This window comes from Takifugu flavidus, unplaced genomic scaffold (genome assembly GCF_003711565.1).
Source record: "Takifugu flavidus isolate HTHZ2018 unplaced genomic scaffold, ASM371156v2 ctg141, whole genome shotgun sequence".
In the NCBI taxonomy this organism is placed as follows: Eukaryota; Metazoa; Chordata; class Actinopteri; order Tetraodontiformes; family Tetraodontidae; genus Takifugu; species Takifugu flavidus.
In genome coordinates this window covers 228719-299601 of record NW_026621877.1, presented here as the reverse complement: position 1 = coordinate 299601, position 70883 = coordinate 228719, and the positions used below count along the sequence as shown (strand labels likewise).

Sequence of the window (70883 nt, the reverse complement as noted above, 5' to 3'; positions counted from 1 at the left end):
TTCCTCATCCTTTAGCCACACGGAATTATACATTTTCTTGACATCGCCAAGAGCAGCATACAATCCAGTTTGGAACCTCAAAAGGACACCTCGGATTGGGTTGAGGACATCAGGGCCTTTGTGCAGGAGGTTGTTTGGGCTCATTCCTTTGAATTCCTGACTGCTATTCCAAACGATCCTCACTGGCGTGGAGCTAGAATGTGGATTGGGAGCGACCAGGTGGCTGATGTACCACACTGGTCCATTCAAGTTCTGGATCTCCTGTTTGGTGAGTTCAACGGCTGCTCCTCTTGACATCTGCTCATGGTATGCCGCTTTCCATGCAGGTTCCTTTGCCAGCCAAGCCTCTGTTTTCTGGAAGGTTGCTTCCACTGCTTGGTGATTATCTGGCAGAACTGCCAGGTTGGCCATCCATGGGTAAGATGCGTCCCAATGCGGGGAGTCACTGTGTTTGTCTGCTAACACATAAGAGAAACATTCTTTTATCTTCTCCAATTCCCTTTCTTCTCCAAGCATCATCTCGTTGCCCCCAAGAGGACACTTGCCGCATTTGCAGCCGCCACATCTTGGGTAACAAGGTGCACCAATGCTGTCCCACTTGCACCACTCAAAAATGTCCTTGTTCGTGACCATGGTATTACTCAGGATCACATTTACCATTCTTGTCAGGTCCTCATCCAGGTCTTGAGAGTAATCACCGACCTCTCTGTACACCTGCGAGCAGGTTCTCCTGGACTTGGCGAAGTGGGTTTCGGACAGGTGCAGGGTCAGATCAACCTCTTCGAAGAGATCGGGGTGGGTGCCGCCAACAGTTTTGCCCAGTGGCCCGTCCCAGAGGACTAAATCCCCTTCCATCTTGAATGGTTGCGGACCAGGCGACCTTCCCTGTGGCTTATAAGAAGTGACAGGCTGACTTACTTCTGCAATACTCTCAAGCCGTAGCGTAGCAGAGTAATTTGTGTTCTTTAATGATACCCTTGGTGGTCTTTACTCTTACTCGCAGGGAGTACCTCTTGGAAGGGACTGCCTTTTTCATCCCACCTATGCCATGCACAATTAGCTTGATGCTTTCACCACTCAGGCCAATGCGCTGGGAAGCATTTATTTGTTATATAGTTGGTATCAGACGCAAGATCAATGAGTGTGCCGATCAGTTGGCCTGAGTTAGTTCTTACTTCTAGCAACATCATGACCACCGGATACTCTTTTGGCCTATATGCAGAGCTGCAAATGGTTTATTGGAAAAGGCTTCTCTGAACTCAGCCCTTAACTCTGGAGTGACTTTTGCTAGGAGCTCTTCTTGTCTACTGGTAAGTCCAAAGCCTTTAACATCCACCCTTTTCTTTGCCAGGTCTCTGCTGCCAGCAGCTTTCTCAGCATTCTTATTCATATTCTTGGGGCAGAGCAGGTAGTGGTGAGGCTCTTCCTTTCGACGGTCAGTCTTCGTGCAGAGGAACTTTGGGTTGCAGCGGCCATCCTTTGAGTGGAAGCACAGACACCGATGGCACCCCCCATGGCTCTTCAGATGTGCTTTTCTCATCTGGAGATCCATCTCCCTAAAGACTTTACAGACAAACAGCCTTCCAGCATGTGTCCCGTCAGCACAGGCAGTGCATGAGTCCAGCCATGACTTTGACTGAGACTCCCTTTGGCCCGAGGTGGCTTTAGAGAATGCCTTCTTGACTCCTTTTTCGGGCTTCTATGACATGACTTTTGCTGAGGAACTCCCCTCTTCTGGGCTTAATTCCAACTGCTCCAGCTCCTCCAGGATTGCTTCCTGCTTCTTCAGGAACTACAATAAAGAGGCAAAGTGGTTACGTGGGTCAAAGCCGTTCCCAGGCTCAGTCTTGTGCGCAATCCATTTCTCTTTCAGAAAAGTCGGGAGCTTACATTCAAGGGATTGTGCCACCCATCTGTTCTTTATCACTTCCTCTTCTCCAAGGATCACAAGGTTGCTAAGAGCTCGCTCCACAGCCTGGATCAACTCAATTGCCTTCCTGGGGTTTCATCCTCTGACAGGAGGTAGGCCATGAACCTCTACAGATATCTTGGACAATTTTTGCCTTGTTTCCAAAGTGGTTCCCGAGCATCCTAAATATTTCTTCTACAGCCAGGCAGCTGGAGAGAGACAAGTCTTTTTTCACTTTGTCACTGAGACTGGCCAGTAGGTGGAACCGTCTAACACCAGCAATTCTCTGGGGGTTGCCCAGCTGTTCAAGCTCTTCCCACTCGGCTTTCCATCGGTTGTAGTTGGTCATGTCTCCAGAGAACATGGGCAGACGTGTCCTTTCCAGACTGATCTGTGGCTTCAAGTCCTATGCTCCAGGATAGATGCCTTGTGATGGCACTGCAGCAGCTCTAGGGTCAGCTGCTAAACCAGAGAGTTGGGGCTGTGTGGCAGCTTCAGTGGGCTCCATGATAGGCGTTCTGCTCTCCTCACCAGCGAGTGCTTCTTCAGCCTCTTCTCGCCCATTGACCCTCATAGTCATTCTCCACTTCTGCACCCAATCATGCACTCTGTTTTCAAGCTCATATAGCATCTGCTTATACACGGACATTTTGGTTCCAGAGATGAGACTCTCCCATTCATGTACCTTTTGCTCGAACATGCCAACTCTTTTGGCTAGATTCTCTCTCAAGAGTTCAAAGTCCTTTTCTGACAAATCTTTCACGTCAGCACTCTCCACTTCAGCCACTTTCTCTTCTGCACCATTGGAATACATTTTCAAGTCATCACAGGCAAACTTGGTCCATAATGTCTCTTTAGCGACCTGAAGTGTTTGTGTGTACTTAGCAAGACATTTAGCTGTTTTGTCCATCGCACGGGCCACTTCATCTTCCTCTATTTCCTCAAGAGCATCCACATAATCGAGACCGGTGTCATGCACCCTCCCAAAGTCCATGCTAAGTGCTCTGATCTTGTCAATAAGTGCTCTTTCTCAAGGAGATTCACAGTTAGGGTCAGCTTGCTGATTCGTTTGCTGAAAAGGGCTTGTGCTGTTGAGCGCTTCAGATTCAAGGCTTCTAAAGCTGCCGCGTTCATCTTTCGTCCCACAGTGACCAAGGTGCTGTTGCTCAGAGAGTTACTCGGCCGTGTTACTCAGCTTATTTCTCTCTCTTTGATGCTCCTTCACTGATCACTGTTGATTTGGGTGATAGCAGACTGATTCTTCAGTTTTCACAGATTATGCCGTTGGTTTATTACTGTTCCGTTTTCCCCACAGAAGGGGTAACTTGGTGTCCAAACTATAAGGATATTACTCTATTCAAATTTTCCACTTTTGTTATTTTTATTTCCAAAGTGCAGTGAGCAGGTAATAAACCTGAAACCAGGAAATCAAGGTTTCACTCATGTGCATTATGAGCACAACTTTCCAGCATTTACATACACATTGCAATATTAAACAGCATTACACCAGATGTTTTAAAATACGACTAATTCATTTTGTATCCTGATAGGGCATAAAAGTTCAATAGCATGATGTCAGTGAACAAATGCATTTTAAATACTTCACAGATATTATGCATCATATTCAAATATCAAACATCAAATATCAGCAGCAAATGAAATCTTGAAACACATTAATAACATTCAAAGTAGCAAATCCCAAGAATTTATGTACGTCTGAAAGGCAAATGTGATATAGCCCAGCAGCCCCAATAGCCTCTGTCTCTCCAGAGGAAACACAGCTGGACTACAGCTCCCAGAAACCACTGGGCAAACCAGGAAGTAGACATCCTTGCTACAAGCTGGTCAAACAATCAAACATTCCAAAGCAAGGGAAAAAGCAACCTGAACAAACATTTAAAGCTTCAGAAAGACGGTCAAACACCAAATCCATCTCCATTAACAACATCACAATATCAATATTTAAGTTTAGGAGCATGGAGACAATGAGAGTGACACAAGTATACCAAACAAACCCAAGACTTATCCAGAACTTATCATTAGCTTTACCAAGTAGACCCAACAGCACCGCAGGAGCCACCATGACAGCAGATGACAAAGCCAGCAGAAAGTAAGAAACCCAATAAAACGAACCAAGCAGCCGGACACCAGGTGAGAATGTGGACAGGTAGCAACTGAAATCTCCCGCTTCCTTTTCAACAAATCAGAAGCAGTCACATGGGCACAAAGTGCAGACACAACTTAAAGTGACAGCGCTCATTAAACTAGCCTAGCTACCAAGTAGGTCTTGGCTTTTTAGTCAATGAAACCATTTTATCCCTTAGAGAGAAATAATTAGAGAGAAAAGAGAATAATTAAAGAAATAATTAAGCAAAATTAAAGATGAAATAGGATAATTCCACAAAACACAACAGTTAGGGTTACAACAGAGGGTTAGGGTTAGAACAGTTAGAGGGTTAGGTTAGAACAGTTAGAGGGTTAGGGTTAGAACAGTTAGAGGGTTAGGGTTAGAACAATTAGAGGGTTAGGGTTAGAACAGTTAGAGGGTGAGGGTTAGAACAGTTAGAGGGTTAGAACAGTTAGAGGGTTAGGGTTAGAACAGAGAGAGGGTTAGGGTTATAACAGTTAGAGGGTTAGGGTTATAACAGTTAGAGGGTTCGGGTTAGAACAGAGAGAAGGTTAGGGTTAGAACAGTTAGAGGGTTAGGGTTAGAACAGTTAGAGGGTGAGGGTTAGAACAGAGAGAGGGTTAGGGTTAGAACAGTTAGAGGGTTAGGGTTAGAACAGAGAGAGGGTTAGGGTTAGAACAGTTAGAGGGTTAGGGTTAGAACAGAGAGGGTTAGGGTTAGAACAGAGAGAGGGTTAGGGTTAGAACAGAGAGAGGGTTAGGGTTAGAACAGTTAGAGGGTTAGGGTTAGAACAGAGAGAGGGTTAGGGTTAGAACAGTTAGAGGGTTAGGGTTAGAACAGAGAGAGGGTTAGGGTTTGAGAATTTGGACATTTTTCTGTCATATTTCAGCATCTGATTTGAAATATTTTCAGAATTAGAAGGCTGCCTTATTTGTGGGTATTTGAAAACAAAATCACCTTAAATTTTCCAAGTCCTCACAAGCTTCTCATGTCCAATTAAATGAGAGAACTAATAGTTTTAATTTTTTCTTTCTTAAAAGTATTGATTAATCAGTGTCTCTAAGAATAACAAAGTCAAAATAAAGTGAGCATATTAACATTGTTTGAATCCTTATCGGACATCTTGTTTTGAACATAGCAATCTGGATTCCCCATAAAAAAAAATATCGAGCAAACCAGCAACACTCCGACATTTGTGACAGTGATTTTATCCAGTGGTAGAACCATATTTTTGCTGGCTTTGTTAAGTGTAATGTCAGTATGAAGGGAACAGAGTCTTGGTCTGATTATCTGGATCTGTAAAACTGTGCAAATACACCGATCCTTCCAAAATAACATTTCCTGTCTGACTCAGAGTTCAGGATAACTGGTTGTACATGTAAAGAAGAGGAAAGAAGCAAATCTTCACAGTTAAGGCCCCCTTTTGCCATTTCTGTTCAGCATTTTGGGTATTGTCAAATAATAAGGATACCATCTTCAGGAAAGAAATTTTATTTCTAAAGAACATGATTGATAATCATCACAGATGGTTTTATGTGGCCTTCAATAGATAAAAATGGGCCAACTCTCTCATCTGCATAATTTACATTAGTACAGATCTTTACAATTATAAAAATATAAAAGTTTCTGGCTTTAGACAAAAAGAAGTGTAATTTTATTCTGATTTAACTTTTTACCACTCTTGCAAGGAACTGTTGGATCCAATTTTGTAGTGTAGAACTTGTCTCTCTTATATGATTCTTCAAGATGGACATTCAAATATCATCTCAGTAAGTAGCATGCCATTATAGCATCAAGATACACTGGCAGCATAATTTCCTGTATTTAGAGGGCAGAATGTAACACAAAGGTTGGTTTTCCTGGGTTATCTATGCAACCCAAGTTTGCTGACATTGTGCTGCATTGAACTTACCTGCTAATCAACAGTCAGATTACCAGAGTGTGAACTTTATTTTGAAATATATGCACACTTCTCAAAAAGCAATGACTTTGTGCATCATGGGTATCTCTAGATTGATAAGACATTCATTGCGAGTTGTTCTTTAAATTGCAGACAAAACATGTCAAGAGTGGAAACTCCCTTCTGGTTGCTTAATTCGGTGTTTCATTTAATAGACTTGCTTTTAAATCCTTGTCACACTCAGAGTTGCATTGGCCTCATTCTGCTCCGGCCTGTCACATGAAAGTCACGTTACAAAAATCCTTGAGCATTTATTTTCTGCCTGTTGTGCTTTTCATCCCTTTTTCTCACCTTGTTTTTCTCTTTTTTGCCAAGTCACCCTTCTCTTGCCCTCTCAATAGAAATTTCCCTATGATCTCTCACTGCTTGCTCTTCTCTGTCTCTTTCTCCTTTCTATCATTTTTCCATGCATCAATGCTACACTTCTTTTGTTCTTGATTACCTGTAGTGAGCTTCTGGCTATGTCTCCCTGCTACTGGCTAATGAACAATTTGCATGCAAATGGCAGTGACTGAAAAGATTGGGAAGGGTGGACTGAATGGTGAACCCAGGAAAGAAGGAGGAGGAAGAAAAGGAGAGGCAAAGGAGACACAGATTTTATTGAAGGAGATAAATGTGAGTGAGGCCCAAATAAAGAAAAAGGTTTGAGCCTCTGCGATCAAGTATTTCCATGTTTATGTGTGCCGAACTAGATAGATCACTGCAGCATTGCTATTTTTGAAAAACTTAAACTGGAGACCATAATCCCCTGCCCCCTCCAAATAAATAAGAATTTTTGATGACAGTAATCAGAGCCATTAATAATGCAGATGTTGTGATGATGCAGAGGAGATGAAAGATGGCTCTTCTTAACCCTTCTGTGTTGGGGGGAGGGGGGCATGCACGCACACACACACACACACACACACATCTTTGAGAACTGCTCTGCCTCATTCATAATTGGTACAGCAGTCCACTCTAATATTTTTGCTTCAACAATCATTTCAGGCAGTTTGAAAGATGGATAGACTCTATGATGAATACGAGCAGCTTCGTCTTTTTTGTCTTTGTTGTTATTTAGAAGGAGGTAATGGGTTGTGAATTTAACATGTTTAAATGTTCTCTGTTGCACCTCTTTGCCTGCCACAACACTGAAACTCACAAACACATAGAAAATGAAATCCTTCTTTGTGCCTCACTCTCTCTTTGCCACAGTCACACTTGTATATGTGCACATACCCAAATACACACTTACAGACACTCCATATATACTTCTGTTTGGCCAAGGGTGAGATGGCTGCACTCTGGAGGGATGCTTGAGACCTACGGTGTCTGTGATGCTTGAGCTGAGCTGTAAATAAGCAGTAAATAAGCATGGTGGATTATGGGTTGTGGGGTGTGTTCCGCGCCCTTGTGTTTTTGGCGCACTTTTAGCATTCGTTCAGTCGACTTTGGAGGTGAATAAAGAGAACAAGGAAAAACTGCTTGGAGTCTTTCGTCGTCCTGCCACAAGTATATAATTAAATTAAAATTTAAGTGCGGATATTTTGTCTGAATCACTGTCATTTTTTTTAAAAGCCCATGTGCTGGCAGCTGACATTCATTTTTCCTCGAGTGCACTTCTGCCTGATACATGGACATCAGGAAAGAGGTAGAGCAACAATAGGAGTCCATCCACAGAGACGATGTTAGACTGCGCTTCCAACAGCCCTGAACCCTGAACATCTGGCTGGCACATTTCAAACACACAGACAGGGATGAAGGGTGGAGCAGGTCCACAGTGGGGGCAAGCACGAGCACCATTAAACAGCAGTGGGTCCAGCGACCAGAGCTGCACCACGACAGCATTCACCTCTTTCTTTCATGCCTGTTTTCCTTAAAAACAGCGAATGTATTATTGGATTATTGTAACCACCATCAAGCTTTTTTCCAGAACATTTTAATGAACCAACAGCTTTTGTAAGGGTCAGACGAGTGTGTACTAGTATGTCAGTACTTGGAGATATTAAAGATGGGATATTAAAGATTAAAGATGGGATCCATTTATACTTTATTATATTAATATTTTCAGAATTAACAGTATTTTGATTTAATGTTTGGGGATTGATTGCCTAATATTCCAAAATAAAAACTGAGATGTTTTAAATCATCAGTTTTGCAGGCAAGTATGTTGGGATTTCTGGTTTGTGTCTGCAGGGGGCGGTGTTGGGCAATTGGGTGCAGCTGGCAGTGCTGGTGGGCGCACCTGTAGGCAATTTCCATCTTGCTGCCTATTTAAGCAGGTTGTGCCTGCCTGTCAGGGCCGGGGTGTCTGTTCACTTTCCTGAGTGTGGCTGTTCATGTGGGGAATGTGTTTTGTTCAAAGCCCCGCCCATTGAACCGAACCAGTCAGCTGATTCAGTCTGAGTGAAGTGGTTCAAACGTCATCAGTCACGTGATTTGAAGCGAGCTCCGGAGCAGTGCTTCAGAAAAAAACACTACCGAGTTTTGGGGCATGGTTCGTGGTGAAGCTGTTTGGTCGCTTTCCCTGTCGTATGTTGGTGCTCTGAGTTTCCTGGAGGGTCGCTCCTATTCCCGTGCTTCCGGTTTCCCTGGAGGGCCGCTCCTGTTCCTGTTCCGTGTCTCCTGGAGGGCCGCTCCTGTTCCGTGTCTCCTGGAGGGCCGCTCCTGTTCCGTGTCTCCTGGAGGGCCGCTCCTGTTCCTGTTCCTGTTCCGTGTCTCCTGGAGGGCCGCTCCTGTTCCGTGTCTCCTGGAGGACCGCTTCCGCCCCCCTTGCAGTCTAGGAGGACTGCCTCTGCCCTCAGTGTCTCGGAGCACGTTCGTGTGGTGAGCATGTCTCGCCGGACTCCCAAGTCCTCACCAGTCCAGGAGGACTGCAGCGTGTTTGAGGACTCACCGGTGTTCCGAGTTCCCAGCAGTCCAGGGGGACTGTATCTGGTGTGGGGACTCGCCGATGGACCTGGGACGGGCAGACGCTGCCTCCCGATCCCCCTTCGGGGACTGTTTGTCGTCAATGTGTGCTCCCCTTCCCTGTAAATAAAGCCTTTGACCTCTCCACCACTGTGTCCTGGCCTGCGTTCGGGTCTGCTACCACCACGTACCGTAACAAAGTAAAGTGATCGATCAACAAAAAAATAAAAATACAAAGTGTAAAATTTCTTATTTAAATGAGAAATGATCTGGTCAAATTCTACATAAAACAAACTTAGAAGAGAATTTATGGCCTAAAATTCTTTGGCTGGGATGAAAACACTGTCTGACTTCCAAATTTGGTTGACATGAAAGGAACTCTGGATTTTGCACTGCTGCAACTAAAATCTGGGGCTTTGACTCTGGGCCTAGCAGAGGACACTGGGACATCACGCAGGTTTAGGTCATCCTCCTCCGGAGAATAGACAGGGGGCGCTGTTACAACGCCTGTGACGGCCACAGGGGTGATCTCTGCAGAGGCAACCTCTCGAGGCACATAGGCCTTAAGCATGTTAATGTGGCACAACCGGGTTTTTCGGTCAGGTGTCCTAATAACATAGTTGGTCTCGCTTAGTTTAGACAAAACTTCGTAGGGACCCGAAAATTTTGCCTGTAATGCAGACCCCAATACTGGCAAAAGCACTAAAACTTTGTCACCAGCACTGAATGAACGTGCCTTGCAATGCCCGTCAAAGCGAGTTCATTTTGCCTTGAGCGGTGGCTAGGTTTTGCGATCTCACAGGCCTTATGTAAACGCCTTATGTAAACGCTCTCGGAAAGAACTCACATAATCCAAAATATGAATATACGGCCATATCAGCCTCACAGTGTTCACGCAGCAATCTTAATGGACCGCGCACAGTGTGCCCAAAAACTAGGTCAGCCGGGCTAAAATCTAAGGATTCTTGAACTGTATCTCTAATGGCAAATAGAAGTAACGGGAGACCATCATCCCAGTCTTTCTCAGAATCCAGACAGTAAATACAAAGGAGAGACTTCAGACACTGATGCGCTCTTTCCAAAGCTCCCTGAGACTCATGTTTAACCTTGAGCACTTTCAACACTTGATGAAATAATCTTGACAGAAAATTAGACCCCTGGTCCGTTTGGACCACTTTTGGCAAGCCAAACGTGCAAAAGAAAGTAGCGCTTTTACTATAGGCTTTGCCTTAAGAGACCTCAAAGGAACCGCCTCCAGATGTCGTGATGCTGCACACATTAAAGTTAACATATAACGATGTCCGGCTTTCGTTTTAGGCAGCGGGCCTACACAATCCAATATTATGCACTCGAATGGTTCCCCAAATATTGGAATCGGTTTAAGCGGCGCAGGTGGAATCTTTTGGTTGGGCTTTCCCGCTATTTGGCACTTATGACACGACTTGCAGTATTTGACCACATCTGACTTCAAGCCAGGCCAAAAGAAATACTTTAAGATCCTCTGATAGGTTTTAGTAATGCCCATGTGCCCAGCGAAGTCATGATCGTGCCCCAATGAAAGAACATGCAAGCGGTATTTAGCGGGAACAACTAATTGATTTGCAGTATTCCAGCCCAAATCTGCAAAAACGGGTGGAATCCATTTTCGCTTTAATAAACCATCTTCCCAAAAATAGTCAGTTAATTTAATCTCGGTCGCCATATTTTTAGTAGCAGCAACGCGGCATTTAGCGAGAGAAGGGTTGCTTTCTTGCTCCCTTTTAATCAGCGCTTTGTCAACGGGCAGCGACAGGTCGAGGTGCGCGGTTTCAGCCCCATCGGGTGTGGACAGCAACGGAGCGTCTGCTGCCTGTGACCGCGCACTGGAGGGGGACTGAAACGGATCATCGGAAATCAAACAACTGTCGGACAAATCCAGCACATCCCTAAATTTACGAGCCTGAGCTCTTGTCACAACGCACGCGGGGAACACATTTTTAAACTCAGGGTCCTCGTCAGTATTTTGTAACGGAGTAGAGATCACTTCAGGTATCGGAATCACTTTTCCACCAGCCAAATCGTTCCCCAATAAGAATTTAACCCCTTTCACAGGAAGCTGTGCCCGAACAGCAACCCTCACAGGACCGCTCACTAAATCGGTGTCCAGATAAATCTCGTGCAAGGGAACTTGTGTTATCCCCAACTTGATCCCCGTAAGTAAAACATCGGAGCCACAATATGTTCGGTCAGAAAACGGAAGGGCAGACTCGAGAATACCTAATTGCGGCCCCAGTGTCCCGAAGAATAGAGATAGACTTCCCATCTCCACCGCTAGCAGTTAAAGAGACTTTTCCTTTCAAGATAAACGGATCATACACAGGGTCAATGTCATGATTTAACTCATCAGCGCTGGTAGCACACACAAATCCAACACTCTTAGGCCAGCGCTTAGGAGACTGATTTTTTTTTTTCTTTGCAGCACAGGACAAACAGCGATTAAATGACCCGACTCATGACAGTAAAAACATTCTCTTGTTTCAGTGATGGGAGACGAGGGTCTGTTTGTCTTAGAATTGCGCCAGCTGCGCTTAGGACTAGAAGGCTTAAATGGTGCCCGACGAGTGAAGACTGTTTTATGCGTGAGCGTGAATTCGTCAGCACAAACAGCGGCCTGTGCCAACGTGGTAACTTTCTGGTCATTAATAAGTCGCGACCAACTCTGGCACACAATTTTGAAACTCTTCAAGCAAAACAACTTCTCAAAGTTGGGCCATTGACTGCACTCGTAAAGAAGTGAGCCACCTATCGAAGGCATTTTCTTTCTCTCTCGCAAACTCCATATAAGTCAACTTATCATTTTTCTTTAGACCTCGAAATCATTGTCTGTAGGCTTCTGGTACAAGTTCCTACGCGTTTAAAATAGCAGTTTTAACAATATAGTCTGCGCTCTGGTCAACAGAAAGAGCTGAATAAACATCTTGTGCCTTTCCTGTTAACACCCATTGCAATAGCAAGGTCCAAACGCCGACTGGCCGTTTTAAAGTTATAGCGACGCATTCAAAGTGGGCGAAATACTTTTCAACCTCACGCTCGCTAAATGGTGGAACCATGCGAATGTTTCGGCTTACGTCGAAAGGTGAAGCAGGTGAAGCCTCCAAAATTAGCAATTAACAGAATCGGACAAAATCCGAGAGACTGCACTGCAACCACCCCAAGACGCAGGGTGTCAGAGTCTGGTCCTGACTGCCTAACCAGGAAACTAATGTACCTACCCAGCTCTTCAGAGCGTACCAATTGAAGGCCTCTTTAAACGCTTAACGTCATAAGAGAGAACTTTATCTTAAGTCCACTCTTTGACTTGCGTACCCCCCGGAGTTACTCCAAAAAGGCAAATTAAAGCATACCAAAAAAAATAGTGCCCCGAAGGAAGGGTTGAAAACAACCCACTGGGAACACGCTGACTCACCAGACCTCTGGATTGCAGATGCACACCTTCGGGGGGGGGGGAATCACAAAAGAATAAGGGCGCTAAATGAAATTACAAAAAGCTATGGGCTCAAGATCCCGGAAGAGCCCCCATCTTGTCACGTTCCAGTCTAGGCTATGGAATTGTGAACCAGGGAAAAGTGAAGGTGGCACAAGGGATAACGCAAGATCAAAAGTGAAATATAGATTTAATGAAAAAAGTGGGGTTGATACAAAAATAAGTGAGCAATTGGGGATTAAGTTATAAAGTCCTAATCAACAGGCAAAGGCACGTTGCATGGCAAACACTGCAAAAGTAGACAAAGGTGGCTTCTCCACAGAAGCAGGCCTCCTGCAGCCGACGGGCGAGTCACGGGACTGAACGAGAACGGAGCCAGAAGTCATCGTTGGGTGGCACCCCAGGGCTTTTAAAGGGACGTCATTCTCGAACAAGCCAATCACCGTCCATGACGCAGCACCTATTGAAACGGGGAAACACAAAACACGGGGGCGAGACAAAACGGAACCAAAGGTGCACAGAGCGCACAGTAAAAGCAAACTAAACAACATAACTGGGATCGTAACATGATCTCATGAGTGTACTTAATCACATTATTTGGTTTTCATATCATTTAAGTGTGTGTGTGTGTGTGTGTGTGTGTGTGTGTGTGTCACGCCTGCCATTACTTGGCAGTTAAAGTCGTTCACCTCCAAAAATCCCCAAACTGTGGTCTACTCCAACACTACAGTACAAGAGCCCAGAAAGCCCATTAAAATGGGAAGTGCGTGCCAGATTCTTAATCAAAACACATGGAAGCCATTAAGGGAGCTCTTTGAATTCTTCTCTGAAAGCTGAAGGGGAAAAACAAGACACACAGAGAGAAGGAGAAAGACAGTGCCAGAGAAAGGCCTTATCACAGACAGAGAATTTACAATACAAAAAAAAATTGTCTAATACAGACAAAGCAGAAAAGGTAATGACAAAATGCAGGCTGAAGTGGTTGGAGGGAATGGCATTTGTCTAACCCGGGGGTGGGCAAATCCAGTCCTTGAAAATCAAATCAAATCAATCTTTATTTATATAGCGACTTATACAATCACAATTGTTTCAAGGCGCTTTCCAGAAACCCAGGGCCTGACCCCAGACAAGCTACAGTGGCAAGGGAAAACTCCCCTTTAACAGGAAGAAACCTTGAGCAGGACCAGGCTCATGTAGGGGGACCCTCCTGCTGATGGGGGGCTGGGTAGAGAGAGGAGAGGAGAGGAGAGGAGAGGTACAGAAACACACACAAAAATACACTATACAATGGATCAGCGGGGCCGGAGGTCATCATGCAGCTCCGAAGGCGGCGATACCTGTAAATAGAGAGGGGAGGGGGGGAGAAGCAGAAAAATTACACAGGAATCATCATAACTAGTCTGGAGAGGAGGAGGAGGAGGAGCCGCCGCCTAACGATTAGACGACCCCCTAAGTATGATAATTTGTCCGTCTATGATAGTAACTGGAACTACAGAATTAGGAACAATAAGCTTTTTCAAAGAGGAAGGTTTTAAGTCTGATCTTAAAGTAGCGATGGAGTCAGCCTCCCATACCTGGACCCAAAGAAGAGTTGTCAGAAGATTAGATTTAGCACTAAAGCATGCATTAGAGAAGGGGTGGGCATCGAGGGCCGTATGAGTGAGGGAAAGACGAAGTGTTAACCCTAGGGTTAACTCTAACCCTAACCCCTGTAAATCTCACACTTCGTCTTTCCCTCACTCATCAACAAGACCCCAAAATACTTGAAACCCTCCACTTGAGACAAAACCTCTCCACCAACCTGGAGAGGGAAAATGTCATGGGGTATTTTGTCCAAAAAGCACTCTGGGTATGTTTTTAAAGTAAAAGCCACATAACACTTATCAGGAATTAAGTTTATATTGCGCAATATGGAGACAACACAACTCCAGTACAGGTGCACATCAGAAAAGTGCCTCTCCAAAGGGAAAGTTCAGACAGCATATATATACCACAGTGAGCTCTCCTAAGAAGGTGACATTCCCACCCTAATTGGGGACCTATTCCTGTCTGGCTGCCAAATAAAAAGCCAGGCACTCTTTGTCTATATGATAAACTCAACATGGTCCTGGAAGCCAGAGAATTCCTGATCAGAAGCTAGCCTTTTCCAGTGGAGAACCATGGTGTTGGAGATGGAAATGCTGATTCCCAACCTATCAGCTGCAAACCACCCCAGTAGATGCTGAAGACACTGGCTTGATGAAGCCAACAGGAAAATATCCACACAAAGCAGAGAATAAATCCTAAACTGGACTTCCTTTAGCCCCTGGCTACGCATAGAAATTCTGTCCATAAAAATTATGAACAGAACCGGTGACAAAGGGCAGCCCTGCGGACGTCCAACATGCACTGGAAACCGGTTTGAACTACTGACGGCCATGTAAACCAACCTCTTTCTCTGGTCATACAGAGACTGAACAGCCCTTAGCAGAAGGCCACACACACCATATTCATGGAGCTCCCCTACAGGATACAGCAAGGGACAGGTTCAAATAGCTTTTCCAGATCAATAAAACACATGTTCACTGGTGAGGCAAATTACCAACAACCCCCAAGCACACTTTGAAGGGTATAGAGCTTGACCAGGAAACTTACTAACTACCTCAATAAATTCGGCTTGAGGGACAGTGAAGACCACCTTAGAGTCCCCAACCTTTGCTTCCTCAGTGGAAGGCCTGTCGGTGGGATTGAGGAGATCCTCAATGTATTCCTTGCTCCGTCCAACAATATTCCCACCCGCAGTGTAAACAGTGTTGGCAGAGAAACGGTTAAGGTTTAGTTGGACCAGGACCCGAATGCAGACAGGAAACAGCCAAGTAGGTCTCAAAAGGGTTTATTGAAGAACAAAAAAGAAGCCTTGAGTTCTGCGGAGGGAAATCACACGTGCTGTAAAATCGAACTCACCCAAAGTTACTGTCAAGTGATAATGACTATGTGCTTAGAATATTTTGAGGTCTATTACAAAAAGGGACACTAAGAAGTAACTAATTTGAGCTATAAAATACGAATAATTTCATTCTAAACTGAAAGGATTTTCTGTATAACTTTGACTCACAAGTAAAACTCTGAACAGCATCTTGTTATTTTCACAAATTTTGCACATGTTGGTCCATTGTTGATTCATCTTGTTGAAGATGCCTCATTAGATGCACCAACTAAATCATGTGCATGCAACATAAACAGCAGTGGTTAAAGTCCAATGACTGGTTCTGGAGGTTCTGTGATGGTTCTTCTTCAAGATGACTTTGTTTAGGAAGAGTTGAAAACAATCAGATGATAGAACCCTGTTTGTTGGACATGGGCCGGTTGGTAATAAAATATATTTTCCTCTTCTGATATAATTTAAATAAATTAAATCACACTTTCTAATCTGTCTTGAAGACTATGGATCATGCCATCAAAGACCTGATCACTGGTAATCAGGGTCAGAGAGTTTACAATCGGAGAGGAAGTGAGATATTCAGCAGAAGTTTGGACCAACCAAAGTCGCAAGCTAGGAGACTTAATCATTGCAAGAAGGGAATTTTAGGATGGTTGAGTCAGGGTGGAAGGAGAAACTAGGAGAGGGAGGTTTGAGAGAGGAGAAAAAGGCAGTATTAATATTCCCTGACTCCCAGCGCTTCCTAAATATTTCATTACTTCCAGCTGTTTGAAGTTAAGGCTAATCATCAGAGAGCCGCCACCGCTGCCCAACACATGCTCACATACTGACAACTGGAAACTAATACAGGTATGCTGTTGCATGTGACCAGGTATGCTGTTGCACGTGACCAGCAGCAGTGAGACATGTGCGTGCCATGAATATGAAAGATGCAAGCATGCATGTTTACAGCCTGAACGTAGAACATGCCAAAGCACATGGACCCGCCCCCACGTTTCCTGAACCCACACAAAACACACCGACGCTACACTGATGGTACATTGATTATCTGTCTCTGAGATTGTCACATATTAATATATTTACTAGTTTATTTATTTATTTCTGCATTCATTGGACTGACTTTCTTTATTTGTGAGCTTGGTTTCGAGTGGGGGAGAGGGAGAACATTCATTTCTGAAGAGAGCAGTTATTAATTTAGAACAGGCTCGTCCCTCTCGCCCTCGTCAGTCTGCATTTCTGCTCGTTAATTTCTCCTCCCAGCCCTTCTGTAGTTACACATCTCTTCATCACCCTAAAGAAAGCCAAATTATAAAAATGCAGCTTATTTCTGAAATGATTTCTTGTTCCCCACAAGCTCCGCATGAGTGTTTTCAGGTCATTTTCACGAGCTCACTTTAAAATGATGTATACGTCAAATTAAAATACTATACATACTAAGACTGGCTCGATCTGCTGCACTTTGCCGACCTGAACAACCCAAACTCAACTCATATCAGAAACCAGGAGGCAGCTGCAACTCAATATGAATATGGGGGACATCAGAGTGACAGAACAGCTGAAGAAGAAAGAAGAAATATTGGCAGATACATGTGGGGCATTCCCTGCTGTCCTACAAGTACAGTGTCTAAAGAAGACTAAAGTAAAGGATCATTTATTTCATCTACCCATTGACAGATTATAAATATGTAACTACTTAGCATACTAATCAGCCCCACCTGTCTGGGAACAGGTGGGGCTGATTTAGCGCCACCTCACCTGCTGCTAATATTAGCTCCACATCACCTGCTGCTAATATTAGCTCCACCTCACCTGCTGCTAATATTAGCGCCACCTCACCTGCTGCTAATATTAGCTCCACCTCACCTGCTGCTAATATTAGCGCCACCTCACCTGCTGCTAATATTGCTTAGTTGCATCTGCAGCATTAAAGAACAGATCATTTCTCTTCATGTGTCCAGATCCTTCTAGATCCATTTGTGGTCATTTACCTGCCTCACCTGTGTCACTCTTTTATTGAGCAGTTTCCAGATTACTGCTGTTCTGATCAGGCTCCTTCGACTGTGATTTGCACCTCAAATCATCAGCAGCTTCATCTTTTTGTTAATAAAATCTTTGAACAGACTGCTTTGTCCATATTAGCATTTTGGGTTTCTGGATCTCAACAAACCAAAACAAAAAGAGGTTTTGATTATTTTTCTATGAAATATGATGTATTTCATCTTAGTTTCCAACAACAAGCTCTACATCAGCCCAATGGTTACTGATGTGAATGATGGTACAGGATGAACAGATTTCCTCCTAACTAACCCTGACCCCTAACCCAGGCCTAGAGTAACCCAACCCTAACTAACCCTAACTAACCCAGTTCTGTAGCCAGTTCTGGATTCCACCTTCTCTCTTTATCTCCCCCAACCCACCTTGTCTTGCCAAGTGTGTTAATAACGACGTAATGAGGGACTGAGCTCAAAAAATGAACGAATGAAGTGTGAACGCTGTAAAATTGGGAGGAGCTTTGGACTTTTGTCAAAACGTGTCCACGTGTCCCGAACCCTAACCTTAGCCAGCATCCGCAGGGATCACACAGGTGGCAGACCACCTGATGGCTGGTGGTCTGGCCATGTATTGGAATCGTTGGGCACCTCCTCTATCACTTTGAAACTGTCATCATCACCACGGACAAGCAGCATCGGTGGCGTCTGTGCCATCATTAAGAGTGAGAGTAACCCTAACCCCTAACCCAACAGTAACCCTAACCCTAACCCTAGAGTAACCCCAACCCTAACCCTAGAGAATCCCTAACCCTAACTAACCGTTACCCTAACTAACCCTAACCCTAGAGGAACCCTAACTAACCCTAACCCTGACCCCTAACCCTAGAGTAACCCTAACCCTAACCAACCCTAACCCTAGAGAATCCCTAACCCTAACTAACCGTAACCCTAACTAACCCTAACCCTAGAGGAACCCTAACTAACCCTAACCCCTAACCAACCCTAACCCTAGAGGAACCCTAACTAACCCTAACCCTGACCCCTAACCCTAGAGTAACCCTAACCCTAACCAACCCTAACCCTAGAGAATCCCTAACCCTAACTAACCATAGCCCTAACTAAACCTAACCCTAACTAACCCTAACCCTAAGTACGAATGGAAATGTTTAGCTTTTGTTACCTGACATGTCAGAAATGCTCTATGCTACTGTGTTGGCTAAAAGGCTCATTTTGCTAACCCAGGGTCGGCAACCCGCGGCTCTCGACCTGCATCCAGCTCTTTAGCGCCGTCCTAGTGGCTCCCTGGAGCTTTTTCAAAAATATGAAAATGGAAAAAGATGGTGTGAATATATATTTAAAAAAAAAAAAATCTCTCTTCCTCGCCCTCCTGGGCGGTACCTCCTTCCTTCAGACCCGGGTCCTCTACCAGAGGCCTGGGAGTCTGAGGGTTCTGCGGAGGATCTTAGCTGTTCCTAGGACTGCGCTCTTCTGGACAGAGATCTCTGGTGTGGTTCCTGGTATCTGTTGGAGCCATCTACTCAGGTTGGGTGTTACTGCCCCTAGTGTCCCGATCACCACTGGGACCACTGGTGCCTTCATCCCCCACATTCTCTCCATCTCCTCCTTCAGTCCTCGGTACTTCTCCAGCTTCTCGTGTTCCTTCTTCCTGATGTTGCCATCATTGGGGATTGCTACATCTATCACCACCACTGTCTTCTGGTGTTTATCCACCACCACTATGTCAGGCTGGTTGGCCACCACCATCTTGTCAGTCTGGATCTGGAAGTCCCACAGGATCTTGGCCTGCTCGTTCTCCACCACTTTCGGAGGTGTCTCCCACCTGGTCCCTGGGACCTCCAGCCCATACTCAGTGCAGATGTTCCTGTATACTATGCCAGCCACCTGGTTATGCCGTTCCATGTATGCCTTGCCTGCCAGCATCTTGCACCCTGCTGTGATGTGCTGGACTGTCTCAGGGGCATCTCCACACCTGGGGTCTTGTCTGGTCTGGTAGACCCTGGCCTCTATTGCTCTGGTGCTCAGGGCCTGTTCTTGTGCAGCCATGATTAGTGCCTCTGTGCTGTCTTTCAATCCTTTGTCAGCCACTGGTATGTTTTCTCGATATCAGCCACTTCCTCAATTTGTCAGTGGTCCATTCCATGCATGGGCTTGTCCTTCCATGATAGCCCCTCAGGTTCCTCCTCCTTGGTGGGCTTTTGTTGCCTGAGGCATTCACTCAGCAGTGGGTCAGTGGGGGCCATCTTCTTGATGTATTCTTGAAGCCTTGTTGTTTCCTCTTGGACAGTAGTTCAGACACTAACCCTAACCATTACTAGTCCTCGGCCCCCTTCCTTTCGCTTTGTGTACAGCCTCAGGACACTGGACTTAGGGTGAAACCCTCCGTGCATGGTGAGGAGCTTCCTTGTCTTGATGTCAGTGGCTTGTATCTCTTCCAGTGGCCAGGGTATTATGCCAGCAGGGTATCTGATTACTGGCAGGGCATAGGTGTTTATGGCCTGGATCTTATTCTTACCATTCAGCTGACTTTTCAGGACCTGTATTAACCTCTGCAGGTATTTGGCTGTGGCTGACCTCCTAGCTGCCTCCTCGTGGTTACCATTTGCCTGTGGGATCCCCAGGTATTTGTAACTGTCCTGCACATCTGTGATGTTCCCTTCAGGTAGTTCAACCCCGTCAGTTGCGATCACCTTTCCCCTTCTAGATATCATCCGGCCACACTGACATCAAGCTTCGATTAAAGGTAGGGGCCATTAAATATTGTTATATAAATAGGTTCTTCTTGATATTTATTTTCTTGCTTTTCTGGTGGCTTTTTGGTTTAAACAGTGAAAAAATAAATATGAAACTAAAAGGTCTAATGAGTCAACATTTTAACCTCTCCTCCATTCTTCTGGTGAAAGTTGACATAAAAATGGAAATATAGAGAGGAATGTGGTAAAAATGTCACACAGGCCTTGACAAATATGCCAAAGTTCTCCAGCTTTCTCTCCAAGATGAGGGGCATCCAGTTACTATGGAGAAGTTAGTCGATCCTCTCAGAACGGCTCGCCACACTGGGCGCTGGCGTCACCTCGCTCTCCAAGAGTTGTTCCCCAAAAGTCTGTCAAAGCATGTGATAACGCACGGCAGCAACACTTCTGACAGATCCTCCAAAATATAGTTCACACAACCAAAAATCACACTCTTTATTCACAGCAACCTTAGAAGTATCACAAGTTGAGGAGGTCCTGAAGAGTCGGGTCAATTTATTAAACAACAGGTGACGCATCCATAACAAGAACGTGCAGTCGTGCATCGTTTGAAACCCTTTATCAGAGTTAATGTAAAAAACAGTATGTGCAGTGGCTTTAAGTGTGTGTGTGTGTGGTGTGTGTGTGTGTGTGATCACACATCTGGGTTAGGGTGTTGTCGATATTTGTGAATCGTCTTTTCAGCTGGAGCCCCAGATCAGAGAAGGCAGCCCTCTCCCTCCCCAACACTTTTCTTCCTTCTCTCATTAAAAATCGGCTCCTAATTAAATCCCACTTGAAAAGTCTTAAAGTCTCAGATTGATTCAATTTGCATTTCTGAACAGGGGGGGTGGGGGGGAGGACCCTCCTCTCCACCACCCACCCACCCAAATGTCTGTCCTAAGATGCTCCTGTTCTCTCCCTGCATGGGCCCCCCAGGGTGCCAGCAGAGTAGGAAGGCTGGATCGGAACATACATGTGTATATATACGTGTATATACATACATATATACATGTGTATATATACATACATATATACGGCATCACGAACGTGTCTCTGCAAACACGCCAGATGATTAGCATGAGCAAAGATATTCCTGTGCATGTAAGACAAAAGAAACAGTCGACAAAAGTACAGAAACAGTCAACAAGCAACGTGTGTGGAAATCCAAGAACACTCTAATAAAGAAAGCCACATTAAATAAAAGTAATAACTAACCCTACCCCTAACCTATTAAACCCTAACCCAACCCTAACCCTATTCCTAACCCAGTGAAATCAACAGTAACCCTAACCCTCTAACCCTAACCCTAACCCTAACCCTCCCACCTCTGACACCATGCATACAACTCCTAACCCTAACCCTAACTCTAACCCTAACCCTAAATCAACAGAAACTCTAACCCTATTCCTAACCCTATTCCTAACCCAACCCTAACCCTATTCCCAACCCTAACCCTATTCCCAACCAACTCTAACCCTAACCCTATTCCTAACCCTATTCCTAACCCAACCCTAACCCTATTCCTAACCCTATTCCTAACCCTATTCCTAACCCTATTCCCAACCCTAACCCTATTCCTAACCCTAACCCTATTCCCAACCCTAACCCTATTCCCAACCCTAACCCTATTCCCAACCCTAACCCTATTCCTAACCCTAACCCTATTCCTAACCCTAACCCTATTCCCAACCCAACTCTAACCCTAACCCTATTCCTAACCCTATTCCTAACCCAACCCTAACCCTATTCCTAACCCTAACCCTATTCCTAACCCTATTCCCAACCCTAACCCTATTCCTAACCTAACCCTATTCCCAACCCTAACCCTATTCCCAACCCTAACCCTATTCCCAACCCTACCCTATTCCTAACCCTAACCCTATTCCCAACCCTAACCCTATTCCTAACCCTAACTCTATTCCTAACCCTAACCCTATTCCCAACCCTAACCCTATTCCCAACCCTAACCCTATTCCTAACCCTAACCCTATTCCCAACCCTAACCCTATTCCTAAGCCTAACTCTATTCCTAACCCTAACCCCATCAAACCTGCTATCAGAGGCATCTGTAAATGAAAACAAAAGAATGTGACAGATTTAGTAAATACTTCTGTGATATTGTCTTTAGAATTCCAGTAAAGAGCAGATTTAACTTGTATTCTTGATGTTAGTAACTCTTATTTTGTGTCCACTGCTCTGATTGTCTCCATCAGTGCTGCTGTTAGTTAGTGAGGTTACTCAGTAGCTGTTTCTGTTGCCTGAGCAGCTGTTGCTTTATTGCCTCTATCATGATTATTACAAATGTTCACATGTTACTGAAGTAATTGCATCATTAAACCCTAACCCTAACTCTAACCCATTAAACCCTAACCTTAACCCATTAAACCCTTACTCTAACCCTAACTCTAACCCATTAAACCCTAACCCTCTAACCCATTAAACCCTAACCCATTAAACCCTAACCCATTTAACCCATTAAACCCTAACCCATTAAACCCTAACCCATTTAACCCATTAACCCTAACCCATTAAACCCTAACCCATTAAACCCTAACCCTCTAACCCATTTAACCCTAACCCATTAAACCCTAACCCTAACCCATTCAACCCTAACCCTAACCCATTAAACCCTAACCCATTAAACCCTAACCCATTCAACCCTAACCCTAACCCATTAAACCCTAACCCATTAAACCCTAACCCATTCAACCCTAACCCTAACCCATTAAACCCTAACCCATTAAACCCTAACCCAGGGAAAAGGAGCCTCTGCAGCTGCCTTTCAGCCTTCTTCTTTTCCCTAAAAGGGTTTATTTTTTAGGTTTTTCCTCACCCAGTTTAGGGGCCACGTCTGCAGATTTTTTAGTATTGACATGATCAGAAAGGATCAAATAAGTATTCAATTCTTCTCACTTTTTAAAGTATGTATATTACACGCAAAATTGCACCTGGAACTAATTGTCAGTTCTTAATCATTATCTAGCTCAGCATCACTGTAACTGTAATAGCCAATGTAGGGGGGGGGGGGATCGTTTGGACTAACAGACTGAAATTTAATGATTATTAAAGTGAAACTTTGAAAGCATGGAGAAGATTAAATAACCCACTGATGTCTGGGATATTTAGCCTTCTTTATAAAAAACAACACTGACCCCTACTGGTAGTAAGAGGATCACATAAAGTGATGAATACACTGTTCATTCGGATACCAAAAAGATAAAAACACTGTATAGCGCAATTTCTATGTTTGCATGTTCTCGAGCGTGCTGCTCAGGTGCGCGCTCGCGCGCGGATTGACTTTGATTCAATTAAAGCCGACAGGCGTGAAACGGGTCCAATCAGGCACGTGGACCCTGCCAATTAACCCGCTATTATCATATCCACATATGTATAATAAAAATATTTGAATACATTTTAAGAATAGCTAGACATATTTACATTTCTCGTGCTGAGACGTGCGCAGGTTGAAAATCAACTGATGTGGCATCATGTGGTGGCAATACCACAATGTGCCCACCAGGGGCAATACCACAATGTGCCCACCAGGGGCAATACCACAATGTGCCCACCAGGGGCAATACCACAATCTGCTCACCAGGGGGCTCCTCACAGTTTTGGGGAAAATGGCGGACTAACGCCTCGTCGCTAACGCTCTAAAGCAGGTAAACAAGAGTGGACAGCAAATCAGGCCCCGGGTGTGCTAATGCTAATATTTATAGTGAAGTGGCGGAGAAAGACCGGTCTAGCCTGAGCTATTACCCTTTAGAGAGAGTGAGTGTGTGTGTGTGTGTGTGTGTGTGTGTGTGCGCGCGCGTGTGCGCGCGACAGGGCAGACCGTCGCCTGCTGGACGTGGCGTTTCTGATCGGCTTTTATGAACGCCGGCTCACACGCACCGGCTCTCACACGCATCCGTGCACATGCAGCGCAGGAGAGGGCGGAGGGATCTCGTGTTCGCTGTGCGGTTTGAATGGAGCTCCACAACGTTGGATGCCGCCGCATTCTGGATGTAAACAAACCGGAGGTGATAAACAAGGGCGGCAGCAGGACCCGCAGCTTCCCGCCGTTCCTTCCCGGGGGAAAGACCTCCTCGCCGGCCCTCCCGACCTCCTCGCCGGCCCTCCGGACCTCCTCGCCGGCCCTCCCGACCTCCTCGCCGGCCGCTCTCACGCCGTCTCCCGGCCAGACGGAGAACCAGGAGCGGGCTGCTTTAGGTTGGACGCCATTCCTCTCGGTGGAGAAAAAGGCGCACTTTTATTGAAAAACGACATCATCCGTGAGGAGAAACGCAAAACGACGATGAAGTTTTAAGGTATGTAAGGAAATATTCAGCCTGACCTCTGAACCCCGTGATTGCTTTATTCGCTTTAAGATGTTGAAGCAGGTGATACATTTGTAACATTCCAGCTGGTTTTCTTGGTGTGGAAGCAAACTTCCTTTAATCTGGGGCTCAATCTTCCTCATTGTTTGACACGAATTCAACTTTTCCCTTCCTCTCCTCACTTTGGCTCATTTTGATCTTCACTATAGTGGCAACAAAGTCCACTTGCTTCTATTTAGGGTTAGTTTAGCCACTAATTTGGCCTAAGCGGTCCACAGCCCAAATATTCATCTTTTCTTCCCATCATAGATTAGATGTTGAGGACTTTGGCTTCCCTTTATAGCATAATTCCTCAAGGATTTAGTGAGATGTTCCATGAAACTCTTGTTGCTTCTTTCTTTTCAGGATCCCTCCAACAAGGTGAAGACTCTGTGATCATCATGTCATTTAATTGATGATTAATCCATAGTCACTGAGACGGAAGGTTTCCACCTCTAAATTGAGAAAAAAGCAGTAATATAATAGTTTTATTGCACGCCTCCATCGTTTATTCAGGCCTGCTCTGAAACGCTCTTTTACATTTCCATAAACTTTTCTCACATTTGCACTTTGTTAGTTGGTTGAAATATTGCTTTTTCCACACAATTGGGCCAATTCTTTTCACAATTTCACCCCCCCAGTTTCTCTCCACCTGTTTTGAAGGACGCCCCTGTGTTGTGAGCTTCGTCAGTATTACTGGAGTATGAGGAAACCTGCGCCACACAAACGTGAGGATTTGGCCTCACATCTTGTGTATTTGCGTTAAACTATATATGTTAATCGATTTATTTTACCATCTGGTAGCTCTAGAGTGGAAAGGTGACAGACAAATCAAGCATGCCCAGAGTGGAAGGTCCTCCCGAGTGTCCTCACAGCACCAAGGTAACTAATCTAACCGGGGTCAGGGTTAGGGTCAGAGTTAGGGGTCAGGGTTAGGGTCAGGGTCAGGGTCAGGAGTCCAGAAGCAAAATGTGCAGTGCCTTTCATTCAGGAAGATGGTCAATAATTAACACTTGTAAACAGTCCTTTTAAGCATACACGTATATTGTATACAAAATGCAGTTAATTGTAATGAGAGTTAATTGTAATAAGAGCAATGAATGTGTGTAATAGCTATGCTTTGCCGTGTTCTTCAGGCCATTTCAGTTGGGAGAAATACCTGAAAGAGACGGCTGCTATTGCTGCTCCATCTTCTTGCTTCAGACAGGTAATCATGCTTCCTCTTGATTTCGCTCACCTTTGCTGCGCCGCTCCACAACTCAGTTTCCCCCACCTTCACATAGAGCCCTGCACCTCCAATGAATGGGTTCAAAACGGGGATGAAGCTGGAGGCCCAGGACCCCCGTAACACCACATCGACCTGCATCGCCACTGTCGTGGGCTTGACAGGCTCACGTCTTCGGCTCAGGTTGGATGGGTCAGACAATAAGAATGACTTCTGGCGCCTGGTGGACTCCTCGGAGATACAGCCAATTGGCAGCTGTGAGAAGAATGGAGGCATGCTGCAGCCCCCCCTCGGTGAGCACATATGAACTTTACACTACTGACACTAATTACTAGTTTGGCTGGGAGCACAAAACACTTGTTTCAAGTTAATGCTTAAAAGTAACCTGGTGAAGCTTCTGTTGTTCCATAGAAAATGATTGTGGCACGTCACAATTTTAGGGTTAGGGTTGAGCCTAATTGCATATCTAAATCCCATAATCTATATTTGTGCTGCTTATAAAAGTATTATTTTCTTTGAGCTAGCTAATCAGGCTAATCAGTACTTCATGGAAGCAGAGGTTGTGTGTTTAACTTGGTCACCTTGGTGTTTGTAGCATCATTTGATCCAAAGCTCATGAAATTCAAATGAATCTTTGGTTTCCTCTTCAACAGGTTTCCGGCTCAATGCTTCATCCTGGCCCATGTTCCTCCTGAGAACATTAAATGGAGCTGAGATGGCGCCCTCTCGCATCTTTCATCAGGTAGGTGTGTCATGTCCCCGCAGATTCGCTGCTTCCAGAGAACAGTAGGATTTGTGTTATTTCTGTGCAGTTTCCTTACATAAAGGAACACACAGGTAATTACAAACTTGGCTTCATCGCCGATTTCCTTTTTCCACCTCAATGTTTCCCAGCAGGAGCCCCCCAGTCCAGAGAGGAACTACTTTAAAGTAGGCATGAAGCTGGAGGCTGTGGACCGTAAAAATCCCCACTTTATCTGCCCGGCCACCGTGGGTGCGCTGCGTGGCGCGGAGGTGCTGGTCACCTTTGATGGTTGGCAGGGGGCCTTTGATTATTACTGCCGCTTCGACTCACGCGACATCTTCCCTGTGGGCTGGTGCCACCTCACTGGAGACAACCTTCAGCCACCGGGCACTAAAGGTTTGGACCTACCAACACCACACTCACCCCATCAGACATTTTGGAACTGGGAGAAAATGCTTTTTGAGTTTTATTTTTTTCTAAATAAGCCATATGATGAGTGTCTGCTTGGAGAAAATGCTTTTTCATCTTCAGGCGATCTCACGTCTCAACATTCCACAGTTGATGTGGAATTTAAAAACAAATATTTCCAATATAGCGTTTCCCTATTCCTTCATGTTCTCACTGATTTAGCTGTTCTTTATATTCTTGCTCATTTTGAACAATACTCAATTGAATGCATTTAAGAGTTGTTGTTTGGCCTTTAAATCATGGATACAGTTATATATTTCAAGCATAATTTCAGCATATAGAGATGATACTTGTGTTTATTTATTCTTTAATTTAATATTCAATATGGTGTCTTAGATATTCCGGGCCAGCATGAGGAGCATGAGGCCTTGAGTAAGAGAACACACTTTGTCAGACCTAACCTGAAGTTATCGTGCACAATGACAACTGTTGTTAGAATTCCCAATATGTGAGGGAGTGGAAAAGTAAGGAGTACAACAGGAAGGAGGGACATGTGTTTACAGCCAGCCAGTGTTTTATGAAGGTCTGGCACTGACCCAGTTGGCAGACACGGATCCTGCCGTGGTAGAAATGAGCCTGGCTGCCCCACCACAGGCCTCTGGCACCCCTGGCCAACAGTCAGAGGAGCCGTCCCAGAGAAACCGAGAGATCTGGGCGATAGAGAAGATGGAGAGTAGAAGAAGAAAAACCAGACCTTTGCTGTGAATGGGGGACTCTTTATATTTATCTGTGGATGGTGGGAGGAGAAAAGGAAAGAGTTGAGCAAAAAAAGAGGAGCAGCTGAATCCAAGAGAAGCTACACAATGGTCGAGATATTTGGGCTCCTGTCAGGACTGTAAAGGTGAGTCAAGGCGGCACATTCAGCTCCACAGAGATTTAAAGCCGTTGGCACATCAGTGGTCGCCCATGTGAGCTCAACCAACAGAGATAGACCAAAGGAATATCAGGTTTGTGCAGTGCCAGCACTGCCATCTGCACTATGGATGTTAGCATCTCAAGCTGTCAGTGGTGTCTCTGTGCTAAAATGGTATATTAGCGCGCAGCTAATGATGAATGCAGTCACCTCGCAGGCTTTACGAAGGGTGGGAAACACACGCTTCTTAGCTCTCAGAGGCGTAAATGTTAACCAAATGCTAACTGAATCAAATCTAATCAAGTTAAGACTTTTCCAAAACCAAGGATTAAAGTAGTTCCCAATTTCAGAGCATGAAATCACATCACTGCCTCATGAAGCCGAAATACCGCTGGGGAAAAGATGTAAAAAAGACAGAAGAAAATAGTTGTTTCTCCAGCGTGCTAGAAAAGCTACATGTAATAAGACCTTTACCTGTGCTCAACCTTCTCCCTCCCTGGGCTTCCAGAGCAGAATCACCTGGACCTGAAAGGCCAGGTCTCTCCTCCCTCCTGGTGTTCATTTGAAAAGAACCCTTAAGCTGTCTGTTGCTTTGATATTGGCTGTGAGTTCCATTCTACTGATATCAGGCCGGTCGTCTGTCTTGCGTGAGATTTAGAGAAATGCTGCGTATCACCAAAAAATGTTGAAACATTTCAAGTCTCCTGACGGCCGGACATTCTGATGTGACCTCCAACCGTCTTTCTTTGAGAAGCACACTTGAGACTGAGATCCTTTGGCTTGGAATGACATGATGTTCAAGCTAGCAAGACTGTTTGTCCTCTGTTTGTGTGCTCGTGCCGTGCGCCGTAGCTTCCAAAAGAGATGCTTTTGGTCACAAGAGAAACGGCTGACAACCTTCCCTGTTGAAGCTCTTCATTTAACAGAAGATGTGTTCACTTTTGATTAAACTCTCATTTTTACTTGGATCCATGAAATGATTCTGATGGGTGGTCTGTAGTATCTGCCTTGTCTCGGGGTTTCCCACCTTTCGTACTGTGGAACAGTGACAGAGGGACGTTTGCAGAGCTTAGCTATGCACCCCAATCCCACTGCAGGCAGCAGACTTCCAGGTCAGAAAGGACGCCAGCCGGGGCGCAGAAAGACCAAGGTTGCGGATGCCTGGGGTCAGAAGACTTCGCTGTCGGGACTAGCTGGCCTCCGATCGACGAAAGATCCCGAGCCTGTCACCTTCCCCAAGAAACGAGGGCCCAGGCCAGGCAGTAAGGTATGATGCTGGACACATTGGCAGGCAGCCGTTGAGAACTCGACTGAGCATAATAATGAGGGCTGCACTGCATTATTGGGTTAGCTGCTGGAATACAAATGGAAAATGATTATAGACCTCCTAATCATGCTATAAAGCATAACTACATCTCAAAGAAAACACGTGTATCTGGAGGGAAAGTAGTGTTGTTGATGACTGTAGGCCCACTCCTGACATTTTACTCATTATATTTCAATTAACCATTTTGTTGTTTTCAACAACACAAATGACTTCCCATGATTGGCTGAGATGGAGTCCGATGACTTTTTGGAGGCAGCTTTCATCAGGAACTGCCACTGCTGGCCTCGCCCCTCCTGGAAAAACAGGCACCTGTCCATCTCCGGACATTGGTGCTTCTGGTCCGGTGTGGACCAGCTCCAACGTCAGACTAGCTCATGGTCGGCACATAAACTAGCTCAAGTCTCGGTGTGTGTCTCGCTTTTTTGTTTTGCTTTTGCGGGTGTCGGTATCGTGATGACGGTGGTGGGGAAGCTGTTGCTGGGGGAATCTGAACTGCTCCTTCAGCCCCACCCATAATCAAGTCAGTTTTTTTAATCGTTAGCCTAGACACATTGGCCAAAGCCTAGAGACAGAGACAAGCCGATATTTAGAGGGTTCAGTCATTCATTACTTATCATGTCGAGTGTCATTGTTATTAGGGGACTAGTGGTAGTAGGGCATGGTACCGGGACACCCTCAGAGGTGCCCTTGAGTAGGTGACAAACCCCCATACTGCACGCACAGGTCCCTGGATGTACTGGCCTGGGTGCACCTTGCCTCCAGCGCCATCCCTGTGACCCCGATTAAACCAGTCCATCAAAGAGAAAAGTCATTTTTGTTGTTTTATAATAACGGCTATTGGTGCTTCATCTATTATCATTATTAATATTGTTGTTATATTGACTATATCGTAGTGGTCGACCTCACTGTCTCCCCCTCACAGTTGAGTTGGGGAAAGAGAGCTGGCTGGCTGGAAGCTGTCATAGCTGGACCAGGGCGACCCAGAGGCAGACTACCCACCAACTGGGTGCAGAGAATAGCTGCCCAGCAGGCTCCGGCTTCAGGAGAACATATCAGAATCCCAAAGAAAAGAGGGCCTAAGCCAGGTCGCAAGGTACATGTGCACGTTGTCAGCTCGGAATTACCCAACCTTTAGTTTCATTACATTTTATTGACTGTACACTGTTGACAAATCCTAACTTCAGAGTCAGAAATCTGTCCAGTTATAGAAGGTTTGTCAATATTGAGTAGCATCTTTTTTGTGTATTTCTGAGCCCAACAATAAATGATCTAAATGTGTGTTTCTATCAAAGAGAAAAAGAGGCGTTGTGCCTAATCCAGTCCCCACGTCTCCAATGACAAGCACCCCAGAGCCTGGCGCCAGTACTGTGCCCCTGGACAATGCCACCATCCCCAAGTCTGCACTACCGGCCCCAACAGGTACACAACATCCACAGCCCATAATACACTGTACTGCACCGGCAGATGTGGGGTATGTGTAGGGTGGTATGCAAAAGTTATGGCACATCTGGTCAAACTTTCTGAAAAGAGGGAAGATGAAATGATTTCTAAGATGCATAAAGTTACAGAAAGCACATTCCCTTTTGGGGGTGCCGGGCCCCCTGATACGGGCCGTCCGCTCCCTGTTCGATCGGTGTCAGAGTCCGGTCCGCAGTGCTGCAGTAAGTCGAACTCGTTTCCGGTGAGGGTTGGTCTCCGCCAGGGCTGCCCTGTGTCACCGATTCTGTTCGTGACTTTTATGGACAGAATTTCTAGGTGCAGTCGTGGTGTTGAGGGGGTCCGGTTTGGTGACCTCAGGATCGGGTCTCTGCTCTTTGCAGATGATGTGGTCCTGTTGGCGTCATCGGCCCGTGACCTCCAACGATCACTGGATCAGCGACTGGGATGAGAATCAGCACCTCCAAATCCAAGGCCATGGTTCTGAACCGGAAAAAGGTGGAGTGCCTTTTCCGGGTCAAGGAGGAGATCCTGCCCCAAGTGGAGGAGTTCAAGTACCTCGGGGTCTTGTTCACGAGTGAGGGAAGAATGGAGCAAGAGGTCGACAGGCGGACCGGTGCGGCGTCCGCAGTAATACGGACGCTGCACCGGTCCGTAGGGGGGAAAAGATTTATCGGTCGATCTTCGTTCCTACCCTCACCTATGGCCATGACCTTTGGGTAATGACCGAAAGAACAAGATCACGGGTACAAGCGTCTGAAATGAGCTTCCTCCGTAGGGTGGCTGGGCCCTCCCTTAGAGAGGGGGAGAAGCTCTGCCATCCGGGAGGAGCTCGGAGTAGAGCCGCTGCTCCTCCACCCCCTGGACGCCTCCCTGGTGAGGTGTTCAGGGCATGTTCCTCTGGTACGAGGCCCCCGGGAAGACCCAGGACCCTCGACTGGTCTGGGAACGCCTGGGGATCCCTCCGGACGAGCTGGAGGAAGTAGCTGGGGGGAGGGAAGTCTGGGCCCCGCTGCTTAGGCTGCTGCCCCCGCGACCCGACCCCGGATAAGGGTTAGAGGGATGATGGATGGATGGATGGATGGATGGATGGATGGATGGATGGATGGATGGATGATAAACACCACAAGCCGACACTTGACACCATAATGTTTTATGAGATGTATGTTTTCTTGCCCTTATGACATGAACTGTTCTTGCTCCTGTTCCTGTCCCCGTCCCCTGTTCCTGTTCCTGTCCTTGTCCCTGCCCCTGTCTCCTGTGCCTGTCCCTGTTCTTGTTCCTGTCCCTGTGCCTGTTCTTGTCCCTGTTCCTGCCCCCGTCCCGTCCCTGTCCTTGTTCCTGCCCCTGCACCTGTCCCTGTCCTTGTTCTTGCCCCTGTTCCTGTCCTTGTCCCTGTTCCTGCCCCCGTCCCGTCCCTGTCCTTGTTCCTGCCCCTGCACCTGTCCCTGTCCTTGTCCCTGCACCTGTCCCTGTTCCTGCCGCTGTCCCCCGTCCCTGTGCATGTTTAACGTTTTGCCTTTTGGAGATTCTTTCATTTTCCCCTCGCCTAACTGTGACGTACATGAACAGAAATGTGGACCAGGGTTAGGGTTAGCATTAGGGTTAGTGGTAGGGTTAGCATTAGGGTTAGGGTCAGGGTTAGTGGTAGGGTTAGCATTAGGGTTAGTGGTAGGGTTAGCATTAGGGTTAGGGTCAGGGTTAGTGGTAGGGTTAGCATTAGGGTTAGTGGTAGGGTTAGCATTAGGGTTAGGGTCAGGGTTAGCATTAGGGTTGGTGGTAGGGTTAGCATTAGGGTTAGTGGTAGGGTTAGCATTAGGGTTAGTGGTAGGGTTAGCATTAGGGTTAGTGGTAGGGTTAGGGTCAGGGTTAGTGGTAGGGTTAGCATTAGGGTTAGTGGTAGGGTTAGGGTTAGGGTTAGTGGTAGGGTTAGGGTTAGGGTTAGTGCCTGAACTTTAGCGGGAGGACTGTATCTGTCACTACTAACCATCAGTTTTGGGTTCTCTGTCCCCTAGTTTGTGTTTATTTGAACAAATTTGGGAAGGTAGGACCCCATTTAGACCAGCAGCGGATTCAGCAGCTCCCGGACCACTTTGGGCCAGGCGGCGCCTCCTCGGTGCTCCAGCAGTGTGTTCAGGCCTTTGTGGACTCTGCTCATCATCAGGCCACTGCCTTTGGCTGCCTCAGGTCTGGACAAGGCGGTGGAATCATTTCAGGTGACTCCCTTTTTCAGCCGGGTATAAAACCAATGAATGTGCACGTCAGTTAACCTCACTTTTGTCCACCTAGCATATTTTGACCAGCAGCAGCACACCCTGACTCTGCCCACAGTCAGTAGCGTCACCTATGCACTCCGATTCCTGGAAAAACTCTGTCACAGCCTTCAGTGCGATCCTCTGTTTTGCAGCCAGCCTGTAGCCAGAGGAGGCGTGCACTCCGAGAGCCGTGCACACACACCGGGTGAGTGTTCCTGATTGGCTGAAGAGAGATTCACTCTGATGAGTGTGTGACCACATGGTGTGCAACAGTTAATCATATTAAAGGTGTATATGGTATATTTCATCATAGATCATAGAATCAAATGTTAAACGGTTTATGAGACCCAAAACTGGCACCTGAATGATGGCAGAGAAAAATGCAAATGAGTGGAGCTGTGAATTTGAAAGGCTTCATCAAGGCCCAGCAGAATAAAATAAAAATGTAGAAATACAATATATCTCTATGTCTAGTGTCAAGAATCTAAATGATGTTTAGATTCCTGAGAGAAAAGAGGCACCCGAATGAGGGAGAGGAAACTTCTAACTGTACCTGTGTCCCTTATCTGTGTTGGGGGGTTGGAGAGATGGTTTGGAGACCCTCATAACAGGCTCAGGTCAACGAGGCAAAGGTTAGGGTTAGAACAGTTGCCCCCTCAGAGGGTTAGGGTTAGAACAGTTGCCCCCTCAGAAGTTAGGGTTAGAACAGTTACCCCCTCAGAGGGTTAGGTTAGAACAATTACCCCCTCAGAGGGTTAGGTTAGAACAGTTGCCCCCTCAGAGGGTTAGGTTAGAACAGTTACCCCCTCAGAGGGTTAGGGTTAGAACAGTTGCCCCCTCAGAGGGTTAGGGTTAGAACAGTTGCCCCCTCAGAGGGTTAGGGTTAGAACAGTTACCCCCTCAGAGGGTTAGGGTTAGAACAGTTACCCCCTCAGAGGGTTAGGTTAGAACAGTTACCCCCTCAGAGGGTTAGGTTAGAACAGTTGCCCCCTCAGAGGGTTAGGTTAGAACAGTTACCCCCTCAGAGGGTTAGGGTTAGAACAGTTGCCCCCTCAGAGGGTTAGGGTTAGAACAGTTACCCCCTCAGAAGTTAGGGTTAGAACAGTTACCCCCTCAGAGGGTTAGGTTAGAACAATTACCCCCTCAGAGGGTTAGGTTAGAACAGTTGCCCCCTCAGAGGGTTAGGTTAGAACAGTTACCCCCTCAGAGGGTTAGGGTTAGAACAGTTGCCCCCTCAGAGGGTTAGGGTTAGAACAGTTGCCCCCTCAGAGGGTTAGGGTTACCTCCTGCCTCCTTACCTCCTGCCCTAACCCTGACCCTTTACCTCCTTCCCTAACCCTAATCCTGACCCTTTACCTCCTGCCCTAACCCTAACCCTGACCCTTACCTCCTGCCTCAACCCTAACCCTGATCCTTTACCTCCTCCCTAACCCTGACCCTTTACCTCCTGCCAACCTAACCCTGACCCTTTACCTCTGCCCCAACCCTAACCCTGACCCTTTACCTCCTGCCCTAACCCTAACCCTGACCCTTTACCTCCTGCCCTACCCTAACCCTGACCCTTTCCTCCTGCCCCAACCCTAACCCTGACCCTTTACCTCCTGCCCCAACCCTGACCCTTTACCTCCTGACCTAACCCTAACCCTGACCCTTTACCTCCTGCCCCAACCCTAACCCTGACCCTTTACCTCCTGCCCCAACCCTAACCCTAACCCTTTACCTCCTGCCCTAACCCTAACCCTGACCCTTACCTCCTGCCCCAACCCTAACCCTGACCCTTTACCTCCTGCCCTAACCCTAACCCTGACCCTTTACCTCCTGCCCCAACCCTAACCCTGACCCTTTACCTCCTGCCCCAACCCTGACCCTTTACCTCCTGACCTAACCCTAACCCTGACCCTTTACCCCCTCCTGCCCCAACCCTAACCCTGACCCTTTACCTCCTCCCCCCACCTCCTGCCCCAACCCTAACCCTGACCCTTTACCTCCTGCCCCAACCCTAACCCTGACCCTTTACCTCCTGCCCCAACCCTAACCCTAACCCTTTACCTCCTGCCCTACCCTAATCCTGACCCTTTACCTCCTGCCCCAACCCTAACCCTGACCCTTTACCTCCTGCCCTAACCCTAACCCTGACCCTTTACCTCCTGCCCTAACCCTAACCCTGACCCTTTACCTCCTGCCCTAACCCTAACCCTGACCCTTTACCCCTCCTCCCCGACCCTAACCCTGACCCTTTACCTCCTCCCCGACCCTAACCCTGACCCTTACCTTTACCTCCTGCCCTAACCCTAACCTGACCCTTTACCTCCTGCCCCAACCCTAATCCTGACCCTTACCACCTCCTGCCCCAACCCTAATCCTGACCCTTTACCTCCTGCCCCAACCCTAACCCTGACCCTTTACCTCCTGCCCCAACCCTAACCCTGACCCTTTACCTCCTGCCCCAACCCTAACCCTAACCCTGACCCTTTACCTCCTGCCCCAACCCTAACCCTGACCCTTTACCTCCTGCCCTAACCCTAATCCTGACCCTTTACCTCCTGCCCTAACCCTGACCCTTTACCCCCACCCTCCTGCCCCAACCCTAACCCTAACCCTGACCCTTTACCTCCTGCCCCAACCCTAACCCTGACCCTTTACCACCTCCTGCCCTAACCCTAACCCTGACCCTTTACCTCCTGCCCCATCTCAGTCTCATCTCAGTCTCAACTGCAGACAGGAAGTGTCCCTCTGAGCTGGTTCAGCACAATTTCACAGGTCGGAACAAAGATGAAGATTCAGAAGAAATCAGTGATTATCACAGTTGAATTTAAGCCACGGTCTACTCTGATCTACTCTGATCTACTCTGATCTAATCTAATCTACTCTGATCTAATCTACTCTGATCTACTCTAATCTACTCTGATCTAATCTAATCTACTCTAATCTACTCTGATCTACTCTGATCTAATCTACTCTGACCTAATCTACTCTGATCTACTCTGATCTAATCTAATCTACTCTGATCTAATCTAATCTACTCTGATCTAATCTACTCTGATCTGATCTAATCTACTCTGATCTAATCTAATATACTCTGATCTAATCTACTCTGATCTAATCTAATCTACTCTGACCTAATCTACTCTGATCTACTCTGATCTAATCTAATCTACTCTGATCTAATCTAATATACTCTGATCTAATCTACTCTGATCTAATCTAATCTACTCTGATCTAATCTACTCTGATCTAATCTACTCTGACCTAATCTACTCTGATCTACTCTGATCTAATCTAATCTACTCTGATCTAATCTAATCTACTCTGATCTAATCTAATATACTCTGATCTAATCTAATCTACTCTGATCTAATCTAATATACTCTGATCTAATCTACTCTGATCTAATCTAATCTACTCTGATCTAATCTACTCTGATCTATCTACTCTCAATCTACTCTGATCTAATCTAATCTAATCTACGCTTTTTCTTTGGGGCCTGACGAGTCGTGACAGAGATGTAATGAGGTTCTTTTAATGGTGTTTTTAAAGACATTGATGACGCATTTATTCACTAATTAAGTGTTTCATTTGTAATTATGTGCTGCAGGCATTAGATTGGGGGCCTAGCCTAGCCTAGCCTAGCCTAGCCTAACCTTGTGGCGTGTCTTCAGGGGTTATCAGGGTCCAGGAACGCCCACAGCCTGGTGGCGGAGACCCCACCCTCTGGACAGTCGATGATGTCATGCGCTTCATCAGAGAGAGTGACCCTTTGCTGGCCCCCCATGCTGACCTTTTCAGAAAACATGTACGTTTATAGAGAGCGCTCCTCTGAGCCCTGTGCTTCCATCCCTTCAGAGATCGCTGACCTTTTTCCTCTCTGCTGCAGGAGATTGACGGCAAAGCCCTGCTGCTGCTGCGTAGCGACGCCATGATGAAGTACATGGGTTTGAAGCTCGGCCCTGCGCTCAAACTCACGTTCCACATTGACAAGCTCAAACAGGCTTGAGGAGATTCCTCCTATCTTAACAAATTCTGAAGCTCTCAACAGCCGCTCAGCCAGTGAGGAAGATTTCTTCTGTGTAGCACGACCCAGCCTCGAGGCAGCAGGACATTTTCTAGGGTTCAATAAAAGTTGGGTTACTTGATGGCTCCTGACCATTTTACGGTGTTTTTATGTTCCAGTTGGAGTAACCAGCACATTTCTTATTCGTATGGAGGAATTTCTGTATGTTTGTGATGTTTTTAAGCTCTTGGTGTGGCATAAGTTAGAGATTAGTCAACCCTACACTAGCACTACATGCATCCCCATAGCAACTGAAATGGTAGTTATGGGATTAAAAATGTATTGCAAAAGAAGAAGCACTAATAATAATGCTGTTGAGTAAATACAGCCATGGGCAAATGTCTTTACTGCTCCTATTTTGGTAACTGTCATTGTTATTTCTACTTTTTAAATTTTATACTATATCATTAGAGCTCCTACAGGCAGAGCCTTATGATACTTAATGACGTTCAATAAATATTTAATAATTTAAATTTGGGCTCATTTTGTCCTTCGGCAGTTTGTAATTACGTTTTCGATAGTTCGCCAGCAGGTGGCAGCACAGTGCTGCGCACGAGTCTGCCTCCTGTTTCTCAATGGCCGCCGGTCACGTGTTGAAGCCCGTGGTCACGTGTTGAAGCCCAGGCTAACCTGCCAGGTATTTTTACACCATGCAAAGGTTCTATACTTCATGTACATACTTGTCAACATGTGGCCTCCTCAGCACAGGTTTTGTGCCACGATGTGCTTATTTATTTTTTTCGATTATTTAAAGGTCCGATCTGTTTTTGATGCCATTTCTAGTAAATATGTGTGTCGTCGTTTCTGTCCATTGGCTGTCCATCTTGTACAAAAAACAAAAACCCTCTATTGAATTAACAACAGCAAAAAAGGCTGAATCCTTGGTTTGAAAATACGTTTTTGCTGTAAATCCTGATGTAAAACTAGATTCCACTTCAAATGTGAGTATGAATGCAGGTCTGTGTTTGAGACAGCACATGATTCCCAGTCTGGCCCGAGTCTTCATCCTTGGAGCGCCTGGATGAAGTGTGATTACAGCTAAAGTGCTTCTTGGTTCTTCTGAGGAGCTAGTTTTTAAACTTATGACACCACAAATTTGACTTTCTTTTTTTCTGAAGAGAAAAAAAGGCTTACAAAATCAGACATAAAAATGGAATTGAGTACACTTGTAGGGTGTACACGCATGTGTAGTGTTTTACTCCACGGTTGTGTCTTAATGTTGTGAAACTTTAGGGGAAATCTGCTTGTGAGATTAAACCATAGCCTCCAACAGCTGTATGAAGAAAAAAGAGAAGTGTGACAGTTTCGGTGTGCCTGAAAGGAAGTTTTGTGGCCTCGTCGTTTAGTCATAACGATGAGAAAAACAACTGTATTGCTTGAGCTGTCACCCTAGCAAAATGTGGCTGCACACTGTGCACCCACGACTGGTTCCTGGCTAGTTTTAAGACAATGCCATTGATACTATTGCCAGAACGCTACTATCTCATTGGTCAACAGCGAACTAAAGCTATCGGGTTAAAGAAGCAAATCATGCTGTAGGGAGATAAAGCAAATCCTTTAAACAACATACATGTCCTGAAGTATTCCTGATATCCACCCCAAAGCTCATCCTTTTATCCACTGGCGGTCCTGAGAACCAGCAGGTGTCTCCGGGTTCAAAAACAATTAGTTTAGAGAATATGGAGCTTTTCCATGTAATACTTGTAAATCCTGACAAAAGCTGCTCTCCAGCATTTGATTAATCTGCATCCTATAGCTGGTTGTTCTGTCTTTGCTAGCATGTAACCGTCACCAGATTAGGCTTAAATCTAACGAGGACGTTACACAGTAACCAGAGCTTCCCTGCGTGGTGCCAAAGAGCCTCTGGCAGAGTTTAGATGATTCCCTGGGAATGGTTGAACGGCTGGAACGAAGGCAGGGAACAGTGGCGTCACATGTTGCTGCCATCAACAGAACATTTCATGTTTTGAGCCTAAAGGGGGGTAATATTTGCATTATGTGATGCAGGTGCACATATCAACGACTTCTGGGTGGTCCGTTTGTTTTCCTGCTGAAAATAAATAAAATTGCAAAATGCTACTGTACAAGAGAAAAAACTGCTTCAACCCCTAAAACTACCTAACATCTACGAATTTGGGAAAAAAAAGACTTGAGAGTTTGACCAAGGCTTATTACAAAGTGGGTCTATGGCTGAAGAGCCCAGCTCTGCTCAAGCCTTCGATATGTTCTTCGATATGTTCCTCATTCTCAGGACATCGTTGAGCTACGCACGAACACAGGAAAGGGTGCAAGGAAATAAATGATTTAGACGTCCACTTCAAAGAGCTGGCAAGCCATTGGAGCCCGGATTTGGGGGGGCTGAAGAAATTCAAAGTTGGGGAAGTTTAGGGGAGGAGCTGCCAGTCACGAGGCAACGTCGGGGTCACCTGCCCCCACGTGCCTGAATCAGCCTTAGCTGTAAAATGTACATTAAAATATCCAACGCCAAACTATAGAACTGGGATAACAGAGAACTGGGATAACTGGTAGAACTATAGAACTGGGATAACAGAGAACTGGGATAACTGGTAGAACTATAGAACTGGGATAACTGACTGGCTCCCTTTGTGGTATCCTGGCGCCCTGCTTGTTCTGGGCTTTATGTTCTGTAGAGTCGAGCCCATCTGACCCGGTTCTCCTCAGGCCCGGGAATGTGACCCCAGGGTTTGTGTCCCAACCTCCTTGATGAGTTTCCGTGGTCTTCAAATTGTTTCTCACCGTAAAAGAGATCCTGACATTTTTCTCCACCTCACAGCTTCTACCAGGACGGAAGTGTTGGTTGGTGACATCATGTTGAGAGTTCAGGGTGGAGCTGGAGAGGCTGAAGAAGAGAGCTCAGGGTGGAGCTGGAGAGGCTGAAGAAGAGAGCTCAGGGTGGAGCTGGAGAGGCTGAAGAAGAGAGCTCAGGGTGGAGCTGGAGAGGCTGAAGAAGAGAGTTCAGGGTGGAGCTGGAGAGGCTGAAGAAGAGAGCTCAGGGTGGAGCTGGAGAGGCTGAAGAAGAGAGTTCAGGGTGGAGCTGGAGAGGCTGAAGAAGAGAGTTCAGGGTGGAGCTGGAGAGGCTGAAGAAGAGAGTTCAGGGTGGAGCTGGAGAGGCTGAAGAAGAGAGTTCAGGGTGGAGCTGGAGAGGCTGAAGAAGAGAGTTCAGGGTGGAGCTGGAGAGGCTGAAGAAGAGAGTTCAGGGTGGAGCTGGAGAGGCTGAAGAAGAGAGCTCAGGGTGGAGCTGGAGAGGCTGAAGAAGAGAGCTCAGGTGGAGCTGGAGAGGCTGAAGAAGAGAGTTCAGGGTGGAGCTGGAGAGGCTGAAGAAGAGAGTTCAGGGTGGAGCTGGAGAGGCTGAAGAAGAGAGCTCAGGGTGGAGCTGGAGAGGCTGAAGAAGAGAGTTCAGGGTGGAGCTGGAGAGGCTGAAGAAGAGAGCTCAGGGTGGAGCTGGAGAGGCTGAAGAAGAGAGTTCAGGGTGGAGCTGGAGAGGCTGAAGAAGAGAGCTCAGGGTGGAGCTGGAGAGGCTGAAGAAGAGAGTTCAGGGTGGAGCTGGAGAGGCTGAAGAAGAGAGCTCAGGGTGGAGCTGGAGAGGCTGAAGAAGAGAGTCAGGGTGGAGCTGGAGAGGCTGAAGAAGAGAGCTCAGGGTGGAGCTGGAGAGGCTTCAGTCCGCCCGTCTGGCCTCTGTGGCAGGTCCGTACGAGGACAACGTTGCCCTTCACTGTTGGTAGCTCCTTAGCCATTAAAAACCTCTTCCTTTCATTTAGCCGGCGGAAGGTGCTTGCTGTGTGGCATGCAATTATGGGATGCATGCGGGACGGCGTCCTGACCCTGTGCTAGTTGCCAGATCAGCTCATCAGATTTGCAGCAACCATGCGAGCTGCAAACGTTAGCTAGCTTTAACGTTAGCTAGCGTTAGCTGTGCCAAACCGATGCTGTGAAGCCACGATAGCAGATGTTCGAGGCTGCCTTTTGGACTCAACGCTGGTCTTTAACCCATTTTACTGAAACCAGCCCAGTCAAGGTTGATTCCACCGTTGAGCAAAACACTGTTTCTGCTTTGGAATGACAACATTGTGCTCAACCCCCCCAAAATCACCACTCTCAACGATTCCTTTCTTGTTAATGTGACAAAGTAAATATGGTGATGCCCAATCAAGAGGTTTCACACCCTCGTGGCCCAAAACTGTGCCAGCGACTTTAGAGAATCACTGTTTTACCTCAGCGGGACGTTTTTGTTCACCTGCTGAAGCCCATTTCTCCAGCCGCCCACTGGAGAAACAGCAGCACCATCTTGTCCAGTGGAACTCGTTAAGGCCTTGATTAATGCGCACTTTAACGCTGCTCTCTCCTCCCGACCGCACGTCTAAACTCAAACGCTGGAGACCAACCAGTCTAAAGTATACTGCCTTTTTTCCCCCACATAGAATGTCACAAAGAAAATGATGCATTTGTTTAAAGCAGGAGTTTTTGACTATATTCTTACAAGACATAAATATATCTTTTGATACATTTCTACAAAAGGCTTGAAAGAAACCAGGATTTTAACATCAAGCTGAGGTTAGCTTTAGCGCTTAGCAGGCGCCCCACCGCCCGGGGGAAGAACCGTACAATGAATAAAAAAAAACAGGTCACACTTCTATCCAGGTCATCTTTATTGATCCTCCATACCCCTCCTCACAAAGAACCACCGCCCAAAAATTATCTACAAAAAAAGGCAGGGGACAATCTAAATAACCAATAAATAACAATCTGCGCGATTAAGGCGGTTCTGCACCTCTGATAGAACACAACAGCGCGGACACAACAGCTTCTTACAGTACAAGCAGGTCTGAGAACGTCACATTTAGGAAGAAAGCTCTTAAAAAAGTGACCTGAGGTTGAATGAAAACATGGGACAGGACAGAGAAAGAAAAGAGGCTCCTTTTGGTGACGTTCAGATTCAGTCTCGAAACCAAAAAAACAACAGTGAACTTTCATTTTCTGCCCCGACTCTTGGAAACAAATCAAATCTGATCGTAAATGGATCCAGTGATCTCCAGTTGATCTGACGTCCCAGGCAGGAATAAATAAACTGGTGGTTCTGGTGACTCCAGGCGACGCTGCTACAGTGTTGATGGTTGCAGATTCTCAGTGTTTCTTCATTACATTCATGTCCAGGTTGTTCCATCCAGCATCTGGCCACGAGTGCGTCCGTACCTCAAGCACCGTGTGACATCACCCTGGAGATATCCAGAGTTCTCCTCACTGTAGCAACTTGGCTTTCTTGTACAAGGACGTGCTCACAAATCTAAAAAAAAAAAAAAAAAAGCACCGTCTTTCACCCTGGAAAATCTGGACTCCAAATCCTCACTTTGGCCTTTGGAAAACCAGGTCCCAGATCAGCAAGTAACAGTGCTGGGCTGCTGTTTGCTGACAAAGTCTGAGATAAAGTCAAACTCATTCTGTCCCAGAAAGAGTTCTGGCAGCTCTTGGACCCGGTCTAAGCCGAGCTCCATGACCAAAGAGGTCAAGACGTCCTCGTCAATCATGTCAGCGTCCATTCCATTCAGGGCCAGCGTTGGCCCAGCCATGTGCTGCATGCTAACCAAATGGGTCGGGTTCATGCGGTACTGGGCTGTGGCCCCCATGTGGTTGGCGGCCATAGGCCCCAGTGGGTGTCCGTGGTACTGCGTGTTCAGCTTCTGGAGCTGCATGCTGGCCATGAGCTGCTGAGACGTGAGTCCCCCGTTCATGAACTGTTGCTGGTGCTGCTGCTGCTGCTGCTGCTGGTGCTGCTGCTGTTGCTGCTGTTGCTGGTGCTGCTGCTGTTGCTGGTGCTGCTGCTGTTGCTGGTGCTGCTGTGCGTGCACGTGATGCTGCTGCTGCTGCTGCTGAGGATGATGATGATGATGATGATGCTGCTGCTGCTGCTGCTGCGGCTGCTGCTGCTGCCCGGTGTAAATCATGTTACTGGATGTCATATGGTGGTGGCCCACCTGGGCCCCACTCATGGGTCCACCCACCAGGCCCTGCCGTTGCCTCATAGTGGTTTCAATGGTGGCCTGGGCACTGCCATAGTGCATCATCTGACCACCGGGCAATGTCCTCACGCCCTGCTGGGCGGCGTGCTGCTGGTGACCTGCCTGCATGCCACCGTTCATGCCCATCCTGTAACCGTGGAGACTGGCACCAGCCGAGTTGTGATTGATGGGCATCATCATATGGTCTGCCATCTCTCCTGAGCAGAGTAAACACGCGATTAGAAGTGGCGAACAGACAAACAGCACGAGCACGAACAATCGCAGCTCCAGTTCACGCCTCAACTCACGTGATTAATCCCCATCGAGCTGGAAATTTCAGATTAGCACCAAGGTTCCTAGCCTACACCTGGCTCTCGGCTCTCTCGAGCCACCGAACAAACGCCCCGGGTGGGTTTCCAGACTCGGAGACATTGTTTTGTGTGCGTGATTTACGCACGAAGCATCGCTGAAATTAAAAACGCACACGCGGCTCTTCTGTCTGTCATGCACGACAGTGCGAGTGGGATTTCAATGAAAGCAACATTTGACGCACGCCAGCGCGTAACAAAGAAGCCTGACATCATGCGACATCTCTCCAGCAGCTGAATCACCACATTTGGAACCAGGCTCGGACACGCGCGGCTTTCGCTCTTTTGTCTCTTTATTGGACCCTTTTCATCCCATAATCTCCAACTGTGGCATCATGTTGGACACCAGAGAGATTTTCAAGACAGGAGAGCGCGAACAATGGAGCAGGAGCAGCCGCTCGGAACACGAGCCCCAACCAGAAAAACGCCAAATTTCACAGTCAGAAATGGAGGATACAAATCACTCACCCTGCTCCTTTTTCACAAAGTTACGCGACTTTGCGTCTATCGACGCACTTCCGTGCACAGCGAAGCTCCTCTGGATCTGCTCGGGATACTCCTTAAAGCTTCATGCTCACGCGGGGACGGCGCACAAAGACTGCCGCATCAGACCTGCTCACGACTGCCTGGTTTCTGGGTCAACTCGGAGATTATGAACATCTAAAAGCTGCGAGGTGGAGCCTCGTCCTGCGCGTCTTTGTTCCGATTGGCCCCGTTTCACACAATTGTGCAGGGGCGTAGAGAGAAGGGCTGTGACGCACGAGCCAATTTAACCCCCCCCCCCCCCTTTTATTTTGGCATCTTGTTCGTCTAAAATAGTCGCAGAAGTTTGAAAACAGCCATAATTTCACCATTCATCGAACCTGGTGTAATATTGAATCCAGATATTGTTCAGTGTTTCTATAGTCCGGATATCGACGCAGAGCCGGGTTTCATGTTCTGTTTGGTCCACTGGCCTGAGTGTGAGTATGTGGACTAGTCCTCCTGTGGGGGACTAGTCCTCCTGTGGGGGACTAGTCGTCCTGTGGTGGACTTGTCGTCCTGTGGTGGACTAGTCCTCCTGTGGGGGACTAGTCCTCCTGTGGGGGACTTGTCGTCCTGTGGTGGACTAGTCCCCCACAGGAGGACTAGTTGTCCTGTGGGGGACTAGTCGTCCTGTGGGGGACTAGTCCCCCACAGGAGGACTAGTTGTCCTGTGGTGGACTAGTCCTCCTGTGGGGGACTAGTCCTCCTGTGGGGGACTTGTCGTCCTGTGGTGGACGAGTCGTCCTGTGGTGGACTAGTCCCCCACAGGAGGACTAGTTGTCCTGTGGGGGACTAGTCGTCCTGTGGGGGACTAGTCGTCCTGTGGTGGACGAGTCGTCCTGTGGTGGACTAGTCCCCCACAGGACGACTAGTCCTCCTGTGGGGGACTAGTCATCCTGTGGGGGACTAGTCGTCCTGTGGTGGACGAGTCGTCCTGTGGTGGACTTGTCGTCCTGTGGTGGACTAGTCCTCCTGTGGGGGACTAGTCCTCCTGTGGGGGACTTGTCGTCCTGTGGTGGACGAGTCCCCCACAGGAGGACTAGTTGTCCTGTGGGGGACTAGTCCTCCTGTGGGGGACTAGTCCTCCTGTGGTGGACTAGTCCTCCTGTGGGGGACTAGTCCTCCTGTGGTGTATCATTGAGTCAAGTCCGATTGTCCGTTCTGGGCTACTGTAGAAACGTGGAGCACCACACTCACTCACTCACACACACACACACACACACACACACACACACACACACACACACAAATCTGTCTAGTTTTCAAACTTGATCTCAAAGAGTGAGTCATTCACTTGATGGATGATGGGTGGATGGATGGATGATGGATGGATGGATGATGATGGATGGATGATGGATGGATGATGGTGGATGGATGATGGATGATGGATGATGGGTGGATGGATGATGGGTGGATGGATGGATGGATGGATGATGGATGGATGGGTGGATGGATGATGGATGATGGATGGACGGATGGGTGGATGATGGATGGACGGATGGGTGGATGATGGATGGATGGATGGATGGATGATGGTGGATGGATGATGGGTGGATGGATGATGGATGATGGATGGATGATGGATGGACGGATGGGTGGATGATGGATGGATGGATGGATGATGATGGATGGATGGATGATGGATGGATGGATGATGATGATGGATGGATGATGGATGGATGGATGGATGGATGATGGTGATGGATGGATGGATGATGGGTGGATGGATGATGGGTGGATGGATGGATGGATGGATGATGGGTGGATGGATGGATGATGGATGGACGGATGGGTGGATGATGGATGGACGGATGGGTGGATGGATGGATGATGGATGGATGATGGGTGGATGGATGATGGATGATGGGTGGATGGATGATGGATGCTGGATGGATGGATGATGGATGGATGATGGATGGATGGATGGATGATGGATGGATGGATGGATGATGGATGGATGGATGGATGGATGATGGATGATGGATGGATGGATGATGGATGGATGATGGGGGGTTATGGGGGGGCAGAGGAACGGGGCTTTTTCTGTCCCTCCTGGCTGCAGCAGCACTATAACGACTGTGATGGACGCTTGACCACCTGCTTTTGTGAACACTGGATGGTTCCATGCGTCCCTGTCCATGCACCCATGCGTCCCTGTCCATGCGTCCCTGCCATGCGTCCCTGCCCATGCGTCCCTGCCCATGCGCCCATGCGTCCCTGTCCATGCGCCCCTGTCCATGCGTCCCTGCCCATGCGTCCCTGCCCATGCGCCCATGCGTCCCTGTCCATGCGTCCCTGCCCATGCGCCCATGCGTCCCTGTCCATGCGTCCCTGCCCATGCGCCCCTGCCCATGCGTCCCTGCCCATGCGTCCCTGCCCCTGCCCATGCGTCCCTGTCCATGCGTCCCTGCCCATGCGTCCCTGCCCATGCGCCCCTGCCCATGCGTCCCTGCCCATGCGCCATGCGTCCCTGTCCATGCGTCCCTGCCCATGCGCCCATGAGTCCCTGCCCATGCGCCCCTGCCCATGCGCCCCTGCGTCCCTGCCCATGCGCCCATGCGTCCCTGTCCATGCGTCCCTGTCCATGCGTCCCTGCCCATGCGTCCCTGCCCATGCGCCCATGCGTCCCTGTCCATGCGTCCCTGCCCATGCGCCCATGCGTCCCTGTCCATGTGTCCCTGTCCATGCACCCATGCGTCCCTGTCCATGCGTCCCTGTCCATGCACCCATGCGTCCCTGTCCATGCGCCCATGGGTCCCTGCCCATGCGTCCCTGTCCATGCGCCCATGGGTCCCTGCCCATGCGTCCCTGCCCATGCGTCCCTGCCCATGCGCCCCTGCGTCCCTGCCCATGCGCCCCTGCCCATGCGTCCTGCCCATGCGTCCCTGTCCATGCGCCCCTGTCCATGCGCCCCTGCCCATGCGCCCCTGCGTCCCTGCCCATGCGTCCCTGTCCATGCGCCCCTGTCCATGCGCCCCTGGGTCCCTGCCCATGAGTCCCTGCCCATGCGCCCCTGCCCATGCGTCCCTGCCCATGCGTCCCTGTCCATGCGCCCATGGGTCCCTGTCCATGCGCCCTTGGGTCCCTGCCCATGGTCCCTGTCCATGCGCCCATGGGTCCCTGTCCATGCGCCCTTGGGTCCCTGCCCATGGGTCCCTGCCCATGCGCCCATGCGTCCCTGTCCATGCGCCCCTGCCCATGCGCCCCTGCCCATGCGTCCCTGTCCATGGTATGATGGACTATCTGAACAATATGTCTGCAGCCTGATACGACCAACGAGGATTTTAAATTGAAGTCAGGGACAGAAGCTCCTCATGGCAGCGTCTCTATTGGAGAGGACATCAATGTTCCCACTGATGTCCACACGTTTGGGATTTGGGGGGAAGATGTGCATTTAGGGGTTTTCTAAAGGGGACTAGACTTTAGGGTATACTTCAGTTGTGCACGTGTACTTTTATGTGCATTTAGCCCTTTATTGATTTGGACGCTGTGTTTAAGTGTACATGTGAATTTTATTGCACCAAGAAAGAGGGGACCCTCTTCACCGTTGTAAAACATCCCATAAACTGCTGAAATTGCAGGATGCGTATCGGCCTTTGCAGTTTTTACTCCTTAAATTACCTTATCGAAATAAACTTTTCAAAATAATAAATGTAACATTTGAATGACATATCCTAGGTTCCATAAATGGAATATTGTGAATGAAAATGATTCCAGTGGAATTCATCCATTCTTTTTGGCATTTGTGGTGGCGGATGGGCTCGGACTTCTGTCCCGTTTCTCCAACACTTTTGGGGAGATCCTTCGATGCTCTTGGGCCCACTGCCACACAGATCCAGCATGTCCTTGCTCTTTCCAGAGGCCTTCTCTTGGTGGGATGTGCACAGAAAACCTGTCTAGGAAGACCTCCAGGAGACATTCTAACCAGATGATGGAACCTCCTGATGTGGCAGGGCCACATCTCAACGGTGAGCCCCCCAGATGAGCAAGCTTCTCTCGAAGGGAGCAGAAGAAACAGACCTTGTTATGACCTTGTTCTTTCAGTCATTGCCCACAACTTGTGACTTTTGGTGGGTAAATCAAGCGGCTTGCCTTTCAGTTTGCCTTCTTTACCGTGACGGACCAGGGCAAAGGCCACATCACTGCTGATGCCTCACCCATCCACCTGGGGATCCTAGGGATCCAGGGGATCTAGGTGGATGGGTCAATCACTCGTGAACAAGACCAGAAGAATTCTTACTCTTGGGGCAGAAAACCCCGACTCTGCTCTTCTCTGACTGAGGACCCTGGTCTAGGATGTGGGGGCGTGGACCCCATCCCCTCTTCTCCACATTAGACAGCGAACTGCTCCTTTGGCCTGAAGAAGCAACACAAAAAAATGGCCCAAATGTTGTTATTAACAAAATAAAGGAAGAGTGGTCCGTCCAGACCCTAACTAGTAACCCAGTGAGGCTTGAATTTGGAATGATACTGAAAATTGAATGAAATCACACGCTGATTCAGCTTCAGGAGTGTGTTTGTCCTCCACATGCCAGCCAGCACTGCCTACAGTATCTAGCAATGCTCTTGGTGGGACTAACCCTAACCCTAACCCTAACCTAACCCTAACCTACCCTAACCTAACCCTAACCCTAACCCTAACCCTAACCTAACCTAACCTAACCCTAACCCTAACCTAACCCTAACCTAACCCTAACCTAACCCTAACCCTCCTGTGGATCCACTCCCAGTCCTCGATTGAAGCATCCAGGATGGACGAGTCAGTGAGAAAAGATGCCAGTGACCCACTACACACTCCAACCTGTGGCTCACCACGCCATGTCAGGAACATTAATTCCTCATGCTAGTGTCATGTAGCATGTATCTGCACACACCTGGCCTGCCAGAGGTCACGCTGAGGTGCGGCAGCAGCAGAAGCAGCCATTTTTACAGCATGAGTTCCTGGAGGAGCGGCACAATCTGAATGTGGATGGGCAGCAGATGTTGGCCCAGGCTTTGACTGGGGGCTCTGTTAGAAATCAAACACTAAGAAAAATCCAAAAAAGATGAGGGAGATAAATAGTGTGGACACTTTCTGCAAAGTTAATGCTGATGGGCCCCCCCTTAAACTTAACCTGCTGTTTAAATGTTTCCTTCCATCATCGATCTCTATTTGTTCTGTTCTTTCCTAATTATCACAATCGATCACGATAGAAGTTTTTAAATTAAAGTTCATCCAGTTTGACTGAATAACTGTCTGCACTATAATCAACACCCAAATGACTTCTAATATTGATCCCAACCAGCTAACCCTAACCAGCTAACACGTGCTAACACATCTCAGTCTGACCCAACACTGCCAGTAGTGACTGAGATGTGGGTTTATAGCACTAAAACAATATTACTGCACACTTAGCAAATGTTAAAATGTTTGTTGTCTTTCCTACTAGAATAAAGCAAAATAAAATTAACTGACATTTTACCCATGCTAATGTAGTTAAGTGCTTGCTACTGTATGACTGCTACATTAGCAGTTTGGCTAAAGTTTGTTCCGTTATGATTAGCCATGTTCAGCATTGTTCATCCTTTGATCATTCTACTTTCATGTTGATACTCTGCACACGCAAATTTGTAGATGCTTATAGGAACGCTTGCATGGAGATGTGAAACCAAAAGTCCGTTTGCTTGTGTCTGTTTCTCCATGTGGGGGAGGGTTGTTATTGTTCTGGTAAATGAGCGAGTCTCTATAAATACTCCCAAGGCTTCCGTCTCTGTCTCAACCTCCAATCAAACGTCAGCTGGGCAACGCAGAGAGCAATGAGCCCGAGTCAAGGCTAATGGGGGCCAGAGTGGGGGGGGGGGGGGGGGGGGTAGAGTGGGGGAGGGTCACGAAGTGGGGGAGGCACTTTTGAAGGAAGGTAACTGAAGGAAAGTAACTGCCACTCGCAAACTTGTTGCCGTAAGTGATGCTTGACCGACGGTGGTGATTTAATGGATTAAGTAAGGTGGTTAAAATACACATTATGTATTCGGCCACTGTGATGATCAATGAACATTTCCCATTTGGAACAAAGAGTATCTTTACATCCTTGATAGAGCTGCATGCAAAAGAAAGAGCCACGTTAGCCTAACGCTAACCTTGTTATAATATCTAACAGCCAATAGGACAGTGTTGAATTTAAGCTTCAGAACGTACTGTTTTAGAGAAACCATGAGCAAAAACCACATGACTATAGTGAAAACTTTCATCTAACCCACGATAATGACAGATTTCTGCTATCATTGATCAAAAGAGACAAAATCTGTATTATGGCAACTAAAAAAAAATCTGTGGGTCAAACCAAATATTTATGATCAGTTGCTGCTTTTATCTTAGCAAGTGCTATAGTTAGCAGCACAAGGATTTGTGTTTAGCCATTCATTAGCTGTTAGTACTCACAGGTACATACATTTAAAACTCTTTATGGTCTGTCCTACATGGGGTCGGATCCTGTCTGCTGCATCTCCTTGTGACACCACATACATGTATTTTAGTTTTGCACTGTAGCTTCAGTAGCTGCTACAATATTTGTTGTGTCATACAGTCACTTTTACTAATATGCTCGAACAATAGAAATGATTGCAGATTAGTGATTAGCTAGTATAACTCATCAATGCCACTGGTGGAATGCTTCAGTTCATCATGTTAAAACCACACTTCAAAATATGAATCATATATTACATATTTGGACATATTTGGATAGATTTTATGCTGTGTTTGCTCTCCTCCACCAACATGCTACCCCTCACTGCTAGCTAACTTGTTTTATAGTAGGTGTTTATGTGCCATCATTGGTTAACTGGTAGGAAGAAAGTAATGCTAACCGACAGACTACAGTCGCTCAGCACTGGCTAACCCTCCTGAGCATCTCCAGCTAGCTGCCCTCCGTATCCTCTACTGTTGTCAGGAATTTAAGCCACATTATTTGCTAAACTAAATTTGTTGTCAAAAAAAATCTTTAGATAAATTCCATGTTGTCCATTGTTTACATCACCTAAATAAATACAATGTAAATAAGCACTGATTTTATCATTCTAATTAAACTTTATACATTGCAAATGAAGCCAATTTGAGCAGCAATATGGAAGTCTGCAAAGCTAATTTATTATTTTTAACAGTGAATCATGGAGGAAGAAGCGATAAATTGATCATTTTATATGATTAACAGCGTTACAACAGTGCCTGACAACATTGATGTCACAGAACTAAAAGCTTTTCTCAGCTTTTGTCTTTAGATCTCCAGTCCAGCGAAATCATTTCCTTTCACTCTGAGCTGGAGCGTTGCTTCCTGCACTGCTGGGATGAGTGTCGACACACATTACTACTGTTCCCTCACAGCCTCTGAGGACGTTTCAGTTCACCTCCGGGTACGTGCACATATCACGAGCAGCATGGGAGAGACGAAGACTTAACAAACCAAACCTGCACAACAAGTCAAACAAGTCGCAAAATGATTAGAGAGTTGGACACCGAATTACCACGACAATGTGAAGAACGAAGTACTAATCATTCATTAACGGCGGCACTGTTAACGAGGCGATGACTCCTAAATAATTATCAGTGTGACTGAAGCCCACTTCCATAACCCTTGTCCAAGAACCGAGCCCATCGCGTCCTGATGGGGGCTCAGAGAGGCACGGACAGATCCACATCCAGAAGTGAGGGGAGATCAGGACGTGGTCCACAACAATGAGCCAGCGAACAAGTAAGACTTTAAAACTGTCTATGAGCCGTGGGCGTTGGAGATGTTGGAGATGTTGGCCTGCAGCCTCCATCATAGGTGTGTCTGGCCGGGGCCTTGGGCCTTTCAACACAAAAGTCAACAGGGAAGGAGAAGCCCAGCCTGCCGTCGGCCCATTCATCTCACACAAAACACACAAAAGAGCAGAGCATGAGCCACATTCTTGACATCCAACCTCATCACCCCCATCGTCCACCGACCCCCTCTCCCCGACTCACACCCCTCCCCCATTTCTGCCTTAAACCAGCCGTGGCAGGCGGGAGCTGCTCTCGCTACGTTACCTCACTGGCTCGCTGGTCGGGCGGAGGAAGGAATGTATGTCGGGGAAGGTGGGTGTGGAGGAGAGGGGGCAGGGATGTTTTCTCTTCACTCCACTAATTGACACACTGATGTCAGCAGTTGGGTTTGTTGTGGTGTTGAAGCTCTCAGGGTCACTTTCCCCTCCCAGAAACAACCAAAGAAACCAGCCAGCCTGCAGGAAGCTGTGGAATCGGCTGCTTTTCTCATCCATGCGTCTTCATTAAACATCCAATATGGTGTCAGGAGATTCAGTTGATCAGTTCTCCAGGGATAAAGTTGGGGTTAGGGTTAGATTGATTGTTGTAATTTTAGCTAAGTTATCTATTTGACAGGTGAGCAGCTGACAAGCTAAAGCAGCTTATTATGTTATTAAATGTTATAGGGTTAGTGTGTTATTAAAGCAGCTATTGTGCTTTAATAACAATTTTAAGGTTGTAATAAGCAAAACCAACCAAAGTTATCACAGATTTCAAAGTGAGGATCAACAACACGCCATGATTGCTCAATATCTCTGACACATTCTCTTAGAACTCCGATGTTGTCCCTCAACATCTCAACCATAGGGTGTGTGTGTGTGTGTGTGTGAGAGTGTGTGTGCGTGTGTGTGTGTGGCTGTGTGTGTGCGTGTGTGGCTGCGTGTGCGTGTGGCTGTGTGTGTGTGTGCGGCTGTGTGTGTGTGGCTGCTTGTGTGTGGCTGTGTGTGTGTGGCTGTGTGTGTGTGTGTGAGAGTGTGTGTGTGTGTGTGTGTGGCTGTGTGTGTGTGGCTGTGTGTGTGGCTGTGTGCGTGCGTGGCTGCGTGTGTGTGGCTGTGTGTGTGTGTGTGCGTGTGTGTGTGTGGCTGTGTGTGTGCGTGCGTGCGTGTGGCTGTGTGTGCGTGTGGCTGTGTGTGTGCGTGTATGTGCGTGTGGCTGTGTGTGTGCGTGTGTGTGTGTCAGAGAGATCATGTTCACTTGTCTGCATTCTATTTAGACTGCTGAACAGCTGAGTCCACATTAGAAGTCAGCAGTGCTCTTTGCTGTTTTTGGGTTAGGGTTGGTTAGGGTTAGTTATGGTTCGGGTTAGGGTTAGTTATGGTTCGGGTTAGGGTTAGTTAGGGTGCAGCAGAACTCTCAGTTGCATCATCGACAGGAGCAAAATAATCAGCAAAATATGACGATTGTCCAGGTTAGCAGGTTAGGGTTAGGGTTAGTAGCAGTGACTAAAGGATAGGGTTAGGGTTAGTAGCAGTGACTAAAGGATAAATCTCTTTGAGCATGTTCAGTAACAACATTGTTCAGTAACAATCGATTGAGCTGCACATATTCTGAATATTTATGGATCAATAAAAATGTGATCTGCGGGGCCGTCTCATGGTGATGTCCGTTATTGGTTGAGCCGTCTCTTATGGCAGTGACGCTTCCAGGAAACAGCTTCTTCTCTTTCCTGACCAGGGCGTCCGTGTGGAACCACCAGGAACATTCATTAATATCCCTGCAAGGACACATCTGAGCCGTTCAACACGTATGCTGCACACAACACAACTGCACACACACAACACACACGGCCCCCCTCCACTGGCTATAGTCCTGTCTCTGCCTGTCCTCTTCCTGTTTTTCCACTCACTCACATTTTTGTCACCCTGGCCAGGAAGCTGTGGGAGAGATACACATGACAAAGTCTCTTTATTAAATTGGCTGAGTCTCTGTCGTCTTTGCATGTGTGTGTTTAAAGGAGGAGAGACATAGACACTGGATAGATGGGGGTGGGGACCTAGCCCAAGGGCTGGCAGCGTATCCACGATCCACTCTGGGCTCATCGTTGGATATTGCTTAAACCCAAAAATCAACAACGGGATAGAGCAGAATAAGACAGCGTCATGTTTTCATAACGGCGTCAATCTCCTACGAAAATGTCAAAAAAAAATCACATGCTAGTGTAAAATGCATAAATCGCTCTCAAATGCAAATATCAATCTGTGAATGTAACAAACATGTTGCCGCTAAAAAGAGGGTTACTGTTTATCTAGAAAACGTAATGGACAAAGTCTCTTTAGCTCCAGCAAATGCTTTGCTATCATCAATGCATTTGCTTTCAGTGGCAAACTAAACTCAATACAAGGGACCTAATAAGACACCCTATCCCTACCCCCTACCCCCTAAACCTAACCCTATCCCTACCCCCTAAACCTAACCCTAACCCCTAAACCTAACCCTATCCCTACCCCCTACCCCCTAAACCTAACCCTATCCCTACCCCCTACCCCCTAAACCTAACCTATCCCTACCCCCTACCCCCTACCCCCTAAACCTAACCCTATCCCTACCCCCTAAACCTAACCCTAACCCTAACCTAACCCTACCCCCTAACCCCTAAACCTAACCCTATCCCTACCCCCTAAACCTAACCCTAACCCCTAAACCTAACCCTATCCCTACCCCCTAAACCTAACCCTACCCCCTAACCCTAACCCAAATCCTAACCCTAACCACTATTCCTAACCCTAAACCCTAACCCCTATTCCTAACCCTAAACCCTAACTTTAACCCCTAACCCTAACCCCTATTCCTAACCCTAAACCCTAATCCTAACCCCTAACCACTATTCCTAACCCTAACCCCTATTCCTAACCCTAAACCCTAACCCTAACCCCTATTCCTAACCCTAAACCCTAACCCTTTCACAGGCAAACTAAACTCAATACAAGGCACCTAATAAGACAGCAGCGTTGGCCTTTAAAATAATCCAAAGTAGAACGGGGAAAAGATTGGCCCAGTTTTCATTCTGGAGCATAAAATCCTCTGCCGGGTTGCCTATCACATATGGATGGAACTAAAATAGTTAATCAAATGCTAGGTCTTATTCCTGACACCCTAACTACAAAAGAACTACAAGGTTTCATATTTAAAGAAGGACATGCTGGCTGGTTGGTTATGCTATCCAAACTTAGCTGTTACACAGATTGGGTAGAACTGCTATTGTCTTGACCTGCCAAATCTGTACAATTGTTGTAGTTCTCAAATGGACGGAAGGCCCATGTTACTGCTTCTTGAATGTCAATCTAATTTTCAAGGGTTCAACGAGTTAAAAGAAAAGAAAAGCAGAGTGTTTGTTGTTCGTGTTAGCATTGTGCAACACAACAGGAACAGAAAATAACTGATGAAAAATGAAAGAGGTCTGTACCTGTTACTTTTTAATTTGCACATATTGTTTAAATATCGGAACATAATTTCAACAGCTGCCAGATGCAGAACTCATAACTTCATTTGCGAGGATGTTCATTTCTTCCAGACAAACAGAACTTATGCTCCATAAGTCAAAGGCACAATAGGTTATAGAAGACACGAGCAGTTGTGCACAGTCTGCACATCCACGTGCAGGAAGTGATCACAGAGAGCACAAGACGTTGTGCTTCGTGGCCAAGGAGCACATTCTCCTCTCCCTCCCTAGACCCCCCCCCCCCCCCCCCCCCCGCTCCCTAGACCTCCCCCCCCTCCCTCGATGTTGACCTTCACGCTATGGTGTGGTATTTAGAAAAGAGGAGTAAACAAGATTGGTTGGAATGTTTATGAGTTAAATCCAAAGCACCGGTCTTCCAAAAAAGAATTCACAATGATTTTAAATGATTTATGGACACAACTCCAGGGAATCAAGGTTATACGAGATGAACTTTATTGGGACACACAGGAAGACGTTTGAGATGCTAACAGCATGTTAACATATTAAGGTAAAGAATTTCTGTAACTTTCGGGGGGCGGTTGTAGCTCAGTCTGTAGAAGACTGAACTGAGAATTGCAGTGGTTCTGGGTTCAAGCCCTGGTGCAAACCAAACATGGAAGGTGTTCTTCCAGTGGGGGGAAGGGCCAAGGCATATTCAGAGCACTGCAAAGGTACCCGTGAGCAAGGTACCAAAACCTCAAACACTCACATTGGACCCTGCAATGAGCTGAGGACTCATCTAAGAGTGTACCTTGACTTCACCCATATGCACGTGGGGTCGAGAACCCTCCCCATGACCCCAAAAGGGATAAAGCGCCCAAGAAAACAAAACAAGACGAGATGAGAATTTCTGTAACTGTTGCAAATTACTTTTAACCCCAGTTTTAAATTTTGATTGGATTTATCATTCCCTGATTTACAATTAAATACACATGATTCTGAGAGCACATTTAGCATCTAAGAAATGTAGGTTAAAAAAGCCAGAAGACAAGCAAATATGTGGAAAAAGGAAAACCTGGCTTTATTGTCTTCACTGTTAGAGCGATTAAGCAAAAAGTCCATTCCAAAATCCGCTTTAAGTCAACTTGTTTGCAAGAGAAGAAAAAACTCTGTGAACACCCTCTTGTGCTGTGCTCCTTTACCACAAGGAACTGAAACACCTACACAGACTAAATAACACCCGTAGTCTTAGAACAATTTTTTTTTTTAAAAACACTTGAAATGTAGTGGGCGGTGGTCGCCGCGGGTTTTTGGTTCGAGCCCCAGTGCAGACAAAATATGGAAGGTGTTCTGGTAGTAGGGGAAGGTGCCAGAACAGCCACTGACCACTGGTACATGCCTAAAGCTCGAGGATGCTCTGGTACAAGAAGGCGATCCTATGCTCCACTGCATCGTTTCCACAGGTCACCCCCATCCTACTGTGCCTGTGACCTGCCATGCTACAACATTCAAAGTGGTTCACTCACTCTCACACCCAGGAGTATAGGCATCAGTGAAGCTGGATATATGGACGGACGGACAGACAGACGGGGGGGGCGGGCGGGTGGGCGGACAGACAGACCCTTTAAGCCTCTCCCAGGGTTTTACATACCATTTCAGAGATTTGGTCGGCACTAGCAAGGTACCACCCTCAGGCTAATGGCTTGTGCGAATATTTTCACAGGTCACTCAAGGCGGCATTGCGTCTTGCGCTCTCGGATGGTAACTGGGTGGATTGTTCACCTTGAGTGATGCTTGGACTATGTTCAGCCCCCAAGGAGGACCTGGACACCGTGCCTGCAGAGTTGGTTTTCAGGCAGCCCCTCAGGTTCTGGGGCCATTTTTGCCAGAAGGTTCTGGTTCCTTTTACTTTCCTGTTATGTCAAAATCTGCTTTTACTCCTCCTTCACTCCTAATTTGTGCTGGCAGCTCATGACAGCTTGTTTTGTTTTTGAGCAGCATGACCTGCACCATTCGCCTCTACAACCCGTGCGATGGCCCATTTACTGTGTGGGAGACAGGCTCCAAGAGGTCCATGTTAGAAGTTGGGGATGTAACTTTGGATAGGCTTAAGCCGGCACATTTGGTAGCAGGCAATGTTCTGTTATCAGCCCACGTCCCCCTTCAGGGCCGTCCTGCTTACAAGGCTCCTACTGTGTCTTCTCGTGTCGTGTGTCCTGATTTGCACAGTTTTGTGGCTTGTGCTTCTCCCGTTTGTCACCAGCCTGCAGTTTTGGACGAGGGGCGGCACAGTCGTTACGGCAGGCTGATCAAGGCTCCGGTGAGGGACTGACATTTGCCCCTGGTTATGAAGCTGGCCCCACTCAGCTGAACTAGGCAGCCTGGCAACAGCATGACATTGAGAATTGTTTAGCTGCTTCTAAAAAACATCCCTTTGACCACCACAGAAGAATAAAACAAGTATAATCGGTATTAACCATGTTTAGACATTCAAAATATAAACCCATGTCCTTAGTGCTTTAGTCAAACATTTTCAGAACCTACCTGTGTTTAGGTGTCCACTGTGCTGAGTGCCAAGTGCAAATGCAGTTACCAAAATACAGTCCTGACCGGGGAAATGGCACAATCGCAACTACCCCAATTTCACTATCCTTTCACAAGCATAAAATCGAATCAAGCTAAGGTTGAATGCATCCGATTCTAAGTGTGGGTCAATTTTCAGATGGCCCGAGTCATTTCAAAATACAAACATGTTTGGACGTGACCAAAATAAGCAGCTTAAAAAAAAAAGCTTAATAGACATGTGAGTATTTCGTTTGTCACTCACACTTTCACTTTGGCTTCAGTGATTGTGTGATGGATGTAAACGGTTCGTGACACCAGTGACCAGCCATACAGAACATACAGAAGGGCCTTTTCCAGACCCCAGGAGCTTTGTGTGAGAATGCTCATAAATAACATCCTTTTGATTTTGGCTTTCCCTTGTGTTGAGTCAAGAAGCTGATCAGCCCTTGTGCGAATCGTCCAAAATAGTGCACGTGTCGTGTATTATGGGCCAAATCATTCAGTATCCTCCAGCCAATGAGACCATCGGACCTGCCTCTCTCCCGAGCTTATCATGCCCAGACGTTCCTTCTTGTGAAGAGCAGCATTCAACAGAAAGACATCTGCTCCGTGAGAGAATGTCCTAATTATTCATGATCATTTCACCATTCAGGATTTAGTCTGAGGCATATGTGGCCTTTCACATCGGTGTCAGACTATTATAATGCCTATTATAATGATTCTTTTAGCCATTAGTTGGTTATTATAGGCAAAGACAAAAATATGTAGTTTATATCATAAGGCACCACATAAATAAACCTTTTGTATTTTCATTGTCTTTTTCCTCATTTTTGGTTTCATTTCCTGAAAAAAGGGGGCTTTCAGAATTTATGCAGCCATTTTTATTTTTCCTTTGGCCGCTTCAACATCATAAGCAATTTTTCTTTTCATCCATTTTTCCTCCTCCCAGTAAAATCTCATCACCACAGAAGCCAGAGCTTCATGAATCAGCGTGGCCAGCTTCATCTGTTCCCAGATGTTTACCTCTAACCAGACAAAGGAGGCGGCCTTTTGGGGTCTCTGGGTGGAGCGTCGCAGCGGCTGAGGGCTGGTGTTCAACAGTGCACGCCACTATTCAACAGTGCACGCCACGATCAGCCCCCCACTCTGAAAAGGCCAATTCACCACAGGGAATCGATGGAATGGAGGAAAGGATGGAAGATGTCGACCTGTGGGTCGTTGGATAGTTGGAAATTACAATCAGCCTCTCTTTTGCAAAGAAACGGGGACAAACTGGGCACAAAGGAAGCAGAAATGAGCAGAAATAACTGACCATCTTCTGTCTTCGTCTCAGGTGGAGCTGGAAATCTGTTCTCCAGGGACAAGGAGTTTCAGTCTGCATTTTCAGAGAAAGCTTAAGGGAGCTTCAGTAGGAGCTCTGAGGCCTCGTTTGCATCTGCAAATGAGACAGAACCCGGCTGGTCCTCGTCACCTTGGCAACAGGCCACCAGCACCTCCCTCACTGCTATTTTAGCAGCCATGCTTGTCAGTCTGCACCCTGCCTCCCTTCATCTCCCTGCTGCTGGTCTCACCAGCTGCCAGACCCATAGGATGAAGCTTCTCCTACAGCAGACGACCCTGGAAGCTTCTGTGGGCGTCCAAGTGAGTCAGACTCAACAATTAGGAGCAGTAACAAGCTCTCGTCAGGAAATTTACTTGGCGAGTCGTTGCCGAGTGACGACAAGCTCGCAGTTCGCGTCAGTTTGTGTGAAATGAAAGCTGGTAATCAGATCACATGTTGCATGATCCCGTCCAGGGGCTTGAACCAACAGTGGAAACTGAGGAGCAGCAAAGCTTGAGATGACCCCTGCTGGTTGAACTCCTCCAAGGACACGAACGTTCCCGAGTCTCCCAAAACCTTTGGGACAGAAAGGCTTCATTTTCATGGCATTAAAACTCCAGACTGTATTGATTTATATTCCCATGTTGCCATAAAGGAACTCTTCGAGTTTACGCCCCCCCCCCCACCTAGTCACACATATTTCCTCATCACTCCTTAAAGCAGGTGGAAGAGATCTGCAACACAAATGATATTATCAATAAGGGTTAGGGTTAGATTTAGGGGTTAGGGTTACCCTAGGGTTAACCCTAACCCTAGGGTTAACCCTAACCAACACAAATGATATTATCAATAAGGGTTAGATTAAGGGGTTAGTTAACCTAGGGTTAACCCTAACCCCTAAATCTAACCCTAGGGTTACCCCTAACCAACACAAATGATATTATCAATAAGGGTTAGATTAAGGGGTTAGTTAACCCTAACCCTAGGAGGGTAACCCTAACCCCTAAATCTAACCCTAGGGTTACCCCTAACCCAACACAAATGATATTATCAATAATCAAACTAACCCTAACCGTATAAATCTGTCTTGTTAGGGTTAGGTTATAACTAGTTAGGGTTAGGTTATAACTAGTTATAACTGCCAAATTGAAAAGATACTACTACTAGAGAGGCAGGTAATGGGGGGGGGGGGTAATAGAGGGGGGGGGGGGGTAATAGAGAGGGCAGGTAATAGACGGGGCGGGTAGAGGCCTGTTTTCACTGCGATTGAACCCAACTATAAACCCCCTTCTGTCGGACTCGTATCAGAAATCTTTCCAGTTCCATCAATTCGTCACTGAACAAAAGGCTGAGCTGAGCTGAGCGGCACGGTGATGCTAAAACAAAGCTTCCTGTGCACGCTCAGAAACGCCACTTAAGGGGCAGCAGGAGCTCAGTGTGCATGTAAAGACGATGAGGAATGATCAAAAGCAGCCGACACTTTCTTTCAAAGACAGGGCTCCTGTTTCATGAGGAAGTCAATGTGGCGAATCAGAGTTATTATGGGAAAAAACAGCCGTATCAATTGGTTTCTGGATAAATGGATACCTGAATTCTCCTTGAACGTTTGCGTTGAGCCAGGATGACAATGCTGAAGTAATCTGTGGAGCAGGAGCAGCCAAAGTGAAGATCTGAAGGTTCGTCCTGGTTGTGCTGGGAGCTCCCAGAGCACCGAGGATTCTGCTGACATCCACCATCTTTGTTCTACATAATTGGCTCAAAGACCAAGCAACTACGTTTACTTATTCCCTGAAGAACCTTAATTACAGACCAAATGAAAGAAAGATGGATCATCACATTGCTGCTACCGTTTGCTCACTTGTTCGAGGGCAGACGATATTCCTGAAGCATTGAGATGACTCAGACTCCTCTGATCATCTCAATACATCAGAAATCAGACTGAAGTCTGGTTAAACTCCAGCTGATGACAAAAATCTAAATTTTACAAGTCAGAAGTACACATGATAATGAGATTAATAAGAAGATTTTAGGCTTCTATGTTCAGTGATGAAACAAAAAGGCAGCAGTTATAACTGTATGTTATAACCGTATATACATGTGGAAAAGTGTTGCTTTCACCGACAAACTTTTGTGAGTTCTTTTAATGAATTTGCTCAAACCTTTTTACCCTATTGGATGCAGCAATTACACCGGGGTCTTTGCAAATATTGGCTGCTGTGAGAAGGTCAGGTTAAGTTATTTTAAAAAATTAGATAAGAAAAAAGGTTGGACATCAGTTTTAACAGTCATTAAATAAAGGATATTTTTCATAGGGCTGCAAAACTGCCTGCTAAAGCTGAATAACTGGGATAAAAACTAACAGCCCAATGGTTCTACTTTCACTTCCCGTGTCCTCCAGTGTGTCCACGTACCCCCCACGGTGGTCACGTGGCTCACATCTCCACTCCCGTCACAGAGGAATGCGTTGAGGTTTGCAACAGTGCTGCAACACAAATATGAGGAGCAAGAATCGATCAATGAATCAATATTGCATCCATGAGGTTCACTAATGAATGTATAAAACTTGTGTCTTTGGGTAGATTTTAAGATTCTAAGAGATCTTCTTGAAGACTAATAACCATCATATATATGGTCAAATGTCTCAGTGAGGACGCAGCTTTTCCTGTTGTCAACAGCTTATAACACGTTTGTGACAAACAACTTTTTTATTTTTTTTTTTTTTTTACAGACGGCGTTGTAAGAACCTTCACGCAGTTACAACATGTTGTGGGGATATTTACGCTGAAGGGATGCCGGCTGGAGATCTTGTTCACCACTTCCTGTTATTGTCAGTCGCAGGAAGTGAACGGCCACGACATGGCAAAAGCTGATGGGAGAATTTTCATTTCTTCCTGTGTGTGTGTGTGTGTGTGTGTGTGTGTGTGTGTGTGTGTGTGTGTGTGTGTGTGGTGTGTGTGTGTGTGTACACATCATCTGTTTTACTGAGCTATCCAGCTTCATCCTAATGAAACAGGACCTAAAGCTTTCCAACTGATCCAAGTCAGATCGTTTCACTTTAGTATTTGCAGCAGTGCGACTTAAAGAGGGCGGTGCTTCTTTAAAGTTTTATAAGTCTAAATGTGCTCCGACTTTTCTCTCTGTTGCCCTGCTGTCATCCTGCTAATACACATTAGCAGGTAGAACTAAAAAGGTTGAAGCATGAATGATAACCTTTCCATATGTTTGAGCAATTGCATTATGCAAACAGACAATAATTTTAGTAGCAATTGAGCAATTTTACATTTCTTTCTTGACATTTAATAAGCTCCTCGGAGCTTAACAGTCATCTCCGATATGTATCCATACTGCATTTATTTCATATGATTCAGAGTAGTGCACGATGGGAAGGAGACAAAACCGCAGGATGAGTGAGTGAGGGAAGGAAATCAGTGGTGACGGAACAGTTTAGGCAGTTGGCTGATGTCGTTGGGTTAGCATGAAATGTAGCAGCACCAGGGTTAGAGTGTGTTCATAAGTGTGCACGTCTGCTCTTGTATGACTTTGAACAGGTGTGTGTGTGTGTGTGTGAGAGACACATGTCTTGACATTTTCAGTGAATGACTTGGAATAAGCGCAGAGAAGCAGCACAAAGATCCCCAGGGGCAGCATTTAAGAAAATGTTCCTCAGGAACAGTCAGTGTGGTATTTATAGAGGATATAAGTGCCTCTTGAGTCAGCTCGGCATTTCTCCAGACTGAAACTGGGTTGTGAATCGTAAATGCCAAGTCAGCAATGCAACACAATCATTCAGAAGTGATGAATACATATGGATATACGTTTTATTTTAAGCTTGGTAGGGGGACACTATAGCTACCCCTTTAGCACCACTTACACATCGATAATGTAGGATCGATCTATGTTGAGGACGTGAAACTCTTACTGCTCTCAGCTGCCTGTGAGCGTGGTTGCTGTTGGCAACACAAGCCAAAACTTCTGCCAGCTAAACTTACAGGAACTTCATTTATTGCACCAGAGCAAATTATTATGAGACACATAAGAAAAAGAGGCCTAATCCCTGTGAAACCAATAGGAATCGAGCATATTCAACATCAAAAACTAACCCTAACCCAACACTTCACGAGGACCTATAGCATGACTGCTTTCAAGACTGTCACAAGTTCACAAGACAGGACTGAGGAATAGCGGCATTCGCTCGCTAGGGACAGACTGTTTTAAGAAACCAGACAGACATTTTTATGGTATTTGGGGTGTGATTATGTGCAGTGGTGAAGACTAAATCATGTCCAGATAGATGCACATGGAGAAATAAACCTCTCCAAGCAAAAAATGGTTTGTCTGCCATTAGTAGAAACACTCCCTGGCTAGTGCACTTAAAAGCAACCTCAAGAGAGCTAGGGGACTGAATGAGTCCTTTGGAGACCTGGACGATGAGGGGCAGGTCCATTGTTCGAGACAGCTGCTTCTCTTGTTTCTCTCTGAAAGCAATGGGTGCCCGATATGAGATGGGGTCTCTACTCACTTCCTGCCCCCCCCCCCAGCATCTGGAACAAGTTTTAGACAGTTTCTTGTCTCAAATGAAAAGATGAATGTTGCTCTTGCACTTGTGTCAAGGCAGGAGAACCAAACACAGGTAGGAAATAAAAGCCCAAAGCTGTAGAGATGTATAAAATAGGAAAGTAAGACGGGGAGCATTAGATTTACAGTGGCATGACGAGTATGAGGAAAACACAACTAAGTATGACCTCAGAGTTCCAGTCAGTAACCTGTCGACCTCCAAAACTGTGGCTTGGAAATGTATCGTGAGCATGGCGCATTAAGATGACCCAACGAGAACTAAACGTGTGTGTGTGTGTGTGTGTGTGCGAGTGAGAGAGAGAACAGAGGCACTGTGGGTCAGTGGAGCAGCTGGTGACTGTGGGGAAGAACTTTACTGAGGCTCTTTTGTGGATCAGCTGTCTCTGGACATGCTTTGTCATTCCAAATTGGGTCCCTTACACCCAGAGCCTGGGGAGGGCTTTTTTGACATGTAAATGGGGCCGGAGAGGCCTGCCATTACTCACTAAAAGGCTATCAGGGCTACAAACGGGCCCAAAGATGGCACTGCTGAAGAGGGGAGGTGGGGGGGTGTAGACTGAAGTGTGCCTCATGGTCAGACAGAAGGCAGAGGGTCTGTCTGGAAACCAAATAGTCTTCATTGTGATGCGGGACAATAACTGGGCACTTCTGTGAAGAATGTGAACACCTCAACAAAAGAAATGGTGCAGACATTTTGAGTTTAAATAAATACGGCATTCCTTTGAAGTGGAGCCTCTCAATACGATGTGTTCATTTGTGTATTTTGCAGACACAGCTTGAATCGATAGAGAATGTGTTTCCATATATACCAGATTCATGTACATTTCATTCCACTCACATTTGTTTCTGACTTAAATACATAACCTTTGTCGCACCCTAGAAATGGCACCACAGCGGTGTTTTACGGCACATGAAATAGGTAAATATAAAAAGCGAGGTGAGCCAAAATGTGGGCTAAAATAGCCATCATTTCAGGCAAGATATAATAAAAACCTTGATGGGTGCAGCCCAGAACCAAACTCTTCCACTGGTCCAGAGACGGTAGGAAATTGAAGAAGGCATTTAGGTACACCTGCCCCACTGGTGAGCCCATCCATGGACCCGCTGCAGTTAGGGTTAGGGGTCGGGTTCCAGCCCGGTATCGGTGTGGAGGATGCCATCTTCTACTTCCTCCACTCGGTTCTGGCTCATCTGGAGCTGCCTCGGAGCACTGTGAGGATCATATTTTGACTTCTCCAGTGTCTTCAACACCATCAAGCCTCTCTTACGGGGGAATGCTGTAGTGAACAGAACCGGACCACCGCCTCACGTCATGGCTCGCAGACCCCCCGCCCCACAGACACGGTGTTGGGGGGCACAGAACTGCTGAAATCTGATTCCAGCTATGTGGTTGTGAGGGACAGTGGCGTTTCCGCCACCGTCATTTCCTTCTCCTCTGGTAACCTTGGAAACCCCATTCAGCATATATCTGAAGCCAGGTAAAATGTAAAGACCAAAAATCAGTGAGGGGAAAAAAATTAACCCGTTATTGCTCATTTAGCCAAAGAAATGAAGGAGGCCCTCAAAAGAACCAATGAAATGACCGCAAAAAAGGGACACACACACGGACACACACACGGACACACACACAATGTCTGGTTGTTGAACTGCAATTTTAAACCTGCTTTTTGTCACCGGCTCCATTTTTTTTTTCCTCCCTCAGTTCTAGCAAAGTTTCTATTCTGAAACAAAGGCTTTCATTTTTTCCTCCTGGGCTTCAGGTGACTCTCACCGTGTTCCTGTGCTTTTAGGTTAACAACTATATAGATCCTAGATTCAGTGTAGCATATGTATAGTACACAATACTGTATAGTGTCCACCATATGATCGCTGATATATCAGCATAGAGAGACTATGATGGAAACCATCACTTCACTGATGGGTGAGCACCAAAAAGGTATCACTTCTTTTACCTCCTGAGAAGAGTAGCCTTAAGACGACACCTAATGGTGGGCTGTAATATAAAATGTCCTTTTGGAACCTCAAAGTCCAAAACTGCACTCGTTTAGGGAGTCTTTAATACTCACACTGTTAGCTAAACACAAGAGAACTCCCACACCTGTGCGGCCTCAAAGCTAAAACTGAAGCCAGGCATCGTCTGGCATCTCCTGCATGTTTGCAAGTGTGAAGTCCAAGAACAGGCAGCTGCATTATTAAATGTCCTATTTTAGTTCCTGTTCCGTTTTCCCCACGGAAAGGGTAACTTGGTGTCCAAACTATAAGGATATTACTCTAGTCAATTTTTTTCCCCACTTTTGTTATTTTTATTTCCAAAGTGCAGTGAGCAGGTAATAAACCTGAAACCAGGAAATCAAGGTTTCACTCATGTGCATTATGAGCACAACTTTCCAGCATTTACATACACATTGCAATATTAAACAGCATTACACCAGATGTTTTAAAATACGACTAATTCATTTTGTATCCTGATAGGGCATAAAAGTTCAATAGCATGATGTCAGTGAACAAATGCATTTTAAATACTTCACAGATATTATGCATCATATTCAAATATCAAACATCAAATATCAGCAGCAAATGAAATCTTGAAACACATTAATAACATTCAAAGTAGCAAATCCCAAGAATTTATGTACGTCTGAAAGGCAAATGTGATATAGCCCAGCAGCCCCAATAGCCTCTGTCTCTCCAGAGGAAACACAGCTGGACTACAGCTCCCAGAAACCACTGGGCAAACCAGGAAGTGGACATCCTTGCTACAAGCTGGTCAAACAATCAAACATTCCAAAGCAAGGGAAAAAGCAACCTGAACAAACATTTAAAGCTTCAGAAAGACGGTCAAACACCAAATCCATCTCCGTTAACAACATCACAATATCAATATTTAAGTTTAGGAGCATGGAGACAATGACAGTACCACAACTATACCAAACAAACCCAAGACTTATCCAGAACTGATCCTTAGCTTTACCAAGTAGCCCCAACAGCACCGCAGGAGCCACCATGACAGCAGATGACAAAGCCAGCAGAAAGTAAGAAACCCAATAAACTCACCCAGCAGCCGACACCAGGTGAGAATGTGGACAGGTAGCAACTGAAATCTCCCGCTCCCTTTAACCAGTCAGAAGGGTCACATGGGCACAAAGTGCAGACGCTACTTAAAGAGACAGCGCTCATTAAACTAGCCTAGCTACCAGGTAGGTCTTGGCTTTTTAGTCAATGAAACCATTTTATCCCTTAGAGAGAAATAATTAGAGAGAAAAGAGAATAATTAAAGAAATAATTAAGGAAAATTAAAGATGAAATAGGAGAATTCCACAAAACACAACAGTTCCTTATCAACAGATGATTTGTTGGAGTCTTGGGTCTATGTGGGAGTGAGTCTTCATCATGGCTCAGACAACAAAGACATTTACTCTGGATCACACGAGTGCAGGAACATACGTAGTTTGTTGCTTGTGAGTTGGGGAAGCAACAATCCTCCACACGACGCCTTTCATGGGTCAGTGCACCCAAAGGAACTCGTTGTCCATAATGTGTTATTTCTCTGTCTGTCCTGTTTAGAGCACAACCGCTTCCTTTTAACCTCTCAGACACTGTTAAAATGTTAAAATAGCCACATTAGCAACAGTACACAATAGCCGGGTAACGTGCTCAGGATAATTTAGTGCTTGTGGAGTCGAGCTGACATCCAGTTGGTGTCTCGTGCTACTTTTGCCTGTATGGCATAATATAAAAAAGTCACACAATACTTGAATTAATTCAAAAATGATCAATAATTATACCTTTTGTTTTGCAGAGCAGAGGACTTCAAAATGGTGTCTCTCGTTGTTCCTTTTGCTTCTTACTACAGTTGTTTCTTTAGGGTTCTGAGCAGTGGGACTGGACCCCAGTGTGGTGTCGGACCGCCTTCTATCATGTCTAAGAGTAGGACAAGCATTTTAGGGTTAGGGTTAGGGTTAGTGGAGTTAGGGTTAGGTTAGGTTAGGGTTAGGGTTAGTGGAGTTAGGGTTAGGGTTAGTGGAGTTAGGGTTAGGTTAGGTTAGGGTTAGGGTTAGTGGAGTTAGGGTTAGGTTAGGTTAGGGTTAGGGTTAGTGGAGTTAGGGTTAGGGTTAGTGGAGTTAGGGTTAGTGGAGTTAGGGTTAGGGTTAGTGGAGTAGGGTTAGGGTTAGGGTTAGTGGAGTTAGGGTTAGGTTAGGGTTAGGGTTAGGGTTAGTGGAGTTAGGTTAGTGGAGTTAGGGTTAGGGTTAGTGGAGTTAGGGTTCGTGGAGTTAGGGTTAGGGTTAGGGTTAGTGGGGTTAGGGTTCGTGGAGTTAGGGTTAGTGGAGTTAGGGTTAGTGGAGTTAGGGTTAGGGTTAGGGTTAGTGGAGTTAGGGTTAGTGGAGTTAGGGTTAGGGTTAGGGTTAGTGGAGTTAGGGTTAGGGTTAGGGTTAGTGGTGTAGGGTTAGGGTTAGTGGAGTTAGGGTTAGTGGAGTTAGGGTTAGGGTTAGGTTAGGGTTAGGGTTAGTGGAGTTAGGGTAGTGGAGTTAGGGTTCGGGTTAGGGTTAGTGGAGTTAGGGTTAGGTTAGGTTAGGGTTAGTGGAGTTAGGGTTAGGGTTAGTGGCGTTAGGGTTATTGGAGTTAGGGTTAGGTTAGGGTTAGTGGAGTTAGGGTTAGGGTTAGGGTTAGTGGAGTTGGGTTAGGGTTAGGGTTCGGGTTCGGGTTAGGGTTAGTGGAGTTCGGGTTAGGGTTCGTGGCGTTAGGGTTCGGGTTAGGGTTAGTGGGGTTAGGGTTAGTGGAGTTAGGGTTAGGGTTAGGGTTAGTGGAGTTAGTGATGATTGTGGAGTCACTGAAGTGGGAGCAGCCGAGCTTTAAAAGGAGTTCTGATGCTGCTGTGGTGCCGTGCACTGCAGCTCCATCTGGATGTTGCTTAACTATTGTGTAAATCATGTTTTTGTATTTGGTGTTGAAATATTTTGATTCTCTTGATTTTGGACTTCAGAAGATCAGTAAAATACCTTTTCTGTCTCTATACAGACAGATTTTCTTTACAATTTAATTATTTTCATTTTAATTTTCGTTCTGGGTTAGACTGTGACGCTAACTGAATAAAGAAGTCCGTTAAATCTGCAAATAAACAATTATTCAGCTCCCAGCTGATGGCAGTCTGATGGAGCATTAAAGAGAATCATCATGAAAACATATTTTCCTTTGACAAAGGGGACAAACACCAGCTGAATCGAGGTGAACGACCCTGCCAACGACTCTCAGGTGACCACCCAGATCATTAGCATGCTAATGCTCCACAGGGGCTGTATTTTCAAGCTCGGTCCCCAGCAAGTTCAGAACTGAAGAAGCCTTCAGGATAGAAGGAGGAACGTCTTCAAAAGAGAACAAAACAGTCCAGTTGACAGAAGACTACCTCGGATAACGATGACCTGGATGATTGAGAACCTCCACGCACATTATTTTTCTCCCGCTTCTCTGTGTCAGTTTTCCGTAATCTTGTGTTGATTTTGGAATGTGCCCATAGCACCCACTGAGAGCACCACCCATGCAGGGTGATGTTGGCTCCCATAAGGGAGGCTGTTCCACACAACGAGAGCAGGGGAGGGACAGGGATGGGGGGGGGGGGTCATTTCACATTCATTGTTTGTGTGTGTGCACGCTTGAGCTCGTGCCCTCAGAAGGTGTCAGTGGAATTTCTAGGAGCTATGCTGACTTTACGAGTGTGTTTCTGTGTGTGTCTGTCTGCAGGAATTTGGATTTAAGCTCCTCGTGCTTATTATAGAACGTAGTTTTGTACGTAAATGCATCTGTATTGGTGTGCATATTCCTTTGAAGGGTTATAAATGCTGTGTTGAGAAACTATTTTTATCACAACTTTATTTATTCGCCTTTAGTACCCAGTTGCAGCAAAGCTAGCGGCTAACTCTAATGTCCAAGTGTGCAAATGGTTATTACTATGTTGTTGCTACCAGACCACATACGCGACTGTATCAGGGGTTCAAAACCTCCCTGATATCGGCATTTTGTCTTTCTTTTGTACACCTGGTTACAAAATGACGCAGGCAAGTTTGTTGGGGTTCTTCTTGAACTGTTAATTGCAGTTTGCTCCTTATCACATGACGTGTTCCAAATGGAGAAAACCCTTCCAAATGGTAGCAGGGCCCCCCAGACTACAGTTCCTGTGGAAAAAGGGTCATTTTTGGACCTTTTTGACTCTCAACTCACTTTAATGGTTACTTGTTATATTTTCTCATCAAGGTTGATTTTACCCTCCTAAAAATGTAGTCGGCAATGAAGTAATAACAGGCTTGTTAAGAATAGAACTTTGCATCTGTCGCCTACATGAAAAGATGCTTGGACGTGTTTTTCTGCATTTCTTACTCCCCCCAAAATTTTACTTTTAAAAATCCCAATTTTCTAGCAAACATGGCATCACTACAACATTTTTTTTGCTTTTTAGTTTGTTTTTTAAAACCGACTGAACAGGCTTCAATGCATAAATTAATCTGTGATAAAGGAGCTGCTTGTTTTCCCTCAAACACAATCAGATCAGAGAGCAACACGTGGTATTCTACCGTGGGTTAGTTATCACGCTGATGACCAGAGCTGTGAGCACAACCACAGTTTGAAAACACGTTACAGGATGCTAGAAATGGAATTTTTCGACCTGACTTGAAAGGCGATCTCTCTTTTCATACCTGTCTGTAGCTACCCGACTTCCTCAAATGACAATTCTGCCTGCCTTTAAGCAGATCAGGGATCAGAAATGCCCCTCTTTGTGTTCTGTAAAGCTCTGGCACATTGATCTTGAGATCAAAAAGGGACCAGCAACTTAAGGTCAAAGGTCAATCCAAATTCTCCTTGTTTGCTTGCACGTGACGCCGTTTCTAAACGCTGTGATCAGCTCTTGTTCTTGCTCAGCAGCCTCTTGACAGGAGCCTCAGCAGAAAAAAGGTGGACTGTCTGCATTTTATACGAATCAATGTTTATTTCTCTCCAGTAATCTGTGGGATGTCAGGAAGTGGGATTATTGTCAGGAGGAATAAAATCTAGAAAGAGTGCAGTGGCAGAGAAATAAAAACCCTGTTCAGTTACGATTCTACTCACCAATGTCCCCATTACCTGCAGGCACAGCAGCACTCGATAATATCCAAAGATTGTTGGAATATAGGTGAAACATCATCGTGTAGATTTTAGACCGAGCAAACACACATTTGCTCTAAAGGTATCGGAAAAGAAAAGGGAAACACACACATTATTTGAGATTTATGTCAATCCAGTTTTATTAGGCTTGAAATATGGAGAAATAAGCTGATGTTGGTTCAAGGGTTGGGGTTAGGTTAGGGTTAGTCAGGGTTAGGGTTAGTCAGGGTTAGGGTTAGTCAGGGTTAGGGTGAGGGTTAGTCAGGGTTAGGGTTTAGGGTCGGGTTAGGGTTTAAGGTTAGGGTTGGGTTAGGGTTAGGGTTAGGTTAAGGTTAGGTTAAGGTTTAGGGTTAGATTAAGGTTTAGGGTTAGGTTAAGGTTTAGGGTTAGGTTAAGGTTTAGGGTCAGGTTTAGGGTTAGGTTAAGGTTCAGGGTTAGGTTAAGGTTCAGGGTTAGG

The 70883-nt window shown here is 46.4% G+C and overlaps 3 protein-coding genes and 1 long non-coding RNA gene across 14 annotated transcripts; 1 reads left to right on the top strand and 3 right to left on the bottom strand.

The window, feature by feature from the left end:
- Positions 1–18406: 18406 nt before the first annotated feature.
- On the bottom strand, positions 18407–19981 carry LOC130519722 (uncharacterized). Its single transcript, XM_057023251.1, has 2 exons — positions 19582–19981; positions 18407–19344 (listed from the first exon to the last, which is right to left on the bottom strand). Exon 2 carries the CDS (start codon positions 19322–19324, stop codon positions 18683–18685), a length of 642 nt encoding a protein of 213 aa, XP_056879231.1. The 5' UTR covers positions 19325–19344; positions 19582–19981; the 3' UTR covers positions 18407–18682.
- Positions 19982–23605: 3624 nt separating this feature from the next.
- LOC130519721 (polycomb protein SCMH1) lies at positions 23606–37205 on the top strand. 11 transcript variants are annotated; one of them, XR_008948442.1, is made up of 16 exons: positions 23607–24323; positions 24738–24833; positions 25015–25099; positions 25176–25253; positions 25508–25578; positions 25655–25889; positions 26250–26338; positions 26491–26737; positions 28709–28929; positions 29912–30082; positions 30282–30408; positions 32442–32642; positions 32716–32756; positions 32834–32886; positions 36341–36474; positions 36556–37205. XR_008948442.1 is itself a non-coding variant. In XM_057023249.1 (15 exons), exons 3-15 carry the CDS (start codon positions 25075–25077, stop codon positions 36673–36675), a joined length of 1794 nt encoding a protein of 597 aa, XP_056879229.1. In that variant the 5' UTR covers positions 23606–24323; positions 24738–24833; positions 25015–25074; the 3' UTR covers positions 36676–37205. The 11 variants fall into 11 exon arrangements, 8 of the variants coding, with proteins under 8 accessions (XP_056879229.1, XP_056879230.1, XP_056879228.1 ...); XR_008948444.1 differs by lacking the exon at positions 36556–37205 and having other exon boundaries at positions 23606–24323; positions 32420–32642; XM_057023249.1 differs by lacking the exon at positions 32716–32756 and having other exon boundaries at positions 23606–24323; positions 32420–32642.
- Positions 37206–41381: 4176 nt separating this feature from the next.
- On the bottom strand, positions 41382–43810 carry cited4b (Cbp/p300-interacting transactivator, with Glu/Asp-rich carboxy-terminal domain, 4b). Its single transcript, XM_057023253.1, has 2 exons — positions 43583–43810; positions 41382–42964 (listed from the first exon to the last, which is right to left on the bottom strand). The coding sequence occupies exon 2, from the start codon at positions 42957–42959 to the stop codon at positions 42126–42128; it is 834 nt and encodes a 277-aa protein (XP_056879233.1). The 5' UTR covers positions 42960–42964; positions 43583–43810; the 3' UTR covers positions 41382–42125.
- A 14454-nt stretch (positions 43811–58264) lies between these two features.
- Positions 58265–59082, bottom strand: LOC130519732 (uncharacterized). Its single transcript, XR_008948446.1, has 2 exons — positions 58712–59082; positions 58265–58607 (listed from the first exon to the last, which is right to left on the bottom strand). It is a non-coding gene; the product is annotated as an uncharacterized LOC130519732 (long non-coding RNA).
- Positions 59083–70883: the final 11801 nt, after the last annotated feature.

Bases quoted from the DNA above. Each gene is read 5' to 3' on its own strand.
- cited4b (XM_057023253.1), bottom strand. From the start codon at position 42,959: ATGGCAGACCATATGATGATGCCCATCAATCACAACTCGGCTGGTGCC.
- LOC130519721 (XM_057023243.1), top strand. From the start codon at position 25,075: ATGAGGAAACCTGCGCCACACAAAC. The intron at 26,738-28,708 runs GTTTGGACCTAC...ACTGTGGAACAG, and splicing joins TCAGCCACCGGGCACTAAAG to TGACAGAGGGACGTTTGCAG. The intron at 30,083-30,281 runs GTACATGTGCAC...TTTCTATCAAAG, and splicing joins GGCCTAAGCCAGGTCGCAAG to AGAAAAAGAGGCGTTGTGCC.
- LOC130519722 (XM_057023251.1), bottom strand. From the start codon at position 19,324: ATGGCTGCACAAGAACAGGCCCTGAGCACCAGAGCAATAGAGGCCAGG.